The sequence below is a fragment of the Vigna angularis genome, chromosome 4, assembly GCF_016808095.1.
Source record: "Vigna angularis cultivar LongXiaoDou No.4 chromosome 4, ASM1680809v1, whole genome shotgun sequence".
In the NCBI taxonomy this organism is placed as follows: domain Eukaryota; kingdom Viridiplantae; phylum Streptophyta; class Magnoliopsida; order Fabales; family Fabaceae; genus Vigna; species Vigna angularis.
The window spans coordinates 20,578,184-20,648,659 of NC_068973.1; the positions used below are offsets into that span (position 1 = coordinate 20,578,184).

Sequence of the window (70,476 nt, forward strand, 5' to 3'; positions counted from 1 at the left end):
TTCTTTTTTTATTACATAATCCTCTCGCCATTTGTATGGCTCACCTTTTCCTCATTCAATTTTTAAATAAGTTGTATGTTATTGAGAGTTACTGTCATTTTCAATGAACCATCATCCTGTTGACATGCCTCCATTCATTTTGGTGCCTCTGTTTTTCGTTACACTGTAACTTTTGTACTGTGATGATGCAAACATTGTGTCTGAACTGCCAATGAATTATTGACGGATTCAGTATCTATGAATGAATTTTAATAAAATGTGTCTTTTTTTTCTTAATTATGTTAAGATAATACCCTAATGACGCATTTAAAGTGTTGTTCTGGTTTTGAAATTTTGACTTTTATCAAGTATAGGAGGATTAATAGAGAATGGTCCATTTAAATATTTTTTAACCTCAATTTTTAAGTTATAAAAAATAATTATCTCATATTGAAATAAGTTTTACAATCGAGGCTTAAAGAATTTATCTTTGAACTACTTTTTTATTCTCTAATTGAGGAAGGAATTACGTTTGTGTTTAAAACTATAGTTTTCAATACAACATTTATATTCTGAATTCATAGTTGATATTATTGTCAACATGAGTTGAAATTTGTACTTCAATTCGGTCCATTGTGAATTTGGGTCGAGTTGAGTTAAAAAAAATTGAAATTTTGATCAGTCAATTTTGATCCTGTTTACCCGGATTAAATCCGTGGTGAGAAGGGACCAACCCACCTTTTAAATTTTTTTTTTAATGAAATGAATTAATTATTCAATAAAATAAAAAACATTACAACTCAAACCCTTGTCCTGCTTATGTAAAACCTTTTTTTTATATCAACTGGTCAAATTAGTATTGTTTCAATTTGATCGATCAAAGTAACCTGTTATAAGAATCTTGGAAGAAGAAGGTGAAAAAAAGTTAAATGAGTCAATGAGCCGACTCGTTTAACCCACCAACTTGTAATGGGTCAGGCTGACTTCAAATATTTTCGACTCGTTAATAAGGGTTGGGTTGACTCACTAAGTGGCCAACCCGTGGTGGGTCGGGTCGGGTTGGGCTGAGTAGCCCGTTTTGACAACACTAATTTTGAACAATTTTATTTTTAAAAAATGTTTTAAAATAATGGAAAAGAAAAATCCACCTAAATTTACCTTTACACTTATATTTAACTTTTAAACAATATAAAGATATTAAATATACTTAATATTAAGATGAAAAAAATAAAAATGCGAAAAAGTTCTTAAATTAAAAACTAATATCTAGAACGTTAAAGTATTGTTGAGTAATTGAGAAACATAGCAAATTATATAGTATAAGTAATAACTTTATTAAAAAAAAAATCCTTCAACGACTTACCCAATAATTATTAAAAGTTTACGTTACCCTATCTAAATGAACCCTAATATGTCATGTAGATGAAACGAGAGTGATTAAATTTTATCATTTAGAAACAATAAAGAAAATATACAGAATTTATTATTTTTAATATAAAAACTAAATTTTACTTGTTATTACTTGGTTAATAAACATACTAAAGAGTACCATCTAACAAGATTCATTAAAAAATTTCATTCTGAAGCAGTTCAAACTTATATATTGGAAAAATATCTATACATCATTACTAATTTGGACAATTTAGTATTATGGTTATGATTATGTTATTATTAACTATTATGTTATTATATATTGTAGGTGGATTTCCTCCTCTCAACAAAAACAAATTCATTTCCTACTTGTCGCAACCGGGATCGCGACGGGGAATGACTCACGAGACTCTTTAAAACTAATTAATTATTTGAAAATAAGAGTTTGGAGTCGCCACCATAGTTTATTCTTGAAAACTACGAAAAAATCATAAAAATAAGGCTTGTTCTACGAAACAAGAGATTATGGATCTGGGAGTCGGTTATGCATAGGGAAGGTGTTAGCACCCTACAGCGTCTCCCCAAAAATAGTACCTTTAATTAAATGTGCAAAAATGATGTGGTTTTCAAAATGTCATTTTTCCCCAAAAATAACAATGCAAGATAATTCAAATGAAAGAAAAATATTTTTTTACTTTTAGGAAGCCCGACAATGATTGACGTTCCTCCTACGTATTCCCATGTGAGAAATTAGTGGTATGTAGTTCTTTAGGAAATTATGTTTGGATAATTGTTTAATAAATTGATTTGGAAAATGATTGAGGAAAATTTTAGATTTTTGGGAGGTGAACTTGACAAGGATTGACCTTGCTCCTACGTATCTCCACCTTTGATGGAGAATCAAGGATCACGTAGTTCTAGCATAGATTAAATGCATGAAAGTTTGATATATTTTTTTAGCTTTTTGGAGATTTTATATTTTTTTGGTATTTTAATATAATATTTAGATTTTGCGTAATGAGCAATAGGCTGATCGCATGAGTACTCATACAAATTTATGTTTCATTTTATTGTTTTACGTAATAAGTATTAGGCTGATCGCACAAGTACTTACACGACTTTTTGATTTATTTTATTGTTTTGCGTATTGAGTACTAGGCGGATAGTAATCATACGACTTTTTTGGTTTATTTTATTCTTTTGTGTATTGAGTACTAGACAGATGATGACACAAGTACTAATACGACTATTTATATTATTATATACTTTTTAAATTTTTATATATTTTTATCATTTTTATTTTTTTTTAATTATTTTGTTTTAATAAGATATGAGTTGAAAGATCTATTACACACAAATGTAAAAAGCATAAAATAAAATAAATGTGGTAGAAAACAAGATAAATTTACAAACATAAAAAAATTATTAAAATGCATACATAAAGGGAATGAGAAGAATATGTGTACCTTGTTGAGGGTTTGAATGATGGAAAACTTTACTTGTAATAAGTTGTGAGAAGAGGTAGATGGAAGGTGAAGAAGATGACTTTGTAGTAGAAATGTGGTATGAGATTTAATATGTATAGAGGTATTGGGAAATAGTAAAGTATGAGAGAAAAATGAAGTAGAGTTTTGGGATGGAATGAAGAGGTTTTGAGAGAGAAGAGGTGAATATTATGTAATTTTGTGTGTAAAAGTAGAGTGAAGAATGGATGAGTATTTATAGAGTTAAGGATGAAGAGAGTGTTAAATAAAATATATTTTTTTTTTTTAAAATGAGTGGAAAAATATAAAAAGTTAAGGTGGAAAATAAGTAAAAGAAATAATATAAAAAAGTTGGTGGAGAAATTAGATGAAATAAAATATAGTAAATAGTAAAAGTTAATGTGAAAATTAAGTGAAAGAAATAATATAAAAAAGTGGGTGGAGAAAGTAGGTGAAATAAAATATAGTGAATAGTAAAAGTTAATGTGGAAAATAAGTGAAAGAAATAATATAAAAAATGGGTGGAGAAAGTAGGTGAAATAAAATATAGTAAATAGTAAAAGTTAATGTGAAAAATAAGTCAAAGAAATAATATAAAAAGTTGGTGGAGAAAGTAGGTGAAATAAAATATAGGAAATAGTAAAAGTTAATGTGGAAAATAACTGAAAGAAATAATATAAAAAGTGGGTGAAGAAATTAGGTGAAATAAAATATAGTAAATAGTAAAAGTTAATGTGAAAAATAAGTGAAAGAAATAATATAAAAAGTTGGTGGAGAAAGTAGGTTAAATAAAATATAGTAAATAGTAAAAGTTAACGTGAAAAATAAGTGAAAAAAATAATATAAAAAGTGGATGAAAAAATAAGGTGAAATAAAATATAATAAAGGTAAGTGAAAAAATTAGAAAAGTTAGAAAAAAATATTAAATAAAAATAAATATATAAAAAATGTAATAGTAAATGAAAAATGTATGTAATGTGGAGGGTGATGTGGAAAGTGGGTGTGATAAGAAAAAAAAAAGTAGTGAGGAAGTAAAAAAATGTAGGATTATTTTGGGCCATTGGGTTAAGAGTTAAAAATTCAATTTAGGGGTACAAATAGTAAAACAAATAGTACTATTTTTTATTTATTCTTTATTTATTTATTTATTTTTGTGATGAATTTTATTTATCCGGACAAAATTAGGTGTTGACAACTGTCCCTCTTTACTTATATTTTACTATATGATATGAAAATTTACTATTTACATATTATCGTAGTAAAAGATAAGTAAAGATAAAAACACTAATTTTGTTCGGATTTCAAAATGAATAAGAAGAAAGGAAACAACAATAAATTTTGAACAAAGTATATAAGATGTGAGAGATTGAGGGGTGCAAACCTTGTGGAGGGTGTCGTAACCCTATGGATGAATTTGTTGAGGTGTTGCAACCTCGTGAAGAGTGTACCAACCCTATGGATGAAATGAAGTGAGGTGTTACAACCTCGTGGAGGGTGTCCTAACCCTATGGATGAATTTGTTTAGGTGTTGCAACCTCATGGGAGGTGTACCAACCTTATGGATGAAGTGAATTGAGGTGTCGTAACCTTGTGAAAGGCGTCCTAACCCTATGGAAGAGTGAAGTGAGGTGTCGTAACCTCGTGAAGGGTGTCCTAACTGTTAGAGCGGCTGCAGCGGAATGATTAGCGTGGAATAACAAACCAAGAGGGCGGGTGAGTTGGTTTTAATAATAAAGTGTGCCTTTTTAAATTTCTTCTCAGTTTTACTTACTAAGCATATAATATAAATGAATAACAAGAGTAAGGTTGAGAGAAATTTGCACAAATGATTTTATCTTGGTTCGGATCTTACCAATCTTACATCCAATCGCTTATCTCAAATAAAGATAAACATTTCACTACTTACAAAACAACTACAAATTACAATCACAAAGAAACAATTTGTAAAAGTTTACAAATCACCTCTCTTGTTACCCCAAGAGATGAAAGTCACTTCCCCTATAACCCACAAGGGATGAACACCTCCTATGAATCTTCACAAAGGATGAACACCTCCTCCAAATGCTTCACGAAGGATGATAGGCTTTTAATTCAGCAACAACAACAACACTCAATCACACTCCTTGTGAAAGTTCTTGCTCTATGCCAACACACCAAGTTCTCAAAGCCACAACATAAGGGTTCAACAAACCCTATAACACTTATCACCGCACATTGCAGATAAGATTTTTCAAAATACACTTATTTCGTATTTTGTATTTTGTATATTAGAATGAGAGTCCCAATCTAAATTTATAGAGATCTCACTCAAGGATACCTCCAAAAATCTGTTGTCAATTAATTAACGTGTGAAAATCAATTATCCAATTATGGTAATTAATTATGCATTCAATGAATGCACAACGATGAAAAAACTTGCTTAAAAATTGTCATAATTGCTCATTATAATCAATTATGGCAAGTCATAACTGATTACTGATAATCGATTATTATAAATTGATAATCAATTATCTTGAGTATAAAATGAGGTTTTCTGATTTAAAATAAATTTTAACGCAACCTAAGACAAACAATACATAGAATCAAATATAAACCACATCCTATACATAAATCTACTAAATTATAAAAACTTTAATATAAAAACAAGTCTTTATGAAGATCACCTGCAATAAGAGCACTTGAGACTTGACTTTGATACATCATCAAAATTTCTGCTCTTTAGCTTTATGCTAACACATGAATGAATTTGGTGAGGTGTCACAACCTCGTGGAGGGTGTCCTAACCTTATGGATGAAGTGAAGTGAGGTGTCGCAACCTCGTGGAGGGCGTCCTAACCCTATGGAATAGTGAAGTGAGGTGTTGTAACCTCGTGGAGGTGTCCTAACCCTATGGATGAAGTGAAGTGAGGTGTCGCAACCTCGTGGAGGGCGTCCTAACCCTATGGAAGAGTGAAGTGAGGTCTCATAACCTCGTGGAGGGTGTCCTAACCTTATGGATGAAGTGAAGTGAGGTGACACAACCTCATGGAGGGTGTCATAACCCTTATGGATGAAGTGATTGAGGATGAAAGAAATAAGTTTAATTATTGGGTTCGACCATTTCCTTGCAAAGGGTTGAGATACCAATGACAGAAAAACAAAATTGGGCTCAACCATTGCACAACATAGGGTCAAGATCCCAAAAAACGATCATTGCATAACAGAGGATCAAGATTCCAACGACAGAAATTTTAAATTGGGCTCGACCAATGCTTTGCAGAAGGGCGAGACACCAATGATAGAAATATAAAGCGATAAACAAGGTGTTGAAACTTTGTACAAGGATAAGGGTATTGAAACCCCGATATGTAAGAGAAACATGATTGATGTAAATTTTGAAATTGAAGGATAAAACTTTGTTGTATGTTGATTGTTGTTTTATTGTCTTTTTGAAGGAAGAAGATTTGATAAACATTCATGAAAAACAAGTTCACAGTTTATGAAGATATGTACATGATTTTGGTTTTTGATTTTTGTACATAATGCAAGACTATAAAACTATTTGACATTTTTTGGCTGAGTCAATTTGTTTTCTTTGAAATCATCAATTTATGAAGATTTAGATTCTCTTTTTTTCCATTTCTTTTATTTTTATTTTTTACAATGGATGTCACGAGATCTCGGAAAGATCATTTGGCGCCCATTGTGGGGCTTAAGTAAAACTTTATCCTATCTCCACATATGAAATATGTTGCCTTTCCCTCTCTCAACTAACCATGTTAGGTGCTGATTTGTAAAAACAAGCGATGCTCACAAGCATGAAACTCATTAACATGAGAAGCTTTTCGGTGGTCCTAAACATCATCCTTGATCTCAATGATGTCGACGTCATCGGGAATGTGGATGCCATCATCTCAACATTGCCCCTCACAAGTAACATGCTCTTGCTTTATATACTTGCTAACGATATAGGTATGGAGGACCAAGACTCAAAATCATCGCAGCATAGGAAGATGCTCTTCTCAGGCACATCGACAAGCTCGGGTCCAGGATTGAAAGGGCAACAATGAAAGCAATTGTCATCATCATTTGCGAAAAGTGAAAAAATGACTTACTGAAAACCATCCCTATGTCACAACAGTTGTCGCTACCTAGAGAACGATTTCCTTAGGGTTGAGTTTGGTGACTAGAACAACGACGATGTCAAATTCAATAATGATGTCACCACCTTAGGTCAAACTCAGTTCTCCCACGAGATGGAATACAACCTGTTGGTGACTCTCAAATAGAACAACGAATAGCACAAGCAATACAATATTGAGCTTGAGGTCATGCGCGCTCAATGACAGGCGGACCTCACGAACACCAAGGACTTCAACAAAGGTTGATCGACCTAGAGAGTGAGAGATCATCTCCCCAACCTCAGGCAAACTACCATGAAAAAGACCCTTGCAATCCCCATATGAAGCACATCCCACCATCTCAATGAAGTTCGCGTGGGAGCTTAAACCCCTCTCCTTAATGCCAGACTCAAAGAGACTAGAGTAGATCAACCTGACATACAACATAAGAAATTGACGGATGCTCCCACCACTCCAAGTGAGAGCAAGGCAGACACATACATCACAACTTACTCCAAGATGTAGAATTATTGAAGTCTTATAATTTCATATAACACCTTGAAAAAAGGATAAAGTAACAAGAGCTGGGTAAGTGGGAGTCAATTTCCTCGGCACAAATCTTAAAGAGCTTGGAGCAAATCAACCCGACACATGACTAGTGATAAGATCGTAACGATAGTTTGAAAGTTTTGTTGGTCGGAATCGAATTCATTACTCCTCAAATAGATATCCACCTTAAATATATAATAATAACATAATCATAACAATAATAACAAAGTGTGGAGATTAATAATAATATGTAAAATTGTTCTAATAGATATAGTTTTGAAAGGATAAAAAGAATTAGTAAAAGTATATTCTTATCGAATAGAAATACTACTTAAACTAAACTAAATATGGTAAATTTTTATAATTTATTAGAAAACCCATATGCTAATATTGTAATCTTATTATTAATGAGTGGGTCTCTAATTAGTATCTATTGATTTGTTTATCTATCATTCATTTCGAATTATTGACATTTGTTTGTAGAAGTTGTCTTTGGTCCCGCATTCAACAACAATTCAGTAGCCGCCAGTAGCTTTCACTTTTTATGCCATCGCTCACATAGTTAGATTTGCGTCATTTTTTGTCCTACCTATATTTTTACTTATAACGACAACTACATAAAAATAATTTTAATTTAAACTAACTATATTATGTCCAGATGTTTTAATTTCTAAAGATAATACCAAAATTCAGTATAAAATCATTGATCGAACATATAAGTTATTTTAAATATCCTAAACTAAAAAATTAATTTTAAACCTTAAACACACCTTTTAAACAAAACTTGCATTTACCACACTTTTTACAGTCGGAACGAAAGTTGGTCAACATGTGAGTATAAGAGTTTCCTAACATGCACGGTGTTGTTTTATATTTCTCTTCTTTAAGGGTTATATCATATCAATGTCAATAATTAATAATCGTAGTGTAACTGTTGGAGTAGCTGGTCACATGTTGATTTTTATTATCATCAATATTTTTTGGGTGTAGACTCAGTCCTTTATCTTTAATCACTCAATTTGTTTTTTGTTTTATTGCTAAAATTAAGTATTTTCATTCTAAATATACATTTAATAATTAATAAAAACAAAATAATAGTGAAAATGTACATTAAGAAATAGAAAAAAAATATAGAAATAAAATTTGTTTGCATTGCTTTGTTTTATTTTCTAAGATTATTAAATAGGATCCTAATTTTAACAATTGATGAATTATAAAGACCAGATATAAGTAATTAAAATCAAGATGAAAAATCATACTTGAATAAAAATGAGGTAAAATATTTGTTAATTTAGTTTTATTTATCCTATTTTTAGGAGAGTGAAGCTTTGGTTTTCTTCATAATCTCCATTAGACATTTTCATTTTTTTTTATTTCATCGAAGTGCATTTTAGTATTTCTTTATTCAACTTTTTTAAACTAGACCTGTTTATAATTTATTTAAAATATCATATATGAATATAATATGTTACTCTCTTATGATATTTCTGGCCAACAAATGCTCAAAAATTATTTCCAGCCAACACGTTCCTTGTGAGAAGAAAAAGAAAAGAAAAAACACTTTAAAGTTTCAACAACTGGACACGTGGGAAAAAATCTGAGAAGATTCTTGAGAACAGACAGGGTAAAAATGTCAATATAAGAGTCTCTCGGTCACTCTGGTAATTAAGCAATTGACTCACACGTATACCTTTTTTATGATATATATTTCTTCGTAATAATTAATGTCAACGGAAAGTGTAAAACAATTACACGTCATATATTTTCTACAGTTTGATGTGCTAAGCGTATTCTTAAATATAATTTAAAGTAAGAAACTGAAATATATTTTTAAATAAGTTTTAAGGACATTCTGGGACTTACAGTGTTTTAATAAAAAACATAAATAAGCTAAACTCCTTAAATGCGTTTTATGATTAATAATTTCACTTAATGCAGGTGTTTAAAAAATACAGAGGAGAACTGCATTTAATTTCCAGAACACTTGCAAAAAATGTAACCTGAAATAGGAAAATATTTGATATGTTTATAGAATAAAAAAAGTTAAATATTGAATTGAATAATTGGTTAACAATACATAGGGTATGTAGTCATGTGGAAACGGATATGTGCCCTGAGTCGAAGTGCAGTGAAACGTATAATTGACCCACCAACAATGTTGTCCACCACTCCCATTCCTACAACGGCTGGTCCCTATTCATTCAGTTGCCAGTATCATTACCCGTCAACTCACCACCCAACCGCACTCTTCCTCGACACGTGTCAGTCACAACTCCATTAGCTGCGGTTTTTAATTCGGTTCGACTCGGCGCCCGCGGCTTCGCTTCAGCTTCTGCTTCTGCTTCCTTCGCTTCTTCGCCTTTACCCCCCCAAACTTTTTGGCCAAAATCATTATTACCAAAAAAACAGAATCATAATCAATTATAAAATAACAACATCAAATACGGTCTCTCCCTCGGAAAATTCCACGTCCCCTTTCTCTCGTATCACTCTTCTAGTCTGTTGCTGTCATCGAATCTCGAAGCAATGGAGCCTGCAAAACCCTAGCAACCTTCCGCCGCCTTTTCTCTCGCCTCAGCATGAGCTTTTTCTGTAAGTTTCCGTTTTAAATTAATCATTTATTTAATTAATAATACCAACTTCGAAGCCTTTTCATGTTATTTGGAGGTAACGCTTTTTGGTTCAATTTGAGGGGCGCCTTACAGTTTTCAACATTTTAAAAATTTATCCTTATCGCCTAGTCTTTCATCTTCCCTGTAACTCTCTCGCTCTGTTTATTTCCCGGGAAAACTGGTTTTAGTTTTTTTTTTTTTGGATTTTTCTGTACTTGTTGGGATTTGTTGTTGTTGTGGGATATGAGCAAAAAGTGAACTTGTTTTTTGTTTGTTTTTGAATTGGAGCCCGTTCATGTTAAATTTTGGGCATATTGTACATGTAAGCTACTGTCTAGATTTCTCTCCTGTTGTTGCGTGTTGTGAAGTTTGGCCCCAAAATGTTTGTACTATTGGTTTTTGTTTTTGAGCATGGATCACGAACACTTAGCGAGTTTAATTGACTTTGTGACAGTTGAACGGGGATTTGAATTTGGAAAAGCTTTCAGCTGGCTTCGGGCTAGTTGAGGGGTAGTGCTTTCTGAGTGTCACAAATGGGTGAAGAGAGCCCGCGAGTTGGTGGGTTTTCTGCTGGTCTGGCCGTGATATTGAACGACGGTGAGGACGGTAAGAAAAATTTGCCAAAAACTCGGTTTCTTTCTTGCTGTGACGATTTGGGTCAGCAATCGGTGGAGCGAACCCTTGAGTATGTATTTGGCCTCCCAAACAGATCACTCAATTCGTTGACTGGTCCGGTTGATCGTGGTTTTATTCACTCTGTCATTAGAAATGATTTCTCAAGATATAATGTGAAATTAAGTGATTCTTATAGTGAAAGTGATGGGGTTTTTTATATTAATGGTAAAAGTGGCAACGGGCCTGATATTATAGGCCTAGAAGAATCCAGCATCTGTGGTGATATTAAAGTTATCAAGTCACCTTTTCTTATAGAGAGCATGGCAATGTTCAGTAGTGCCAGGGCCAGTGCTTGTGTTTGGAAGGGAAAATGGATGTATGAAGTTATGTTGGAAACATCTGGCATACAGCAACTTGGTTGGGCCACTCTTTCTTGCCCTTTCACTGACCATAAAGGTGTTGGTGATGCCGATGATTCATATGCTTACGACGGGAGGCGAGTTAGCAAGTGGAACAAGGATGCTGAGACATATGGCCAGTCATGGGTTGTTGGTGATATTATTGGATGTTGTATAGATTTAGATAGAGATGAAATATTATTCTACAGGAATGGTAATTCACTTGGGGTGGCATTCCAAGGAATTCGAAAAATGGGTCCTGGTTTTGGTTATTATCCAGCAGTTTCTCTCTCCCAGGGTGAAAGATGTGAGTTAAACTTTGGAGCTCGACCCTTTAAGTATCCAATTGAAGGCTACCTTCCTCTTCAGGCTCCCCCCTGTAAGAACTACTTTGTCACCCAACTGCTGCAATGCTGGTCAAGACTGTTGGACATGCATTCAGTGGAACGAGCTGATCATTCCTTAGTTCATAAATTGAGAAGAGTGAAGAGGTTTGATTCATTGGAAGAAATTTTCCATCCTGCTTCTTATGCTATATGTGAGGAATTATTCTCTATAGTTGAAGCGGATGTTGGGATCACAGAATATGTGGCTTGGGGTCCACTGTTGTCGTTCATGTTTGATGTTTTTGGCTTGCATGCACCCCATGATTACTCAAGCTTGGATAAAGTAATTGAGGTTATGCTACAATTTCAAGGATCCCATGTGCTATTTAAACACATCCTAAATGCTCTTTCATTTAGTTGTAAAATAGCCTTATTAATTTTAACTGAATGTCCTTACTCTGGATCATATTCTCACCTTGCATTGGCATGTCATCTACTAAGACGAGAGGAACTTATGGTGCTTTGGTGGAAGTCACCAGATTTTGAATTCGTGTTTGAAGGTTTTCTTTCACAAAAGACTCCAAACAAACATGATCTTGACTTCATGATACCAACTGTTTGGTGGCCTGGTTCGTGTGAAGATGCATCTTATGAAGGTAACATGATGTTGACAACCACAGCTTTGTCTGAATCAGTCAACAAGGTAAATTCTTTCTCTCTTTGACCAAACTTCGATTTTAGTTATTATGTCTGAATGAGAATGAATACCTCACTGCTTCTCTTGAACTTTGAAGAAGCAACAAATAAACAATTAAACTGACAAGTTTTTGTATACAATAATTATGTATATTTTTCAACAAGCCACTGACATTACTTAACCTGTAAAATACAATTATCTATTGCATTGTAATGGTTGATGGAGTAGGATGGTAATGAAAAGTAAGAGCAGAGTGTTAGAAGGAATGGTAAGAGTTGCATATGGTCTTTTGTACCTTTCTGTGGCTATGAAGGTTTTCCTTCCTTTAGTGACATTTTTTTCTCTCAATCCTAAGTCCTATATTAGTCAATGAATGTAGGGGAATGTCACAATGTTCTGAGATCACAGCAAAAATGCTGTGATCTATTATATGTGATGACACTGAATGAAAACGAGAGAAACTTTTCTAAGTTTACTGGTGATTGTGAGGCTATAAGCTGAATACAATCCCGTTAATTTATATAAATTATCATGTGATCTAATTGGTGAATATGTGGGTTTTCAATTTCATTTCACAATATTTGTCTCCATCATAATTCTGCCAGATATGGCATAGCGGTATGGTAAATTAGGCTATCTGAATTTTCTATAAAATAGAAGGAATTTTTCATTTACCTAATCTTTATTATCATAGAATGAAAAGATAAGGTTGTTTCTATGAATTTTAGGAATAATATTTCTTTCTTATTTGAGGGTAAAATTCTGTGAACTATTGTGCTATTGGATACTCCTTTCATAGTTTCCTACATTTCTGAGCATGCCTAGTTCAAATGTAGATTGAAGAGAAGCATAGGGACCTTTGTCGCCTAGTGATACAATTTATACCACCTACGAATCCTCCCCAGCTGCCTGGAGCAGTATTTAGGTCATTTTTACAGAGCCTTCTACTGAAGAACAGAGGAGCAGAACGAAATATTCCACCTCCTGGAGTTTCTAGCAACTCGGTTCTTGTTTCAATTTACACAGTTGTACTCCATTTTCTATCTGAAGGATTTGCCTTGGGTGACATCTGTGGCTGGTTAAAGAGCTGCAAAACAGATGTTGGTTTCCTTCACAGAGGTGGTGAGCAAAGCTTTCCTGTTCATTTATTTCTTAAAAGTGATCCCCATAGAGCTGATATTTCCAGGCTTGGGGGATCCTATAGCCATTTATCAAAGCTACATCCAACATTTGATCATGAAATGGAAGTGATTCAATGGGATGAAGGTTGCATGGATAATGAAGAAACCAGGGTTACTCATTCAACCAGGCAGAAACCATGCTGTTGCTCTAGTTATGATTCTGATTTTACAAGGAACTTCAAGGTTCCTGCTAAATACCTGGCCAAAGGTTCTCGCGGTCATTGTAGCTCTATTCCAGAGAGACATGCTCATGTCACTGCTGAATGCAGTGATGGGACTTTGAATAATGAAATAACTGATAAACCTAGCCCTAGTGATCAATCTGAACCTGAGTATGGTTACCGCCAAGTGCACCATATGAAGTCTGTACCAAAGGATACTAATATCTCTACAGCTACACTACGAGAAGAAGAGCTACTTGATGCTTTGCTATGGTTGTATCATGTTGGTCTTGCTCCAAATTTTAAGCAGGTAATTTCATGCTTGCAAAATTTATTGTGATATCTCAAGTTTTGACTGTGACCAGCACGATTTTCTCTAAAATGCCTGAATTTTTCCTAAAGACTGAGAAAAATAAATATGTAAAGGAGTTGTGGCATGAAAAACTTGCTTCCATATCAGCAATGACTACTGACACTCAATATCATTCAAAATGGTTCTAAAACTTATTTTATGACTTGGTGTGTGTTTGTATTAGTTTATTTTTGAGTCTTAAGTATCTTATAATTAAAATCTTACTGAATAAACTTTTGAAAAGCAGAAGCAAATTTTGCCCCCAAATTAATCAAAACTAAATATGCATTTGAAGTCTTTTCTTACCTAAATTACACTCACACACACCCACCTCCTTTGTCTTTGATTTCACCTGTATGCAATGATATATATGGAAAGAATTTAAATAGGTACCTATTTGATGATAATTCATACAAGAAGTCAGTTAATTGTAGTTGAAAAGTTGCCTTAGTTTCTGTCACTCCTAGCCTGCCCTAGTAATGGCTTCTTTGGGGGCTACTTAATTGTTCCCTCAAGGATGGGGGTTTAGTCCTAGATTGACTTGTGTGACATGGCTAAAATAGAGCATATAAAGCTTGGACAATTCTCATCTTATAATTCGGTTATGGGGTTGAGTTAGGCTTCAGACCCAAATTCTATGTGGTATTGGAGTCTGTTCTAGATTCATTGTAGGGTCACTTAGATTTGCCATGCTTTAGCCCAATAGCCGTTGTCATAGGGGCAGGGTTGGGAAGCTGCCTTAGTTATGGTCAACCCTAGCTTGCCTTAGTTGTGGTCTATTTTAGTGTTGCCTTAATTGCTGTCTCAGTGCTGGTTTAGTTCCATGTCAAATAGAGATATTGCTAAATAAAGCTTATAAAAGTTGAATAATCTTCATCTTAGATTTTAGTTTTATTGGGTTGAGTTAGGTTCGTAAATCAAATTTTAATAATGATATTTCTGAAAAATGAGGCGAGGTTAGTAGAAGTCATGAGCATGCTGAGATATCTTCATCCTCTTATACCTACTACCTCCATATATTATGGTGAGTTTGAAAAGTTTTCTGTGCCGGATTTGCCTGAAACATTTTTCATCTCATGGTGAATTTTATGAAAAAGCATCCTACAAAACTTTTTTTTGGTAATATGAATTTGAGTTTTCTTTACGCTGATATCATTGAATCCTAGCCCAGTAGTAATCTTACTCTAGTACCCAGCCTTGAATTTTGTTATAATCATCCTAGTTTTAGGTGGTATAATTTTGAAATTTGAATATCATTTAAATTTTAGGGAATAAATGAAAAGAGATGTGAATTTTATTCTTCCTGTTTTTGTAGGCATCATACTACATGACTCATCAGACACATTCAATTACCCTTTTGGAGGAAACTGATAAGCAAATACGAGAACGAGCTTGCAGTGAGCAATTGAAACATTTGAAAGAAGTTCGAAATGGATATAGAGAAGAGGTTGTTGATTGTGTTAGGCATTGTGCTTGGTAAGATGACCATGAGAGGTGACACTTAGGCTTATTTATCTCATTTTTTTATTCTTTCTCTTTAAGGTTTTTTCTTTTGAATTGACATTCTACATCTTCTAAATGGTATTAGGTTGAAATTTTCCAGGTGTGATGGCTAGGTTGTAGTTCATGTTCCGATTTCGCGTTATCTAATTGTTAACCTAATTTGATAACTTTCATTTGGATGACAACTGTGTGCAAGTGTTTTTTACTTTTCCAAAATTTTGGTGGTACTCATTCCCACCATGTTAATAACGAATGCACAGGTTGATTTAGTGTGTTAATAATCCATTTCCTTTGTCTTCACCACTTTATTTTTAGTTTATTGGACCCTACTTAGATTACTGAGTTAAACTAGTTTTGATAAAGAGAAAGTTGTTGAACATAATTTTGGAAGAATTTAAATATAGTTCTTAATTTTGAAACAGCAGGACTATGCTCTAAAAAATTATGTGTTTCTTTATTCTGTTTCATATGTGCATTCATGTTTCATGAAACTCTTGCTGCACCTAAGGTTCCAAGATGTACATTATGACTTGCAATAAATTGTGTCAGTCTTAAACTTTGTTGTCAGTTTGCTGTTTACTTTGACAAACTCATTATAATATGCTAGTTTCAAAATTGTGTTTTGAGTTTCAGATTTTAAATTTTGTTGTTAATTGTTATTATTAATAATTCCTTTTATTCTGATTGAAATTTTAAGGTATCAGTGTTTTATAGATACTTCTATTTCATATGAAGTTGAACTGTAGAAATTTAGGAATTTATATTGGAATATAAATGTTCTGTTTCAGTCTAGCTTTCTGGATGCTTCTCAAATGCTAGTATGCTTAGAAAAATGCCTAGTACGTACATCGTTGTTGTTTCTCTTACAGACCTGTTTTTTTGGGTTGATTTCTTTTTTTTTATAGGTACCGCATCTCTTTATTATCACGGTGGAAGCAGAGAGGAATGTATGCAATGTGCATGTGGGTTGTCCAGTTGCTACTGGTTCTTAGCAACATGGATTCAGTGTTTATATACATCCCTGAATATTATCTTGGAGCTCTGGTAAATAAGCAATTATCATTGATTTAGATTTAACAGCAAATTTAATTTATTCAGTTCTAGAATACAGAACATCTTCACTAGTTATCGAGTTTAATACCTTTTTTTTGGGTTTTCCCGTTTCTTATGTGTCAAACATATTAGATTGGTTGTCTGACATGACACGAGCTGGGACTAAGAGGGAAAGGGTCATATTGGTTGTCAAACATATTAGATTGGTAGTTGTTGTAATTAGAGAAGATATCTTTAGAATCTTCCTAATTAGAGAAAATAGATGTATAATCTTCTATTTTATTTTGTTTTCCTAGTTTTCCTGTTTCTCTTTTTAGGAGAATTAGATTGTTACAAATAGAGGATATGAGAATATATTTTTTAAGATTCAGAATAATAAAATCAGTCCTTTTTCTACTTGGTGTCAGAGCTCCCGATCTTGGGGCTCTGTTCTGCTGCACAATCGCGTCACTGCCGCTGTCCGACCACCGTCGCTACTGTCGTTGGGGTCGTTGATAGGGCAGAAAGGTGCACCCAACACCGGCGACCACAACACCGGAAGTCGCTCCGGGAGAGAAGCCGCCACACACTGCCACTGTCGCCGGCGCGTGTAGCCCACGCGCCCACCTCTAGCGAGACCCACTTGCCGCTGCCGGCACATACAGAGTCGCAGGAGCCTCCTGAGTCTCTTCCTAGGGTTGGTGGCGACCCGTTTGGCCTATATTTGAGTAGATATGAGTTTTTAAGTTCTACTCCTTTTCTTGGTGTGACCCACACGCCATTGTCGTCTCGAAAAAAGTCATCGAAGACTCCTGATTGCGTTGTACAGAATGTCTGAAGTGAAAATTATTCCTTTGGGTCCTAATGACCTACCAAATATAGGAGGTACCTGTCGGTTGGATGGTCAAAATTTCTTACAATGGGGCCAGTTTATTCGAAGGATTCACAAGGGTCATCCAAGACTTGATCACATAGATGGAGGAGGACCAGGACCAGACAACACTCATTTTTCAATTTGGGATAATGAAGATTCATTAATTATGACTTGGATGTGGCAATCCATGATTCCTGATATAAGTAGAAATTATGTTTCATTCTTGTGCAAAAGAAATATGGGATGATTTACAAAGTACTTTTTCATTAAAAAAGGATCCGACATTGAAAGCAGGGTATTTAATACAAAACAAGGCTCCCTTTTCGTATCAGAATATCATGTAATCCTGAATGGTATTTGGATGGAATTCGATTAGAACCAAACAATAAAGATGTGTAAAACAGATGTTGCCGCACTTGTTGAATTCATTGAAAAGGGAAAGAATCTTTAAATTTCTCCATGCCTGAATCATGAGTACGACCTAATCCGGGTACAAATTTTTGGAAGAGAAAAATTACCAACTCTATCAGAAGTTATTTTTTATGGTAGAGGAGAAGAAACTCGAAGAACTGTCAAGCTTAATGGAGGGATCTCCAACACAGGCTCTGCCATGACAACTGGAAAGGAAGTCCATAAGGGAACAAATGCTGGGGGAAAGTCGTTTGAAAATGGTACTCATGGAGACTATTGTTCATATTGTAAAAGATCTGGACATACCAAGGAAACATGCTTCAAACTCCAAGGAAGAAAGAATGTTCTCGAGTGCATGGGAAACAACAAAGGGTCTACTCAAAGATGGGTAAATCATACTACCTCAGAATAGGAAGCCACCAATCAATCTAGTCCTTCACCACTACCAGATCTTGATATGAAAGCTTATAAGGAGAAACTCGAGCGCTTGGAAGCAATGGTTGAATCAATGAGTAAGCCCTCTCGATCATGTATTCTGTCCACAAAAGGTAAGATTTGTCTTAATATTGTTGGTCATGTGTCTCAAGGTATTTGGATCCTTGATTCAGGTGCAACTAATCATAAGACACCTTTTAGTGTGTCCTTCGACTCATATGGTAAAAGAAATAAAGAACAACTTATTACAGTTGCGAATGGTCAGGATATACCTATATGCGGCTCTGAGAATATAATTTTGGACTCATCTATTGTATTGAAGGATATTTTACATGTTCCTCAATTAGCTAATTGTCTTATCTCTGTGCAAAAACTCACAAAGGATTTAAATTGTTCAATAACATTTTTTCTAACTTATTGTGTTTTTCAGGACCTTGCCACGGGGAAGACGATTTTAACTGCTAAGGAGCAGAGTGGGTTGTATTTTTTAGATTTTGATGACCAAAGCAACACAAAAATCATGAGTCAACAAGCTACATCCGAGACGTGGGCAAATTCCCAAATATGGTTACATCATCAAAGGCTTGGGCATCTTTCATTTAGTCTTATCAAGTCCTTGTTTCCCCGTCTGTTTACCAAAGAGTCTGTTGAGTCTTTTAATTGTGATATTTGTCAATTGTCAAAACACCATGGTGCATCTTATCCTATTAGTAATAAAAAGAGTATTTCTCCATTTGATTTAATTCACTTCTATTTCCGGAGCCAAATGGTTCGTTACCTTTATTGACGATTGTACCCGTCACGTGGACATACCTTATGAAAAATAAATCTGAAGTTTTTCAAATTTTTGTTAATTTTTCCGTCTTGTCCAAAATCAATTTGGAAAAAATATCAAAAGAATTAGGTCTGATAATGGTACTGAATATGTGAATCATGAATTTCTCAATCTTTTGTCTCATAATGGTATTGTTCATGAACTAACTTGTGTTAACACCCCTCAACAAAATGGGGTTGCAAAAAGAAAGAATCGTCATCTTCTTGAAGTAACTAGAGCTCTTCTTTTTCAAATGTCTGTTCCAAAAAATTACCGGGGAGAAGCTGTGTTAACTGCCACATATCTCATCAACAGGTTACCCACTCATATCAATGGCATCAGTCCTATAGATTCTTTATTGTCTTTTGTTCCTTCTTCTTCCCTACTAATGAGTCTACCTAGTCGAGTCTTTGGATGTGTTGTTTTTGTTCACTCTCATCATCCTAAGTGTGGTAAATTAGATCCCAGAGCTCTTAAATGTGTCTTTATTGGGTATCCTTCTAATAAAAAAGGGTACAAATGTTATCATCCAAGTGTTGTGTCTTTATCACCATGGATGTCACCTTTCATGAAACACAATCCTTTTATGTCAGTCCAACACTTCAGGGGGAGAAAACACTTGAAGTGGATGAACTCTCCTTCTTGTCATTACCATGTTTTTCTTTGCAGGATGCCCAAGACCTGAGCAATGAAGCTACCATAGTCCACATTAAGGAAGAAGACAAATTTTTTGGCAAAAATTATGAAAGAAGAAAACAACCCACTTCGACTCTCGAGCAAGAAAAATTGTCTAATCCGAAGGTGAGGATCCTTGAAGATATCAATGAGGAGGAGGTAAGTATTACTTAGGATTTACCCATTGCATTGAGAAAGGAAAGAAGATCATGTGCTAAATATTCTATTTCTCAGTATGTTTGCACTAACAATCTCTATGATAAGCACAAAAGTTTTATTGCTACCATTGATGCCACATAAATTCCTACCTCAATCCAGGAGGCCATGAAACTTGAACATTGGAATCAAGCCATGAAAGAAGAGATGAATGCTTTAGAAAGAAATTCAACTTGGGAGATTGTTGATAAGCCAAGAGACAAGAAGGCAATAGGGTGTAGATGGATATCCACAGTGAAACATAAGGTAGATGGGACAATAGAAAGATATAAAGCTAGATTGGTGGCAAAAGGATATACCCAAACATATAGCATTGACTATGAGGAGACATTTGCCCTAGTGTCAAAGATAAATACAGTTCGAGTTATTCTCGCTTTTGCTGCTCATTTTGGATGGGACTTATACCAGTTGGATGTAAAGAATGCCTTTCTTCATGGAAATCTAGATGAGGAAGTGTACATGGAGATACCCCCAGGTTTGGAAGTGAAAAATGAAAGAAACAAGGTATGCCTCCTGAAGAAAGCATTGTATGGTCTTAAGCAATCCCCTAGAGCATGGTTTGGAAGATTTACAAAAGCAATGCTTTCCTTGGGATATAGACAAAGCCAAGGAGATCATACTCTATTCATAAAACACTCTTCTACAGGTAAACTCACTTTATTGCTTGTCTATGTGGATGATATGATTATTGTAGGAGATGATGAAACAAAAAAATTGGCATTAAAAGATAAATTGGCTGCCCAATTTGAAATGAAAGACCTAGGAAAACTCAAATATTTTCTTGGAACAGAGGTTCCTTACTCCAAGAACGGAATTTTCATCTCCCAAAGGAAATATGTATTGGATCTTCTCAAAGAAATAGGAAAGCTGGGATGTAGGACCTTAACAGTTCCTATAGAGCAGAGTCACAAAATTGGAAGTGAGGAAAGTGCTCTTGTAGAGAAGGCCCAATATCAGAGATTGGTGGGAAAATTGATCTATCTATCACACACAAGACCAGATATTGCTTATGCAGTTAGTGTAGTGAGCCAATTTATGCATGATCCAAGAGAGAAACACATGCAAGCAGTTGACAAAATTCTCCAATACTTGAAGTCAAGTCCAGGAAAGGGCTATTATTCAAAAGGGAAGACACATTGACTATGAAGATATATATTGATGCTGACTATTTAGGTTCTATTACTGACAAAAAATTTACTTCTGGGTATTGTGTGTTTCTTGGAGATAGTCTGGTAACATGGAGCAGTAAAAAGCAAGATAAAGTATCCGTTCTAGTGCAGAAGCTAAATTTCGAGCTCTTGCTCAAGGAATGTGTGAAACACTATGGATGAAAATAATTTTGGATGATCTTTAAAGTCAAAGTGGATAACCCGGTGCAACGACACTGTGACAATAAGTCTGCCGTGAGCATAGCCCATAATCCAGTACAACGTGACAAAACCAAACACATTGAGATTGAGAGACATTTCATCAAAGATAATCTCGACAGAGGCTTTGTGATTACAACTCATGTTTCTACAAAACTTTAAATAGCATATATTTTTACAAAAGAGCTTCCTTCGGGTAGATTTGAAGATCTTGTAGGCAAGTTGGAAATGATTGATATTCATTTACCAACTTGAGGGGGAGTGTTGTAATTAGAGAAGATATCTTTAGAATCTTCCTAATTAGAGAAGATATCTTTAGAATCTTCCTAATTAGAGAAAATATATGTATAATTTTCTATTTTATTTTGTTTTTCTATTTTCCTTTTTAGGAGAATTAAATTGTTACAAATAGAGGACATGGGAATGTATTTTTTAAGATTTAAAATAATAAAATCAGTCCTTTTTATACTGTAGTCACACATTAACCTTGTTTAATTTGCATTATTTGTTAAAAAATTTCTTATCATTCTTATAATCATATACAACTTATCTTAACATAGATATTTTCTCTCTCATACCCGTACAGGTTGATTGCTTTCACGTGTTGCGGAAAAGTGATCCCCCCTTTGTTCCATCCACAATTTTCATCAAGAGAGGACTTACTTCATTTGTATGCATCTCCCTTTCAATCTCTACTTCTCCGTTTTTCTTATTTATTATATAAATAAATTATACCTGATATTTGTTTCTTGATCTTTAGTAAATGACATTTGATTCTACAGAACTAATGGAATTTCTTAGAGTAAATTTTTGGCCTTACATGATAATATATTAAAAGTACAGACTCCTATGCAGGCACTTTTACATGGCTAATATAAAATAAGAGAGAACATCAAGACACTGCCATACACAGATGTGTGTGTAACAATTGAAGTTAATTATAAGCAACATAAAAAGATCTTAAATGATAATCAAGATTTGTATGTTCATCTTCCTATTATAACGAGTCTTACAAACATGTGCTTAAGGGCTCCATTCTTGTAAACCTTGCATTTGGTAAGGTATTGGGTAACCTGAGAATAGTGGAGGAAAAACTGATAGGAAAAGTGAAGAGGTACCGAGTGACATCGGTATAACTTACACCAGCCATTACACTATCAGTAACAACTAACGTCAACTATTACACTATCAATAACTTCTTACAAAATATAATTTTTTCAAACCAACTATTGGATTATAACCATATACTTGATTGTGTGTTAAATTTGATAAAAAAAAATGAACAATAATATGGTGGTCAAATGATTCATATTGGTATATATACCTTAAGAAGTATTTATCACGTTAATATTGATGTATATAAATAGGGCATAAATAATTTTGGGTCAATCTTTATTTTTGTAATCTATGTTGTTAAGAGCCGATAGCGACCCGATAGTTGGTAGAACAATAAATCCAACATATATCAGTTTCGCTAGAATAGGTTTTAAAACATGACTGTGATATCATGTTAATAAATGGACTTTAAATTTAATTCAATTTTACAAAACCGGTTTGTAAGATGAGGTTTGTATCAAAATATATACTTTAAATTGCTCTAATCTCTAGTTGATGTGAAACTTCTAACATATGTAAAAGGAATTTTCAATCTAGTGGTGGGTTTTGAGAATAAATTTTTCAATCAAATAGACCTGTTTGTTCTATAAATTACACACACACACACACACAAGTGAACTCCTTTAAGTGCATGAGATAAAGCATCCTACATGAATCTGAAAAATTCATGAACCTTTGTTTTTAATGCGGCTACTTCCGAGATAGATCAGTTTCAATCAGAGCTTCTCTCATGGGTTCTAAATCGTTTATTCATATCTTTTTCACTAGGTCACCTTTGTAGTTACCCATTTCAATGATCCAAGAATATCAAGTGCAGATCTTAGGGATCTTCTTCTTCAGTCTATATCTGTCCTGGTGCAGTACAGGGAATATTTAGCTACCTTTGAGAGCAATGAGGCAGCCATCCAAAGGATGCCGAAAGCTTTATTATCAGCATTTGATAACAGATCCTGGACAACAGTCACGAACATACTCTTACGATTATGCAAGGGATCTGGTTTTAGTTTTTCAAAGAATGGAGAATCATCTTCATCATCAGTTCTTTTTCAAGTATGTTAACAAACTCTTTTTGTTGCTGGGTAGTTTTTGCTTGGATCAATTTCTCGTCACAAAGTTCCCTCCCTGACTCTTGATGCAATGCAGAGGTTGCTAAGGGAAGCTTGCATAAGTGAGGAAGGATTGTTTTCATCTTTTCTAAACCGACTGTTCAATACACTAAGCTGGACCATGACTGAATTTTCAGTTTCAGTTCGAGAAATGCAAGAAAAGTACCAGGTATGAATACATTTTTCCATCCTAGACTAAATTTGAATCTTGGTTTTAGGATCCTAAACCAGAAGAAGGTCTTCTTCTTGTGGTTCTAAGTTAGGTTCCGTAGCAGTATTACATATTCTGCATAGGTTCTGCGATTTCAGTTTCTTATGTGCTTACTTTTGTAGCTGATCCCTTTTTCTATTAATTTAACTTGGGTTCATTTCAAGTCATCGTGTGCATAAGATTGAAATGGTTTCTATAATTAGAATGGTAGCTTGACTAATTCAGAGTTTGATATCTCCATTCCAATAACATATTGTTGCAACGCTTCTTGCACAGGTAATAGAGTTTCAGCAAAGGAAATGTTGTGTCATATTTGATCATTCATGTAATCTTGCAAGGATTCTGGAGTTCTGCACTCGTGAGATCCCTCAAGCATTCCTGTCTGGACCAGACACTAACTTACGAAGGTTAACCGAGTTGGTTGTATTTATCCTAAATCATATTACTTCTGCTGCCGATGCTGAATTCTTTGACTTGTAAGTTTCAATCCCATGACTTCAGAAAACCCTTGCTCTAGATACCATTTGAAAATAGGGAAAATTAGGTATATGATTAATTCCTTTTGTGTAGAAAAATAGGTAATATATTTATAATGAAGAATAATAAAGGAAAATATATTTATAACGAAGAATAATAAAGGAAAATATATTTATAACGAAGAATAATAAAGGAAAATATGGACTAAGTTCAAATACACATAATATTGTAGCTAACAATATCATAACAACATCTAACAACTTAAATATACCGGAACTGAATGTATCCCCTCACGCACTTGCACGGATTGATACATGAGAAACTGATATTCCAAGGTTCCTTGAGAATTTGGAACCAAATGAAAAAAAATATTTATCATTTGATTTTTAATGAGGCTGCCCTCTTTCTTATTTCTTTTCAGGTCCGTTAGACGGCATAGTCAATCTCCAGAAAAAATAAACCGAGGCATGATATTGGCCCCTTTAGTAGGGATCATCTTAAATTTATTGGATGCTACAAATTCTGAAGAATATCGAGAAAACAATGATCTTTTAGATGTTTTCGCAAGCATGGACTGTCCAGATACTGTTCAGTATGGATTCCAATATCTTCTGGATTATAACTGGGTTAGTTGTTGTAACCCTTAATCTATGTTCTTGATTCCCTGGTATTTGGAATGTAATTTTTTCTTTCTGACGCGTTTTTTATCCAATTTTTTGAAAATTTTAATTTGATGCTATCTAATGCTAAATTATTAATAAAGTCAACCCTTAAAGTTTGTTGGTACAAATCAGTCAGTTTTGCAGACTTGCATTACAATATTAAAAGTTTATTTCTTGTGTCTATAATATAACCTCAACAATATCAAATGATAAGTGAGCTGTCTAAAAGTTGGTAATTCCTATACATGTCACGAATTTAGTTTTCTCTTGATCATTTGACACTATTCGGCTCTTTGATTTTCTCAGGATGGATCCTTTCGAGGGGAAGCTTATGTAGCAAAATATGAGCAGCTAGAGAATTTTCTTAGTCTCCTTACTTGCCGCACCGTATTACCACATGATAAAGTGGATAGTGTGGGAGATACAGATCTTGATGATAGGTTGTGCTGCATATGTTATGCATGTGAAGCAGATGCTCAAATTGCACCTTGTTCACACGAGTCTTGTTATGGCTGTATAACCAGGCACCTTTTGAACTGCCAAAGATGTTTCTTTTGCAACGGAACAGTGACAAGTATTATCAAATTTGCTTAGAAGATGGGTTAGGGAGCTTCTTTTTTGGTTGCTTGGTTCCTGGTGGGAGCCAGCCAGTCAGTAACTCATTATTTGCTTATTTTGTGAACTACATATATACAGAAATGGCTATTAACTGTAAAGGAAAACAGAAAAGGAAAAAAGGGAGAAGAAAAATAGAGGGAGCAGGGTGTAATCGGGTAGGAGTTAATAGTGTTCTTGATGGTGTCGCCACAGGCGAATTAAGAATTTTGTAGGCTGTTAGAGGGTATTATGTTGTAAATATGCGATGTAAATGATAGGCAGATCATGATGTTAAACTTTAGTAAAGCAAAATGGTTAGATGCATGGAGATTAATTTATAAAAAAGCAGTAAAGTTAATATGGGTGAAAAAGTTCCTTGACAAAGGTCATGTGAGTGTACAGGGATAAATTAGTACGTATCACATGGCTTATGATATTTAATTACAAAATTAGAAAATATATTACAATTCTAAGGAACTAAAGTCAATTCAAATTTGAGCAAGAGAATTTCATAAATTTAGTTTCTTATGTTTCTTATATTTTAAACAAAATATAAAGTCAATTTAACTTCAAGGTAATATTTTTATATTTGTCCGGAGCTTCCTAGAAATTATTAAATCATATGGGATTCACTCCTTCATTTAATAAATGTTAAATAATAATAATCCATTTTTGAAGTTGGGCATGTCCCAGATAGTTCACCTCCTTATTGGGGCCCAAAAAGGTACAGAAGGCGAGGCCCAACTGAGTATTTTCTGAGAGAACCATTGGTGGTATATGCTATGTTTGTATCGCTCAATTCGTCTCGCAGAGAGAAGAAATGCCGAGTGCTCTGCAATTCCAAGCTTCACGCCCAAGCACCGTAGCTCCACTCACGAGGCACGTTTTTTCCGCCAACCTTCACTCACACCGTAGTCTCTCATTCACCAAACTTTCTTCCCTTCCCCAACCTCTGTACTCCTTCACCGTACAACCCTCACATCACACCTCCGCAGTCGGATCTCCGTCGCTTCAACACTGGAACCTCACCAGCCGCCACGTCACCGTTCTCAACGTCTTTTCCTGCGCGGTACCGTTCACGCTCTCCCTAAACAAACCTCATATCATCTCTTATCATTCTTCAATTTACGGAACCTGTGTGTATTGTCTCGTGCAGACGGCGGTATGTGCAACGTGGCTATTCTTCTCCGCAATTCCCACGCTCCTGGTTTGTGTTCTCTATTTTTGTGTTTTGATTTTGCGAGGTCTTAGTTTCTGATCCTGGGAATGTGATGTGATGTAAAGGCTTTCAAGAAAGCAGCGGAATCGATGGAGAAGCTGATGGATGCCACAAGGGAGGAGCTTCCCAACACCATGGCCGCTATTCGATTATCCGGCATGGAAATCAGTGACTTAACCACAGAGCTCAGTGATATAGGGTAATTTTTTTATTTATCATTAAACTGTAAATCCCAATCAAGAAAACTAGTTTTATTCCTTTCACATACTTATCAGTTAAATCATCCCTGTTATTAAGCGTGCTTGCCATTAGCACCGCCATAAAACTCTTTAACAGCCTAATCATTACAAAATTTCATGACCAATGTAAAACTGATAGCACATGAGGACATGAACAACTCTTTGTAGCGATTTTTGTTCGCCTCATCCATGTGCTCATGTAGTAGTAACTGAAACTTGAAATGAACCACTGATTTAAATATATAGCATGTTACGGTAGTTCTATAGGACTAGGAAAGGTCTCAAATAAGTCTCTGGCAGTGTGATGATTAATTGCATTAGCCTAAATTAAAAAAAACGTGTGATGTGATATTATTATTATTATTATTAATATTACTATTATTATTATTATTATTAATTAATTAATTAAATCTCAATATTTAAGGGAATAATTAGACATTGTAGAGATTTTTTTAAGGCCTATCGCCTTACGTTTTAAGGGAATAAATTGGTGGTAGTCTTTAAGACTTAGAGTCAATTGTTTAAGCTTTTATTAATTTATTTTTTCTTTTAATTTATTTTTTCTTTCAATTTTTTTGCTCCTTTTTTCTTGCTAGTATAATGTTAATGCTACTTTCACTTGTGTGGGGTGGTATAGCCAAGAGATTACTCAAGGTGTTCGAAGCTCAACTCGTGCAGTTCGCTTGGCGGAGGAGAGGCTTCGCCGTTTGACTACTGTGCCTTCTTCAGGTTACGAACCAATCATGACATTTTAAGTTAGGTTCCTGTGATTTTAGTTTTTTGGTCGGGGCAAGCAAAGCAGTTTTACTTCATGTTTTTCACTTTGTTATAGCTTCGTTGCAGGGAACGATCAATTCGAAAGGCGAGGATAGTGATGAGCCTGCGGTGGCCAGAACAGCAAGGGGCGTGAGAGAGGGTATTGTCAAGGGCCGTGCTATGTTGCAAATGTTTTTCACCTTCACCCAATTTTCAAGGTTTGCTCTCAAATTTATCTCTGGTCGTAGAAAATTGTCAAGCTAGCATCTTGCCTTGGAAGCCAACATCACACTGTACACTGGCTTTATCTTGGGAAAAAAAAATCAGTTTTGATACACTTACACATATTTGACACATGTATTCTTACTCTCCCATCCGGTGTCTTTTATCTTCTACTTGTTCATGGATGGTTTGGTCATAAACTTTTGCCATTCGCTAGTTACACATTGCAATACAAACTTTTCTCTGTATTGCGGGGAGGTGACCACCAAATGCGACCATGCGGTGGTGACCCATTCCTGTGTTGACTTCATCCTTGTTATTATATGTTAAATCACCTTCGACCCATATCAGTTAAATAAAAGATATAATTAGAGGTAACCTAAAACAAATGGTCGACTAATCGGGAAGTACGAGTTCTGAAACTGGATCATTGGTCATCGCGCTTATTACTGTTTCGTTTTCGATTTCGTAAGACGAGGTGAACAGTCAACTTACGAGAAGCGAACTGGGATGGGATAGCATTGAGATATGTGGTAATTGAAAATGAAATGTATTTAACCCGAGAAAGTAAATCATGGGAATGATAAACATTAGCAATGTCAAGGTAGCACAATTCTTGAACTAGACGAGAGGTTGCTGTAATTAATGGTTTGGAAAGGAAAAAAAGGTTTTTTAGCGTTTGTTAGGCTCTGTTCGAGCAAGTACAAAAAATCCTTGTATTGCTTCTTGCAAGCAACCTTTTTAAGGTCGTTGATTTTGTGTCATTACTAGCAAAATATATTGATTTCTAAACACCATCAATCCCTTTGGGTTGATTTCAATATTTTTAATAATTATAGAAATGGGCTTATTAAGAGATTTGACTTTGAAAATAAATCTTATTGAGTGATTTACAAAGATAATATACAAATCAAACGGAGTCGGTCTAAAGAATTGAAGAACCAAGTCCTTCGTTTATGCCAACGAAATTAAGTTGCCAAGTACAAATCAAGTAAAGAAACCACAGCTGTCACAATTCTTAAGAATATGAAATGCTTATTTTTGCGTCATTTTTTTATTTGGTTTAATACCTCTTTTGATCACTCTTTAAGTTGACAATATTTAAGTCCGTCCTACCTTTTTTAAAAAGTTCAATGTGGTCCCAATTTGTGAAAAAAGTGTACAATTAAATCTTTTTTGGTCATGGCGTTAAATATTTAACGATGAAACTGCTCCTTTGGACTAAATTTGATGAGCTGTTCATTTTTTCTTTTACGTGGCATGGTGACGTGTCAATTTTGAATTTTAAAAAAAAAATTGCTTGACACATCTTCTTTCACCTCCACCAATCTTGAATTTAGGGTTTCTTCTCTCACATCCTTGGAGAGGTACCTGAGGTCCTCTGGCAAACCATTTGTAATGAGGATTTTCTTCTTGCCAATTCTGTCAGGACCCACAAACAGTACCTGATTTTCTTCTTGCCTCTGATTTGTGTTCAATATCTGATTTCTCAGTTTCTTTCAACATTTGTGCTACTTCTCGCTCGCAGTTCTGCATACATTGCAGGCAACAAATTGATACAGCATTAGGATCTACGTTCTCAAAGGCACGCCTCGATGAGAGATCGTTGTAGTTGGCAAGGTCTTTAACGGGAATAAAGACCGGTGAAACAAAATCGAAAAAAGAACAGAAACAAAACAGAGTTAACATATCAGATAAGATTCATTCACCAATTACAATCCCAAGTTTAATCAATTCCATGAAAGAAAATGCTTTATCTCCATTCCATTAAACACGAAACACTAATCTTTATCATTTAATCTGATCTTGCTATGGAATAACTAGGAAAATAAGATTTTGGAGAGAGATCATCGGAGTTGGAGTGGAAATGGAGGTGGGAGTCGGCGGAATTGGAGTGGGAGGGAGAGGCGTGCTTGGAAAGCTGGTGGGTTTTGTGGGGAGGAGAGGGAGAGGGGGGAGGAAGAAGGAGATGGCGGCACATGACTCTGAGTGTCGTGGTGGACAAAGGAGTGGAGGGAAGAAACCCTAAATTCATGGTTGGTGGAGGTGGAAGATGAACCTAATGTGGACTTTAATGAAAATCACAAGTTTATCCCTTATGCAGCCAAGTTATAAACCTAAACAGCTACGTTGCACAGATCACTCTATGCTGTCAGCTGGATCGTTAAATATTTAACGCCGTGACCAAAAAGGATTTAATTGTACATTTTTTTCACAAGTTGGGACCACATTGAACTTTTTAAAAAAAGGTAGGACGGACTTGAACATTGCCCCGTAAGGAGGACCAAAGAGGTATTAAGCCTTTTTTATTATTGTAGTGTGATGAGTCTTGCGCTTTCTCATAAAATGAAATTTTGCATTTTATTATTATTATAATTATTTATCCCTACTGCCTACTTAATATATTATTATATCTCGAAACAAAAGTTTCCATTACATTTGTATAAATAAACTTATATGTATATATATTTTTACTTGTTATTCGTATTAGTTAGTACTCTTTTAATTTTGTGCGGCTGAATGAAACAGTTACATAACTTTATTTTGAAATTCCTTAGTGAATTCAGTAACCGTTATTAGTTAAAAAAATGTAAAGTTTTTCTAGAAGTTTAGTTTCGTTATATTTCTTTTAATAAAAATCGCGAAAGTAAAAATGTTACTTTTATTACAAGCAAATAATGTGCATATTTCATTTTTGTGGACAATATCAATAATAATGGATTTGATTAACTTTTAAGTGTTTTTGAGACAATCAAATTTAATTTAACAAAACAAATATGATTTTCTTCTAAAACTAAACATATCAAATAGCACATCAGAAATTTACAAACTTAACTAAAAACATATTCATTCTAAAAATAGTCACAATCAAGCCAACCCAATATCATATTTAGTGGTGGGCTCATCACCTCTTAATATTAAATTGCTCGCTATTATTCCCAAAACTATGAATATAATTACCATTGTTTTTTCAATAAATAAATTAAGGGACGGTGTCTAAATCAGATATTGCGTGCGTAATGGAACTTTTTTTTTTTTTTCTTTACGCAATTATTGATGGTGTTAATTTGTTAAATTAAGCACGAATGATTATGCTAGAAGACAGAATAGAATCTGCAGGGCAACAAGAGAATTGATTGAGAAAATTGTTAATAATGATAAGAATTACATAATTTCTATAATCAGCTCTGTTTTCTTTTTCTACTCTTTGTTGAAGGTGTATCAGATGAAGAATCCAGGCCGAAACATTTGAGAAATGCTACCGAGGCTAACTGAAGATAATGGCATGGCTGAAAATACAGTGATGATGATGATGAATCCCCTTCCTCTACAATCTCTTCTTCCACCCTCATGCTTCCACCCCTTTTTATTTCTCCTTTTATAACTACATTCTCCCCACCCTAACAAAACATCCTCAAAGTTACAACAACAAGAACATAAAAAAAGTATATAGAGATAAGAAAAGTACAACAACCAAAAAAGGTATATTTTCATAGAAGGTATAAAAAACTATATCCATCCCTCATCATATAAAAATTTAATATGAAATTATTTGTTTTGGGAAAATTGGGCTTTTCATAAACTTTAACTTTATTTGACCCTTCCTTACCTAATATCCTTTGAGAGGAAAAGTATATAATGTTGGTCAACATACACAGGAACACACATGACTGGCTAATAAAAAAAAAACAAAACAGCAATCAACCACATAAAACAGGTGTTTTCTTATCAAATCAAATGTTGAAATGATAAATACAACAAATCACCAAAATCTAAGTTCAATTTCATAGATGTCCTTTTATCTTCTGTCAGACACCAAAATTAGAATTTCATACTTGCTACCGTGTAATATTGGTGAAAACTAATTATTATATCGAATTTCACTTTCTCCTACCCTTGTTTCTTCTTATTATCAAAATAATTTCTTCCAGACCGGCAACAAACTTCTCTTATCTCCTACAATAAATAAACCCAAAATCAATCATTTTTAATGCCCAAAAAAGCAAATGTAAAATACTGCACGCCTGGAACAGGATGACCATAACCATTTTCTGATACAGATACCGCAATAACAACCTAAGGAAAACATAAAATGACTAAAATCCAATCCAAGAAAAGCTGGACTGCACCGTGTCCCAAGTTTACGCAACAAAGCAATTTTTTTCATTTTTTTCTCTCTTCCAGTTAAACGATGCAACACGGTCGAATTTAGGGGCAAAAACACACGCTCTCACACACACAAATTAGTCAACAGAATTGGTGCAGTTGATAATAAAAGAATTCGATTTTCGGTTAAGATGTGATCTTGCTGGATCCGAGAACCACCCAGTTCATCTAAACTTATTTTTTAAAAACAAAATAAAAGAAGAAACAGATCTACATTTCACCTTGGTTACAGGATTCTAAAAACCAACCTCAAAACACGAACAGAAAAAGAAGAAAAAGAAAAAGAGTTCCAAAACACTCCGTAAAGTTTTGAACAGTACTAAGCAATCAACCAGGAACAATAAACATGCTGGGAATTAACAAAAGAAAAAAGACAAATGCATGGACCTTTTTCCTTGGAGTAAACGCGAAAATTAAAATTTAAAACTTTAATTTGGCAAGAGAGAAAAGATGGGTTACCTGCAGCAAACGGTATTGAGGAGTGGTTGTTGAATGAGAGGGCGATGAATCGTGAACAGGCTGCGGTAACTCAATCTGCCGAATAGCATCGAAGAGGAAGAAATTGGAAGAGGTCGACGGAGAAGTGGTGCCGGCGGTGATAAGGTTGTCGGCGGGATCCAAAGGGAAGACGACAAAGAAAAAGAGAAGTACAAAGAGGAGAAGAAGAACAAGTAGTTGAGTGAAAATCAGGCATGGAATTGCGTTGCTCTCTGTGGTGAGTTCTTCCTCACCAAATCCCAACATGTTAAATCTGGAAACATGGGTTTTTGATGATCACAGCGAGAGAAAGAGAGAGAGAAACCAACGTTAGAGAACAAAGTAAGATATCAAGAATGACTCAAACGACGTCGCCCTGGCCGTTCCATTGTCTCCTGCTAAGGAAAAGAAAACTAAGAAGTAAATAAAATTAACAACGAGGGGCGCGTGCATCACGCGCTTCTCGACCTTTCTTTGAAAGAATGGGAATGTTTTCAACACACTGGATTTTGTCTTAAAAAATGCATTTGTTCTATTAATAAGCTTTTTACTTCACACTGCTTTCTAATTTAAATAATATAACACTGTTTTTATCAAATACTTTCTTAATTTTGTAATGTTACACAATTGTTACGTCAAATATATTTAGATAAAACTTTTATTAATAGGATTTTCATCATTAATTCTTGTTAGGTTAATTTTTTTACAGCTACACTGTTGATTAAAATAAATAAAATATTTTATTACAAATATTTTTATTTAGAAAATGGAAAGTATATAATTATAAAATCAAAATATAGTTCTCTATGATATATTCAAGATTTATATTATTATTCAAAACTATAATCTCACAAGTAACGTATAGAGAGATAAATGCCTCGGTAAATTGTAATTTTATAATTAACATATAATGTTAAAGTAAATTATTAAATAAAAAGATAAAAAGGAGTTATTTTATTTATATTAAATAATAAATATATCACTTATTTGAATCAAATGCCTAAAAATCTAATTACCTTAGTTTATACTTTTATATTACTTTAATTATCTTAATTAATATTTTACTTTTAATCTAATCATTATTAAAGATAAGGAATATAAAAGAATAATAGACAAATACGTTAATATAGGTGAAATGTTAAAATTCATGACTTATTTAAAATAAAATGGAATAATAAAATAATTTTACAAATTTAAAAGTATAAAAAAAATTGTTAAGAAAAGTAAAATGTGGAGTATAATTTGAATTGGATGGCGAGTGTAGTTAACGTAAATGGTGGGTCATAAAAGGTGGCTTGGGAACTATCTTTGGTGCTTCGTCCTCGTGGAGAACTTGTAAGTGGCCTCCACATAAATAAATAAATAAATAAAATATTTCATATTTAATTTCTATTACTGTCTTTGTTGAATACATGTTGTGAAAAGTGAACATAAATAAAAAATGAAAAAAAATCAAATGTATATATTATATTATTTTACCTTTTTTTTTCTTTCATAGATATAACAATTATAGTACAATTAAAATTAATTAAATAAATATAAGATTAATATTTATTTTTTAGTATTTTTTTATAGAAATTGTCTTGTCTTGGTTTATTATTAATTAAGATTGTTAAAATGGATTTAAATTTATCAACTATTTACTTCATCATAACTTTGAGTAAGGCTGAATTGAAAAACAATATAGTTTTCTAATTGTAGACAAAATTGAACCCTAATCACTTACTGAGTTAAATATGTTGGAGTTAAGTTAAGTTAATTACTAATAACTTTTTCATCATTTCTTTATTATAATTATTAATTATTTTCAATTATTTAGATGGGTATATTTACTATATTTATAATATCACTTTTTAATTGTAATTAATGTTTAGTAAAACACGTGAATACCTTGATTGTTCAGTTAAATCATTATAATTTTAATGCAATAATGTATTAATAATAATGTATCAATGAATCGATCCATTTAACTTCTCAATCATCAAGTTGAGAAAATAAAATATTTTTAAATGACTCGATCCATTTAATTCACTGACTCATTAATCAATAATAAAAAAGTTACAATACCACAAAATAAACTATAAAATAAATTAAATTAAATTAAATATTTTTAAACGACGCGATTCACATTGAATCATACCAATTACTTATGTAAATCATGCATAACAAATATATATATATATATATATATATATATATATATATATATATATATATATATATATATATATATATATATATATATATATATATATATATATATATATATATACCAGGGAATTAAAATGTCTAACCCACTCTCCAAATTTTCCAATAAACTGCAAGTTTATGTATTAGAATTGGCATGCTCATCCTTAATATTACAGGACCACAAAGAATAGTTTAAATTAGGGGAAATGAATTGTCTACGTCAGAAATATGAAAATACATTTTACTTAATCGCTAAGGAACTATTTCATGGTTGGAGAAACCTAAATTCATCAACATAGAATTCCAGCAAAGGTCACCAACCTTTAAGTATGACCAATTTCATTAAATTCAATGAAACCATAATTTTCACAAAAATACAACATCCTGGACTCCCGAAGCTTTTGGAGTTAACAAACAAAAAATATTGGCAAATGGAAATTATTTCATTTTTACATTTTATATAACAATTGCTTTATAATTTCATAATTTTAATATTAATTTAATATGCTACATTACATGTAAGATATTTCATATGTTGTGTTAGTTTAGAACAAGGCATGTATTTACAAAATAACTTTATTATGTTTTTGTTAAGATAATATTATTTAAGCAATTTTGTTTTGAAGTTTAACATAAACAAAATAATCTTTAAATATTTAGAACAAATAATTAAGAGTGTCTAAACGATACAAAATTTTTGTAAGATTTTAAAATCATTTTGTTGTTTTAGATTTAGAAATGAATTCAAACACTTGTAAAGTTTAACTTAGTGGAGTTAAATGTTCTAGTGAATTGAACTAGTGTTGATGTCAAGAGTTGTGAAACGTGTCTAACCAGTTTGGTTAATTTGTTTATTAGGAGTGGTTAAACTCATTTTTACTAGAACTCTTTAAAGGTTTTTAAGGGAGAACTGGACGTAGCTCAAGTTGGAACGAACCAATATAAAATCAAAGTGTGCTTTATTGTTTTTGCTTTTAAACAAGTTTTTCATTCAACGTTTTTCATAAACCTAAGTGTTTAACTACTATTATAGACCATCTAACCCTTGCAAAGTAATATTAAACACTATTTGCAAAAAGTTTTAAAACACTATTCAACCCAATTTCTAGTATTTTTTTTTTATGTTTTAGTTCTAACCAAAGAAATTTCTACAATAAAAATACTATTATAAGTTTTCAGTTTATTTGTTCTCTTTATACATTTTTACTATATTATGATTTTATTGTAATTTTTTTTACAAATGATCTAATTAGTTGGGTAAATTTTATGAAATATACTAAATGAATATTTATAGAGGACTCTAGGAATTGAGAGAATTTAGCTTAAGAAGAAAAGCAATAGGTATTTTGAATAGGTATGCAATAAAAACTTGTTTTGAGGAATAGACAGAGAGAGAGAGAGAGACGAAAAGAGTTATTTTGATGAGATTAATGATAGTAGAGAGATTAATTTTGATGTTTTGTGTTAATAGATATAACGTGTTATGTGTGTTTGATGTGGAGGACCTTGAGAGTATGAAAGATTATGTAAGAGTAAAGAAGAAAAGCTATTTAAAGAAAGGATGGAGAAGGAATATGCATAGGTGGTGAACGAGTGAGCAGATAAATAGGAATGTGAAGCCGCAAAAGCAGAAGAAAAGAGAACGTGGGGTTTCCAAAACTTGAAACAAAGAAAAGCTTCCTCTGTCTCTCATGGCATTGGTCTTCTCTTCCTGTAGGTTTGTGAAAGCCAACCAATGGGGGAGAAAAGATCTTCAGCAGCAGAACCAGCAAAACCACCTCCGCCGCCACCACCACCAATGTCCCTCTCCCTCGTCCGACCCTCCCAGAAAAAGCGCCTCAAACCCAAAGTCATCCGCGTCTTCCGCTCCGTCTTCCGCTCCCTACCAATCATAACTCCCTCCTGCAAGTTCCCCTCCCTCCCCCCCGACAACAACAACTACCTCCACAAAACCATCAACAATGGCGTCAAAGTCACCGGCACCCTCTTCGGCCGCCGCAAGGGCCGCGTCAGCCTCGCCGTCCAAGAAAACCCCCGCTGCCTCCCGTCCCTCGTCGTCGAGCTCTCCATACACACCAACACCTTGCAGAAGGACTTGGCCAACGGCATGGTGAGGGTGGCGCTGGAGTGCGAGAAGCGTTCGGAGAAGGACAAGACAAGGATCTCGGAGGAACCCTTGTGGACAATGTACTGCAACGGGAAGAAGCATGGGTACGGCGTGCGGAGGGAGGCCACGGAGGAGGACCTGTACGTGATGGAGCTTCTGAAGGCCGTGTCGATGGGCGCCGGCGTTCTTCCGTTGAGATCGGAGGTTGAGGAGGGCGGCGACGGAGGAGACTTGGCGTACATGCGAGCACCCTTCGAGCACGTAGTGGGATCCAAAGATTCCGAGACTCTCTATATGATGAGCCCGGACTTGCAGGGGAATAGTGGACCCGATCTTACTATATTTTTTGTCAGGGTTTAATTCACAATGAGATTAATGATGTACAGTAAGTGTTCTTGTTTGTGAGTTTGATCAGAGGGTTCATTTGTATTTCTGGATGAATTAGGATTCATCCCATCCAGGATTAGTCTACGTAGTAATTGAGGTTCTTCTGTCTACGATCATGCCTTCTCTCTTGTTATATCTATCTATACTTTCTCTCCCTTTTTTTTTTTCAAGCTTTTCTTCTCTCTTGTTATATCTATCTATACTTTCTCTCCCTTTTTTTTTTCAAGCTTTTCTTAGGTCCAGCATGATTAGTGTTTAGGTTTTCTGATTAGCTTTCATAGACACATATATAAACAAATGGAAGAAGGCTTTTTGGTTACACTTCTGACCAAGGTCCAAACTTCAAAACGATGTGGTTTAAACCCTTTAGTTGTCCCAATTTATGTGAGGTTTTCCCATTTTGATCCCCTTCTTATTAGAATCTCCAATTGAGTCCTTATAAGTGGTAATTTGCATCAAGCCCCTGCCGTTAAATTTCGTTAACAGGGTTAAGTTTTTGCACATGTGGGAGGATGACGTGTTTTTTTCTTGAAACGTGGCTTGTTCAGAGTTTAAACGTGGCATTATTCATTGAATTATTTTAAACGTAATAATATAAAATTAGGGAAATCTGAAATGAGATTTAGGGTTCAAAGAAATTGAATCTGGGATTAGAAATCTGAGAGGAGAGTGCATCTGAAGCTTGAGCGAAGTGTTTAGTGGAGAGGATACAGACTTGACTAGGGCTTTGGAGGTTCGTGATTGGAGTTTGGACGTCAAACGTGAAGTCGTTGTAGGTGTGCGTGAAGTGGAATTTACTGGAAGGTTAGTATGTGTACTTTACATAGATGTGAATTTAATATTCGGTTGTTTCTGTTGTTATCTGGGGATGCTTTTTTGAATGTGGGGTTGGGGTTGTCTGAAAATGTAGTGTTTGCATATTGCGGTTGTGGTCCCCCATGTCCCCCATCTTTAAACCCTTTGTTTGTTCTATCATTATCACTTTAATAAGCGGTATTTTTTTGTCGTTTTAGGGTTATTTGTAGGTGTAGAATATTGTTCATTGTGTTGTGTGTGATGGATGATATAGAGGTTGTTATTCACCATGGGGGGAAGTTCGTGAATGACGGGTGCCTGAAATATGAAGGGGAAAGTGAGACAATGTATTTTGATCCTGACTTATGGAGTTATTTTGTTGTAGTTAGTGTAGTGAAAAGTCTTGGGTACGACAATTTTAAGGATCTGTGGTTTTCTGTTGGATGTGGTCCTGTATTAGATGATAAGCTAGAACCATTGTGCACACTTAAATGGACAAGTTCATTTATATGTTGTGCACACTATCTCTCAACCTGATGTGATTCACATGATTGAATACAACGTTGATGAGGGAGGTGAGGAAGTTGCACCTGAGGTTAATGAGGGTGGTGAGGTTGCACAATTTGTTGAGGGTGTAGATGATGGTTTGAGGCAAGTGTTGGATGAGGGGGTAGGTGGTGATGGTGAGAGGATAAAAGCACAGGATGTTAGTCATGCTGAGATGACAGAAGCAGCTGAAGATGAGGGTGAGAGGATAGAGGTTGATGAAGGAGATGTTGAGAGGACAGAAGCAGATGTAGTTCAGGAAGAGAGGATAGAGGTTGAGGAAGGTGATGTTGAAGGTGAGAGGACAGAAGCAGATGTAGTTCAGGAAGAGAGGATAGAGGTTGAGGAAGATGATGGTGAGAGGACAACAACAGATGAAGTGCAGAAAGAGAGGATAAAGGGACAATAACCTGATGTTGAGGCTGAGAGTAGAGAAGCAGATGAAGTTCAAGTTGAGGATGAGAGGATAGAGGTTGAGGAAGTTGATGGTGAAAGGACATCAGTAGATGAAGTGTAGGAAGATGAGGGTGAGAGGACAGAGGTTGAGGAAGGTGATGCTGAGAGGACAACAACAGATGAACTGCATGAAGAAATGATACAGGTTGAGGAAGTTGATGTTTGGGCTGAGAGGATAGAAGCACAGGATGGTGAGGGTCATAGGTTAGATGGTCAGGCTTACAGAATAGAAGTACAAGACTTGGAGGATGTAGAAGTAGAAGTCTGTGATTGAAGTACATCACGTGATGATGATGATGGTGAGATGCACAATGAGGATGGGTTAGTAGACGTAAATGTGCAATGTGATGTAAGTGACAGTTCTGGTAATTTGGAGGTTGAGGTTGAACCTGTTTTACTTGGGTCTGAGTCAGATATGGAAGAAGATGATATTAATGATTCCATTTGGTTCAATGACGAATGACAATATGAGGACTTAACTTCTCCTGATATTAGTGATGAGGACAGTGAGGATGAAGAAGGGTATGGGCATTTTTCTACGTTTACTATGCCCAAAAAATGATTGATTTCAACTGGGAAGTGGGAACATATTTCGTGCATAAACAAGACATCCTTGATGCCATCAAAAGTTATGCAGTAGACAATGGGAAAAATTTGAAACTTGTTAAAAATGATAAAAAAAGAATTAGGGTTAAATGTTTGGGATCAAAAGGAGAATGTCCGTGGAGGGCATATTTTGGTTTCATGGATGCAGTAAAGTCATGGCAACTGAGGACTGTGGTTGACAAGCATACATGCAGTAGGGAACACAAGTTGCGAGTATTCAATGCAAAATGACTTAGTAGAAAATTGAAAAAAACACTGAGAGAATCCTAATGTAAAGGGAGTTGATATTAGAGATAAAATTACTAGGAAATGGAATATAGCAATTTCTAAGAACATGGCTTACAGGACCAAAGCCTATGCATCAGACGAAGTGGCTGGGTCCTTCAGTAAGTAGTATAGTAGAATTTATGATTATGCTCATGAGTTATTAGGAAGAAATCCTGGCTCCACAATCAAGGTGAAAGTTGAGTCATATGATGGGAAATCAATCTTCAAGAGGTTTTACGCATGCCTAAAGGCATGCAAAGATAGCTTTGTCTCATGCAGGCCAATCATTGGCCTTGATTGAGCCTTTTTGAAAGGTAGACATCGTGGTGAGCTATTAACTGTTGTGGCTCGTGATGCAAACGGCCAAATGTTGCCACTAGCGTATGCAATCGTAGAAGTTGAGAACAAGGAGACTTGGACTTGGTTTATGGAGCTATTGATTGAAGACCTCGGTGGACTTGAGGTGTGTTCTTCACTTACAATCATATTAGATCAACAGAAGGTAACTTCCATTATAATTATTGACTTCTATCTTATACAAATTTATTCAAATCAATACCATCTCACCATTTTTATTCTTCATTCACAGGGTTTGTTACAAGCAGTACAAGATGTTGTTCCTGGAGTTGCACAAAGATTTTGTGTAAGGCATTTATATGCCAACTTCAGGAAGAAATTCCCTGGAAAGAACCTGAAAAAAGCTTATGTGGAGGGCAGCTATAGGAACTGACTCACAAAAATGGGAGAACGAGATGAGATGTATCAAAGAGGTCAACCAAGATGCTTTTCGACACTTATTAGCTATTCCTCCAAGGTTTGGCACTCTCGGTTTACATAACTTTTACTTAACTTTTACTTTCTTGTTACTCAACATATTTATTGTGTGACATACATCTTTATTGAAGGTTTTGGTCCAGATCAAGGTTCACAACCACAGCTCAATGTGATACTTTAGTTAATAACATGTCAGAAGCCTTTAATAGTGTGCTGGTAAATACGAGGACAAAACCAATTATTACAATGTTGGAGGAAATCAGACTATACATGATGAAGAGATGGGCCACTAATAGGTCAAGGGTAACGTCATTTAAGTCATCAATTTGTCCAAAAATACTGAATAGACTACAAAAGGAGGGACTACTAACAAAGAATTGGATTCCCAGGTATCCAAAATTTATGACATATGTATATCTTTGTTTATGTTATCCGAGATAGTAAAAAACTAATGTTACCTATTGATTGACAGCTGGTCTGCACAAAGGCTATTTGAAGTCAGACATGTGTCCCAAAGTGGGGAAAAATTTGTGGTGGATGTAGATCAATATTCATGCTCCTGCAGGAAATGGAGCATCAGTGGCATACCTTGTGTACATGCATTGGCAGCAATGAGGTTTCTCAACATAGATCCAGAGGACTACATACCTGTGTGCTTAAAAAGTCTACATATGAAGAAATTTATTCCTCCATTATATATCCCATTAATGGAAACAACCTCTGGGAGGTAACCCAAAGTCCAGATGTCATGCCTCCATCAATAAGACAGATGCCTGGTCGTCCTAAGAAGAAAAGGAGGTTAGAGCAATGGGAGTTGAAGAAAAGTAGCACCAAAATGTCAAAAGGGGGATTACTGAAGAGATGTGGCATTTGTAGGGAAGTGGGTCACAACAGAAAAAATTGCCCCAAGACAAACCAGGTGCAGAAAGAGGGATAACAACTTAGTTCATTGCCTGAGGGTGAAGCAGATGGACAAGAACCACTTCTAAGTTAAAGATTGTTATCTGTTTTAGTAGTACCAAATGTAATAGGGCAAAGTTTGATGTTTATCATCTTACAGACATGTCTTCTAAACAATGCTTTAATGTTTCAGAATGTAATAGACTATTCAATCGTATTAATATACAAATGTTCAGTTCGAAGCCTATGCATTTTCTTTATTCTCCTGATATTAAATTTTGTTATTTATCATCATTGTGCCCTTAGTTCAATTCCTCTTAAAGTTCTGTTTACTCAGGTCCCAAGAATACAATATTTTCTATGTTTTATTCACAACTGTTTTACAGGTTGTATGTTTTATTCACAACTGTTTTACAGGTTGTATGTTTTATTCAGAAGTGTTTACTCAACCTTTATTGAGAACTGTTTTACAGTTTCTATGCACATGTTATGTTATACATAGGGCAACTGCTGACAACAAAATGATACCAAAACAATAAAACTAATTTTTCCCAAATTATCATTTCATTCAAGATCTGAAACTGATACATCTTCATTGCACAAAACATAAATACATTAAACAGAACTACACTAAAATTATCAACCCTACTACTAATACCAAAACAAACCTAAATTATCAAGCTCTTCCCATCAACATTGCAATTATAATGATGTTCATCACACATAGAACACTGACAACCCCAACCAAAAATTTAATCCAACTTTGAAGACCATCACAGCTTTCTACACACCAACTATCTTCTTATCACTTTCATTTTCAAAACTCTTCACCAACCTCTCATCATTTGCTTCCAACACCTCACAGCTAACACTTTCTTCAATTCCCCAATCACTCAACCACTTGAAGTAGTTGCATCCCCCATTTTCACTTCCAACCTTATACCTAGGGCAACCCCAGAATTGTTTGCCACGATTCTTACTGGTTTTCGCAGTCCTCAACACAGACTTATCTCCACAATGACAGATAGTGAACCATCATTCCTGTTCCACCCTCCATCTCCACGAGAGCTCACAGACCGCAAATGCTTTCTTCCGCACTCATTGCAAGTGGAAGAGGAAACGAATGACCCATCGACATTGTTGCATCTTCTGCTTTCACACTCCCCATTGTCCAAACTTCAACTGCTTCCCAATCCTAAAAAAAATCAACCCAAATTACTTCACGCAAGGTAAAGAACCCTAAATCCTATATATTTCACAAATTAGATTATTTCAATTTAATAACCATGAATAATGCCACGTTTAAACTCTGAACAAGCCACGTTTCAAGAAAAAAACACGTCATCCTCCCACATGTGCAAAAATTTAACCCCGTTAACGAAATTTAATGGCAAGGACTTATTTGATGCAAATTACCACTTATAAGGACTCAATTGGGGATTCTAATAAAAAGGGGATCAAAATAAGAAAATCTCACATAAATTGGAACAACTAAAGGATTTAAACCAAACGATGTCGTCTCCTCAAGTTAGCTACTCTTATATTGTCTCCTCTAGGTTGAGTTCTAATGGTGTGATTTAAAGAGAGCTGAGGGGATTTTTTTTTCTCCTGCCATGGTCTCACCGCTGCTGTATCAAGATTTAACTAAATTTTTACGCTCCACACATTTTTCACCAACTTCCTATCCTTCAAACCAATATTAGGAATTGTGTTTCTGATACATTTAAAACACTTAAATTTAAGCTTTTGTAAGGTAAAAAGAAATGGATTGTATCAAGTGAATGTGATCAAACTCGCTTCAACTAATAGATTGTTAATTAAATTAATCTTCTAAATTCTCCAACTAATTTTGGGAATTTAATAGTTTTCATGGAATTAGTAAGTTTTTCACGTGTGATTATTTAACCTTTTTTTTTCCATCTTCTCTTAACTTAATGATAATTCAGATTCATTCACATTTATTAAAAAATATTTATATCAAATTTTCACTTGATGCATCTAAACAATCTAACTTTTTCATCCGAAATCAATTAAAGTAAAATGGATAAATCTTACCAAATATTCCGAACTCTGCTGCTACATTGAGAAACAACCAAACCACACCCCTTCACATCTGATACAGACCAGAAAAATATCTTGGTCCTTCTCTTCAGCACCGATTTTCTTTCCTCGTAGTGTGTGTTTTCCCTTTCTCACCTTCCTCCTGCTTTACCTATTTTTCTTTTCCTATTTACCTCGTTGTTTAAGGAAGTATCATTAAAATAATTGATTAATCAGAGTTTATTGCATACCACTTTGCCAAATGTACTTTGAAATATTAGTTCTTTACAATGATAATTCTTTGAAAATTTAGAAAGTAAACAATTATTCACTTGTAAAGGAAAACAAAAATACGACAGTTCAGTGTGATTCACTGTAATAGTAAGTGATAAGACATGATGGAATGTGCACAATTTCATACATTGCTGTCCGTTGGGTTTGCCTCGGATCACACTGTGATGATGACAGACAGGTTCTGTCTGGTTGTGCCTTCACGAGTTTCCTGCCACCGCTCACTCTACTCTTCAAGTGCTGATTTTCTTTTTCCAAATTCACACTGAAATTTGTAGATAGACCGAGATAACACATGGCTCTCGCATTGAACATCTCGGTGTGTTTCCCACACCAGCGTTGCCCCACTCTCTTCAAACCCTCAAAACCGATTCTCTCATTCCCCACCGCTTCCGCTTTCTCCTCGTTAACGCAACTCGGCGTTTCCGTAGGTGAAGATTTGCCCGACAACTACAGCGATTGGTTTCCCAACTCCGACCTTCGCAGAAGATGCGGCATTCTACTCCATCCGACGTCGTTTCGAGGGCCCCACGGCATCGGCGATCTCGGTCCCGAGGCCTTCCGTTTCATCGATTGGCTCCACCGCGCCGGTTGCTCCGTTTGGCAGGTTCTTCCTCTCGTGCCGCCTGGCAGAAAAGCCAACGAAGAAGGATCCCCTTACTCTGGCCAGGTTCGATTCGATTCGGTTCAGATACTTTTTTTTTTTGCTAAAAAAATTCGGTGTAATGCATTCCCTCTTACATTGCGATTTTCAGGACGCGAATTGTGGCAACACGCTCTTGATCTCTCTTCAAGGCCTCGTCGACGATGGATTGTTGGAAAAACACGAGCTTCCACAACCGATGTGAGTCGCGTAGTTTTCCAGTTTTATTTGTTGTAATTTTCTTTTGTTCAACGATTTGTTAAATGAATGCAGTGATGCAGAGCGCGTCAACTTTTCACTTGTTGCTGACCTTAAGGATCCTCTGATAACCAAAGTAAGGTGTTTACAGCTTTCTTATTGCTAGAATAGTTCCTCACCGCATCCATCTGCCTTTTTTTTATTTTATTTTTTGTGACTCTTCCTTTTTTTTTTCATAGGCATCTTTGTGTGTCTGATGTTTTATATCGACTTTCCTCTGTTTGAAATTCCATATATAGGCTGCAGAGAGGCTCATTTCAAGTGAAGGAGAACTCAAAACGGAGTTGGAGAATTTTCGAAGAGACCCTGACATATCAAGTGAGACACTCATTTTTTTCAGTTCTATGATTTGCATGTATCTCTTTTAGTTTCAGTACCTTTTGAAATAATAATTTGATTATACAATTATTTTATATTATTTATATGTAAGTGCACAGTTAGTCGTGTGCATATTTTCATTGTTCTTTTACCTGTTTTCTTCCCACAGCCTTTTTGGATTTTGTCCTCCTATTTGTGCTATTTCCCCAGTTAGTGCAGCTTTTTGTTTATTGAAAACAATTCAAACGGGAAAATAAATTAAATCTGGAAGTTTGTTGTGATCGCAAATTCCAATCAAACAATTGCAACAAGTTAATTAGTTCAAGCTAGAAAAAAAAAATGAAACATTAGGATTGGTGGTGAGTGGGCAGAGGACTTAAGCATTGAGAGGTTTCTCGTGGGTTTGAAGATACATGCATCTTTCTTAATGTCACTCATTTTAGGAATTTCTTTCTTTGGTATGGTTTTAACTAGTAATATCTTCGCAATGCTGTAGGCTGGCTTGAAGATGCAGCATATTTTGCTGCTATTGATGACAGTTTAAACAAATTCAGCTGGTACAATTGGCCTGAACCTTTAAGAAATCGCCATCTTGTAGCTCTAGAAGACATTTACCAACAGAAACAAGATTTTGTAAGGACATGAATTATCCTTATAGCTCAAATTTTCGTCTACTTGTTATTGCTATACTTGTACTTATAGCCCAGAAGGGATATTGATGATTCATTTATACTTTTGCATGCAGATAAATGTGTTTATTGCCCAACAGTTCTTGTTTCAAAGGCAGTGGCAGAAAGTCCGCAGCTATGCACAGAGTAAGGGAATCAGCATAATGGGAGACATGCCAATATATGTTGGTTATCATAGCGCAGATGTTTGGGCAAATAAGAAGCAGTTTTTACTGGTTAGTAGTCCCTAAAGAATGTCGCTGAAGTCTGACATAACATTTCTAATTTTTTGGAGCAAATTGTACCTTTTGATCATAAAATATCTCTATTTATCTGGCAGAACCGGAAAGGCTTTCCTCTTTTAGTGAGTGGTGTTCCTCCTGATGCATTCAGTGAAACTGGTCAGCTATGGGGCAGGTTTGAAGTTAATACCATGATAAATATTTTTTGATATATCTCGATTTTCCATGCTTTTTATTCAATTCTCGTCCTGATTCTTTATCTGCTTCTGTGGTTATGATCAAAAGGCATCTCCTTTGACTTGTCCTAACTCAATTTAGTTCCTATCACTGTCCATGCTTTAACCATCTGTGCCTGTATACGACAATGTATCCTTCCTGCCTGAATATTTCTATTAGAAAAGGACAGGAACTAACTCAAACCCAAAGTTAGCTCAGGAGTGGATTGCCTAGGTCTTATTTCTAGTGAATGTATGATTTTTTAACTATCTCTAGACCCTATTTCAGCCTTTTTCTCCTTGATATTTTTTTTTTCTTTATTGTAATAACTACTATCATGTTATACTCTAGTACATTGTAGAAGGTTTCCTGTCCCATATAGATTACTGATTTTCATGTTTTTTATTGTCAACTTTTAATGAAAAAGCCCCCTGTATGATTGGAAAGCCATGGAGAAAGATGGATACTCATGGTGGATACGACGCATTAAACGAGCACAAAATCTGTTTGATGAATTTAGAATTGACCACTTTAGAGGATTTGCTGGCTATTGGGCTGTTCCCGCTGGTAAGTATACACTCTAGAATAAGCTTATTTCACTTGCTCGGTGGGTTGTTGTGACATGTGTGTGCTCTACAAATGTGCAGAAGCAAAAGTAGCTATGCTTGGAAAGTGGAAGGTCAGAACCTCTCATGTTCATTTTTTAAATCTATTTGATCAAACTATAATACTCTTTGTATCATTTAAATGATAGGTAGGACCTGGGATGTCCTTGTTTGATGCCATTTTCAGCGCTGTTGGAAGGATTAATATAATAGCAGAAGACCTGGTATGCATTATAAAACAAACTCAATAGGTTTAAATATGATTTTAGTTTGTCAAATTTGAACTAAGTTTGTTTTTGGTACTTTAAAATGGATCTTTTTAGTTCCTGTAATTTGACAAAAAAGTTTGTTTTAGTCTATTTGTTCAAACGGCTTATATAATGTAGTCAACATAAATACTTTGAAAGGAAAGTAAATGTGGTAGGGTATTTGATGGTAAGAATGCAAAACTGAAATAGATTGTCATGTAAACAATTTATAATTGTTAGTTATGTAACAAGCACAAATTTTAACAGTACTTGGGACAAAAGTAATAAAGCAATTATTTTTCACAAGGACTAAAAAAATCAATTTTAAATTTGAGAGACCAAATCAAACTTATCCCAAATTTGCAGGAATAAAAACATATTCAAACCATGAGATCATTGCATTCATTAATTCCTGACTCTTTCTTAGGGTACTCATTGTAAAATTTTGGGTTTGTGATTTATGAAAGGGAGTTATCACTGAGGATGTAGTCCAGCTAAGAAGATCCATTGGAGCACCTGGAATGGCTGTTCTCCAGTTCGGTAATGATTGATTACTAATTTTGTTTACGATGTTCAGTTTCATGCTCCAAGTAATTTAAAGTCATAGTGCCTGAATATTTTTTTATCTATTTTACTTTATCTAGGATTTGGAGGCGATGCTAAGAACCCTCATTTGCCTCATAATCATGAGTGGAATCAAGTTGTCTATACAGGGACTCATGACAATGACACAGTAAGAATTTCTTCTGCCAGTTGCATATCTATCTTATAGGCCTGGGTCTTTGCTTTGCAGAAATCAGTTGAAGATTGTGATAGTGATAGGTTTCTTTAGTCAAGAAATCTATCTATCTACTCTCACAGCACACACAAACATAGAAAAGAAATGAAGTCTGTATATTTCTTCTATAACGAGCAACAATGTACACTACAATCATCCAAGGGAGCACTCTCCCTCCACAGGATAAAGATGTCCTGTCTATACAACAGAATTAACAAAGCTAACCCTTTACACGAGTTCCCCAGCCTTCTTATAAGGCTCCCCTCCCTCTAACTAATTGTTTCGCTGAGAGCTAACAGTTACAGTCATAACCGTATCCTCCTAACCTCCTAACTACTTTAATAATTCCTTTTCCTCCTCTCATAGACTCTTAGTATCCTACCAAATAGGGTAGGGATCTGATATCTTAATTATAAAATCTGGGGAAGAACTTTCCAGTATACAAAATAGAACGAATATGCTACTGAACTTTGAGGTTCAGCACCTTTTAATGTCCAAAGGCTCATATTACCTCACAAATTGAAAAGATTCTCTCTCTCTCATCCCTTTTTTCTCATTTAAATGCAACATGCGTTATTTTTCTAACTCACCCCCCGCTCATTAACTATTCAACAATATCTAATAGATTGTGCCTACTTAGAGAGGATTTTCTATATGGAGAACCCATATTTTCCTCTTTTGTAGAATGTTTTACCTAATGAAATTGATGTATAACTTAAGATATCTTAGTTGTTTTATTTGTATACTTTTGTCATGTCTTAAAAAATATTACCTGTCAATACTAAAAACCTTGAGAAGAATTGCCTTTCTGCTACAGATCGGAGGCTGGTGGGAAGCTTTGAACCAAGAAGAGAAATCCAAAGTAGGTTTGCTTGTCTTTGTGAAGTAATGAAATGCATTTTTTAACCAAGTTGAGGGAAGAGTTAATCTTCCTCTTCATTTTATATTTCAGGCATTAAGTTATCTTTCCTTAAATGAGGGAGATGACATTTCTTGGGCTCTAATCCAGAGAGTATTGGGCTCTGTTTCTCAAACAGCAATAATACCTATGCAAGATGTTCTTGGATTGGGTAATTCTGCCAGGATGAATATTCCCGCAACACAGGTAAAATGTTATGCATGATGTTCATTGTTTGTTCGGGCAACATTTTGATCTATTCAACCTGAACAAAGAAAATAAAAATGTGTTAGATGACTTGTAACATCCTGGACCGACGCACAAAATAAATAAATAAAAAATGACATTCGTTGATCCCCTTGACAAATGCAGTTTGGGAACTGGGGTTGGAGAATTGCTAGTTCGGTGAGCTTTGATGGCTTGGAGAGAGAGGCAGACAGACTCAGAGAAATGCTTTTAATGTATGGCCGGCTTTGATTATGGAAATTCCTTTTTGAGTGTAAAGTTGAAGAGTTCTCTTTTTGACGGAAGCTTAAGTTAAGTGGAAAATGCTAAAGTATGCATGATGTTGATAAATGAAAACTGGGTGCTTGCGTTGGGGTCAAGTAATTTGAGAAGGCTGGATGCTTCAATGGAAATTTGTAAAAAGGATAATGCCGATCTCTTAAGTGTTGTAATACTATGTAACATGCTTGTTTAAATAGGAAAAATGTCGTATGTTATATTATATCAAGTACCATTTCATAGAAATGTTTATTAACAAAATAATATCTCAGAAGATTGAATGTCATAATGTAATTGTAACGTAGGAGTACAATCAGCTATACTTTTTGTATGTGGAGTCTTTAGCTATTTGTGCACCCTTTAGTGTTGGAAGTTCATGTTTGGTTTCGTGGTGGTTGCATCCAATTGCATTCATATCCTGATCAAATCACTTTTGCCCAAATTCGAGATGTTTGGTTTCTAAGAAGCAAAACCTGGCTGATAAAAACTACGTTGTGTATGAAGTAACCTCTTGTGGCTTTTGCTTCATCCAGAATCGATTAGCCCTTTTGATGGACGCAGTTTCTCTATTTTACTCTCCCCTTCTCATTTATTTTCTTGTTGCATTTACTGTTCGTGCTTTCTTGCTGAATGCTTATTTGCTATGTGAACTATTGTGTTCCTGTTTGTTGTTCTCAATACTACTCTTTTTTACTTTTTGGGGCACACCCTTTTGTGGTTTAGGTATTTAATTTAAATGTTATTTTGTTCTTAAATTGACTTCAATTTTCTCTTTGTGGATATCGAACCTCTTAATACCGTATCTAATAGGGATAAGTAGTGAAGTTGGTTTGATATACATAGCCATACAATACTAAAGTGAACAATTTGAATAGCTAATATCCACATTCTGTTTCAATACTTCAAGTTCTTGCTGAATACGTTTTCATTTGGTACTTGGACACTTAATATGCAAAAGAAAATTTATCTTACAAGCTTTCATGTTATTTTGTTTCATTTCTATCTTCCTGTTGTTTTAGATGATGTGAATATCTTACCTGTTGGAGGACATTTAGTGTTCAATATTGGGTTATGTTTAGAGGCCTGCAAATATTAGATATTGTTGATGCTGTTGGGCTTATGGGATGACCTGTATTGGATTTATAGTAGAATAATGATATTTCAACTTCAAAATTTGACAAACATTTAACTTTAACACGTGTCGGCATCTAGCTGGTCCATGTGAAAAATATTTAAAAATTTGAAAATGACGTGTAAATACCTAGCATTTGGGTTTTTAGGGGTTATCATCTTAGTAGGATTCAAAAATTGGGAACCTCATTTGCAAGAGATAGAACCCTCGTATCACCCACAAACTTCTCATGACTAGAACCGATCGTTCATTGCCTTTGCACCATTCATCGAACTGGCATTGTTCACTGAACTTATCTTTGCTATCGTTCGGGGTGAACGTACTGTCGTTTTAAAGCATCGTTGAAGACAAAAACCATCATTGATGTGGGTTTTTAAAGCTTTTCATCGTTCATTTGGGTTAACATTTATTCTTGTTCGGTAAGTTTGACTTGTTTTTAATTTTTTTTTTACCATTTTGGATTTGTTTTGCTTTTTTGGTGTTATTTTGGACCTTATTTGGTGTATGGTAGGTATCGTTGCAATAGAGGAAGTTGGTGAACAGAGTGAAGTTTGTCACCTAGGAACCAAGTTTTGTATAACTCTTGCTGTAAAAATGGATAGTGACCAAAAGCCAAATAAGTGGAGAACTAAGGCTAATGTTTTGCACAACGAGGTTAATACAACTCATGACATGAATTTTGAAGTGAAATTTTTTTTTTTAAAAAAAATTAATGGACTTTGGTCTTGGATTTTTTTATTATAATATTTGTTCGTTTGATTGAAGTGTTGTGAAGTTATTTGTATTTTGGATTTTGTTTGATGTAGGTATGATTGTAGAGTTATTTGTTATGAAATTTATGGAGTTGTAAGATGGTGTAGATAAATACGAAGGGAAAATAATGTCTAATCACACAAGCGTAAGTTAGAAAAATTGTTATACTTTGGACCTTCAATAAAAGATTGGGCATTTTATTCATTTTGTGTGTATTTTATTGTTTTTAGGAGGAATTCCAACAGTTTAGGGAGAAATTTGTTTGTGATTGAATATTGACAATGTCTGGAGAGACAAAGTGATGCAACAATTAGGGTTGTTGTAGATGTTGTTGTAGAATTAAGATTGTTGCAATGCCATTTGTGCTTTTGTTAGAAATCTTTGATAATCTATTCATGACCATTGAAGTACATAATTTTTGTTAGAAATCTTGAAAGAAATGTATTTGTTACATTTATTGATAATAAAATTGCACTTTCCTATATTTTAGTGTTGCTTTCAATGTAATCCTGGGTTTTGAAGATAAGAATGATAATTTTATGTATTACACAGTGGTGTATAAATGAATTGTAGTTGTGACAGGGTTATAGTTGTGGGTGATTTATTATTTTTGGTGTAGTCCCCACCAAATATGTATGTTTTATTATAACAAGGTTGAAAGCATTTTATGTGTTACATATTTTTAGTGTAGTCCCCACCAAATTCGAATGTCATGAGTTGTGTTGACCTCGTTGTGCAAAACTTTAGCCCTAGGTCTCTACTTATTTAGCCTTTAGTCCCATCCATTTTTTGCAACAAGAGTTATACAAAACTTGGTTCCTTGGTGATGGAGTTGGATATAAATGTGGTCATTATTGCCTTTAGATGACTTCTATGTCCATAAATTTTTAAAAAAATATTTTTCCACTTAAAAATTCATTTCATGAACTGTGTTGACCTTGTTGTGCAAAAGCCTTAGGACCCCACTTATTTGACCTTTGGTCACCACCCATTTTTGTAGTAAGAATTGGTTCCTTGGTGATGAAGTTAGATATAAATAAGGTTATGATTGCCTTAAGATGACTTCTATGTCCATAAATTTAAAAAAAAATTTCACTTAAAAGTTCATGATGAGTTCTATTGACCTCGTTGTACAAAACATTAGCCTTAGGTCCCCACCCATTTCTGCAGCAAGAGTTATACAAAACTTGATTCCTTGTGATGGAGTTGGATATAAATGTGATCATCATTATCTTAAGATGACTTCTATATCCATAAATTAAAAAAAAAAGAATTTAACTTAAAAATTCATGTCATGAATTGTGTTGATAATCTCTAAAGTTTTCTTTTTAATATCTAAATATGTGGAATAATTGTTTCTCTTATTATCCCTAACTAAAAAGGTTTTATCAGGAAATCCTCAAATCAAAAGAATTATCACTAAAATTATTATGATCATCCCATTTATGAATTTTTGTATCTATATCAGTTAAAATTTTGAGTTTGCTGCGCAAAACAATAGAGACATGCACGTGTTGGAGTTAAATGTTCTCACCTAAATGATATGTATTTCCACGTTATTTTTAAATTTTTAAATCTTTTTCACATGAACCAATCAGAGACATGCACGTGTTGGAGTTAAATGTTTGTCAAATTTTGGATCATTATAGTATTACCTTATTGCTCTTTGAATTTTAAAATGACGTGAAGATTTTTGTCAGATGTTGGACCTCTTCTGCATCCTACAAACAACATGAGTTAGAACCTGAAATTTGATACAAAACCTTAATGTCTTTATACGTGGAGAAATCTCTCCGTAATCACGTTAATGAGTTTTAGGAGAGAAAAAAAAATGAAATCAATTTCTCTGTAACTACTTAAAATAAGTTAAAGTACAAATTAATTTATATAGAAACCGTTATACAGCTGCTACTAGGGACACTTGTACAGGAAATAAGATTCCATTCCTGAGTCAAAATGTAGTTTTCAATTGATGTTTTTACAAGACCACATTCTCGGGGAAAATGAGCCTCAGTAGATGAGACAAATTTTTGGCATTCATTGGTTTATCACCTCCAACTCTTATTTTGGAAATGCTAATTTATAACTTTTTCCACCTTATAAATTATTTTGTCTAACAACTTAAAAGAAGAGGACACCATCTAAATAATCATGGACATCCTTTCTTTACTAAATAAATGAAAAAATAAAGTTTCATCTCTTTTCATTAAGAAATAAATTAAGTCTAATTAATCACTTTTGGGTTCATTCTTGGATCATAGGAGTGAACCATTATCAACACTGTTAGGTCATAAGCAAGTAGCCAAGAATAGGTCACATCACCTGAGGATGTTCCTTTCAATGATTACACATTTGAACAAAAATCAAACTATTAAATAAATAAACAAATAATAAAAGAGAAATTCTATGATAAATACCATTTTTAAAATAATTCGGGGACTTACTTTAATAATAAAATATTATATTTATATTATAATAAAATATATAAATAAAATATAAAAATAAAATAATATTAGTTTAATTGTCTGTGAAGAATGAGATTGAGAAGGCAGAAAAAGAAAAGAGATGGATGAGTAGGTTGTGTTGGGAAAGTAACATTGGAGAACAACAGAAGCCATGTGGAAACCGTCTCCTACAGAAGGAGAAGCAGAGGCACCAAAGGCACCACCCAACAACCTGATCCCGTCCCTTCCAGACGACGTCGCTTTGAACTGCATAGCACGCATCCCTCGCTGCCACCACCCAATCCTATCCCTCGTTTCCAAACCCTTCCGCACCCTCCTCTCTACCCCTCTCTTCTTCACCACGCGCTGCCTCCTCAACTGCACGCAACCCCTCCTCTACCTCACTCTCCGCACGCCCGCCTCCTCCCTCCAGTGGTTCACGCTCCACCGCACAGTCCCTAGCCCCCTCTTAGCGCCGCTCCCCCCAATTCCCTCCCCCGCAGTGGGCTCCGCCTACGCCGTCCTTGGCTCCACCATCTACGTCCTCGGCGGCTCCATCAACGATGTCCCCTCCCCCCACGTCTGGCTCCTCGACTGCCGTTTCCACCGCTGGCTTCCGGGTCCAAGCATGCGTGTCGCTCGGGAGTTCGCCGCCGCGGGGGTCCTCTGTGGAAAGATTTACGTTCTCGGTGGCTGCGTCGCTGACACGTGGGCCCGCTCCGCCAACTGGGCGGAGGTCCTAGACCCCGACGTTGGGCGCTGGGAGAGGGTGGCCAGCCCCTCCGAGGTCCGGGAGAAGTGGATGCACGCCAGCGCGGTCGTCGGCGACAAGGTGTACGCGATGGCGGACCGCGGCGGCATCGCGTACGAGCCGCGCAGTGGATCGTGGGAGAGCGTAGGCGGAGAATTGGATCTCGGGTGGAGAGGTAGGGCGTGCGTGGTGGAGGGTATTTTGTACTGCTACGACTATTTGGGGAAAATCAAAGGCTTCGATGTGGGGCGCGGGGTGTGGGAAGAGTTGAAGGGGTTGGAGAAGGGCTTGCCTAGGTTTCTTTGTGGGGCCACCATGGCTGATTTGGGTGGGAAATTGTGTGTGGTGTGGGAGTGCCAAGGGAATGGGAAAGAAATGGAGATTTGGTGCGCTGAGATTGGAGTGCAGAAGGATCCAGATGGGAATCTGTGGGGTCAACTTGGTTGGTTTGGGAAAGTTCTCTCTGTTCCCAAAGGCTCCTCTGTTGTGCATTGTTCTTCTGTTTCCTTGTGACCTTTCTCTAGTAAGCATTCTTTAAACTTTACTTTGAATTCCTGCCACTTTATCTCTTATAAGTTTCTTTGGTGTTTGGTCTGGTGGCATTTATCACTCCAGTGTTTGTGCCATTGTTTGTGAAGTTGTGAATTACTGGAGCTGCTCAACTAGCAGTGCTGCTGTAAGTAAATCTACTGGTGCCAGTTATTCTGGTAATGCCATGAAATGTATATCTATACCTGTTTATTATCTCTCAATAAAATATTTCCTTTCATTTTTGTACACTCAGTTTCTGTAGCCTGGAAACTATAATCTGGTTTAATTTAAACCAACCAGTTCCAAGAATACCTACCTTCTAGCAGCATTTATTTAGGAAAATTTGTATTCTGGTTGCAACCCAAATTCATGCATTCACAATATTTGGTCCTAAAAGTTCAACACAATTCTTGTCAAAATGTGCTTACACAAATTACGCCTAAACACCAAATATGTGTTCTGCATCTTGTTGGTGTATGCATCATTCTTTTTCCAAACAGAAAGATACAGGTTATTAGCATGCTATAATTATCAGTGATGCAAAGTTGGATTCTTTGCTCAAGAAGTTAGTTTGTCAAGAAGAGCGAATTAAAATGAAACACAGAAGGAGATGGACAGGAAGTGGCAGATCTCCACTGTCATCTCCATTGACAGTGCCCTATACACTTAGAGCTTAACAGAAATCTGAATAAATAAAGCGATCTGAATTTTCATGCTTGGCCTGAACAATCTTTCAACACTAAATTTAAAGACTAAATTCATTTCCATGAATTATTTTATGAGATTTTAGTTTACTCTATATATAAATTTCACTGTCTTGTATATTTTTAAGGCTTTTCTTTTAAGTTATACTTTGTGGCAAGAGTTTTATAAAATCTATATTTTTATGATTTTATAAATTTCTTTCACCGCACAGCATATAAAATAAATAATATTCCAAATAAAAGTACACCAAAGGGATTTTGAAGATAATCACTAATCCAATTGCAGGTCCATCAAACTCATTTTACCATCATTTAGGTTGTGTTTACTTCACTGCGAAATAAACTGGTGTTCGTTTCTTGTGATACAAGATGATGGAATTGGACGGATTTGCGAGATATAGGGGTTTTCAAATCCTCATACAGGGGTTTTCAAATCTTCGCTGAAGTGCTAAGCTTTACAGTGATTTCAATTAAAATGTTATATTTGTCCTCCTTCATTTGTGAAATACTATATATAAAATAACACGTACAGAAAGAATGATGGGTGAAGACAAAGGCAGCAGTGGTTGAAGAGGAAGAACGAAGCCCACCAAAGCATGGTGTATTTGGTTATAGAAGATGAGTATTTGGTTCTTCTTGAACAAGGAAAATTGAATGCTGGCTTATTCGGTTCCAGGATTGTGTATTGGGTTCCCCTACATGCGTATCCGATTTCGCTTCATCAATGCATCGGTGTATTCGGTTCCGCCGCAACGTGTATTCGGTTCCAACCATCTTTATTCGATTTTCAGGTCGTGCATTTGGCAAGTGGAGTGGTATATTGATCTTCAAGGCTGAGAACAAAGCATAAAGAGCTCTTATCTGAGAGTCCAAGGAGATGGACAAGTTTGAGGGCACGTGGAGGCTCTTCAAGCTTACAGTTCCACTTGATAAGATCTCGGCAAGGTTCTCGGTACTCAACAAAACCCACCCTTCCACCTAAGAGAAACCAATAAAGAAATATTTTTTAATTTTCATTCCCTTCTCTCTTTCTTATGTTGCTTCTCTGTTGCGAGCAGAAGCTTTCATCGTCGTTAGGAAGTCTTTTGATGCTAGAAAAGTATGTTCTAATATCAGTTGTTCAATGACAAACTAAAATTCACTCTTCAATATGCATTTCATTCCTTGCTCTCTACGTTTAAAACAAATTTGAGAGAGGAAAAGAGACAATATAGGTTAAATGGAAAATGGGGTGGGCATTGCCTGGAATAGTGGGGTGGCTGATATGGCCCTAATTGTGGTTGCATTACAGTTGTAGAGGCCTCCATAATCCAATGTATTAATCTTTTATAACAATTGCAGTTGTACATGGAATTTGAACTTTCTAATTATAACCAATACTGTCAAAACAAGTACCTATCAAACTCCAAGGAAGAAACTAAATTAATACTTCTGCAACTAGCAATAAGTACTGGCCATTATAACATGGATATTTTGGAACAACAGAACATAAAAGGGTGGAAGACCAAACACACTACAAGAAATTACATTATACACCATCACCTCCTAATTAATTATGAAAAAATTGCCTTGATTATTGTGAAATCTTCCCGAGTTCAATGTCTTCTTCATCTGCATAAAACAGAGAACGTTAAGGACGACCGATTCACAAAAAGGCAAAATCCAAGTCACATAAAGAAGATAATTCACCACATTTTAAGATTAGAAAATTAATCTCTCGAAGCTAAACTTTGATCGCTATCTTATGCATTAATCATATTACAACCTACAAATTTCATGCTCTAATATCAGTAACAAGATCCATAGCACTTCACACAATATTAGTATATCAAATCAAATATCACATCAGAATTGTCTAAAATACAAGAAGATGCCACACCTCTTTACATGTCGGGGAGTCTCACGTCCTAGTTCAACTCCTGAAATGCGACTTACAATATGTTGGACAACTTTTGCTAAATGCCAATTGGTTTAAAATGAAATCTGACATTACAAATCATATTGAAATATAAAGGACTAGCATTATAAACAATAAATAAAAAATTTAATAATTAGAAAGTAAATTAAAGTTGCATGTGATCACTTTCACTGCCCACAATGTTGAAGACTTTCAACATCTTCTAAAAGTTTAGACTCATCAATTTCCTCATGACCAAAAATATCTTCAACAATTTCATCTATCACAAGCAATTGAAATACAATCAAACAACTAGTTTAGAATTAATAATATAATGTAAAGTAATTTTAAAAATAAAAACATATACACTTACCATTAGGATTTTCAGAAAATCCATATAGCCAATTTTGAGTACAAATCAACATTTGCACATGCTCTGGAAGAATGGAGCTTCTATATTTCGAAAGTACACGCCCACCTTTGCTAAAAGCTGACTCTGATGCCAATGTAGTAATAGGAATACTAAACACATCTCGAGCCATTATAGACAATATGGCAAACTTTTTCTCATTACTCTTCCAATATTTGAGCACATCAAAATCTTCACCGTATTCATCATCATCTATTGTTGGTTCATCTAAATAAACATCTATCTCATTCTTTCCAATGATAGATTTTGATTCATTCTGATACATTTTAGAATCCTACAATGCATTACATATTAATTATCAAAACAAAACTAGAAAAACTGAAAATAAAAATAAAATTGAACACTAAATATAAAATGCTTACTGAAATAATCCTTGATCTCTTAAACTTTTTCCCTACAGTATTGGACTGAGACATCAAGATGGATTCAGTAGGTGATTGGGAAAGAGAAACACTAGAGGTAGAAAAGTCCTTTACATAGTCTTTAAATAACCTCTTGAACTTCTCTAACACTTTCTTTGTTTTCTCTACATAGGTTAGAGGATCCAATTTTTTACAACAATATGTTATAAAATTAACCTTTAGTCGTGGATCAAGAATAGCTCCAAAAGCTAACCCAATACTATACTCCTTCCAATACTTTTGAAACTTTTCTTTCATATTACAAGCCATATCCTTTAAGATGACATCTTCATTCAACAAATTCTCTTCAATGATGAGCTGAATTTTCCAAATTTGCATAAAATACAAGTTTGAAGTGGGATAAGATGAACCAGACATCATGTTTATAATCTCATAAAATGGTTCTAAGAATTGACATATTTTCTCTCCCCTATTCCATTCCTCAGAAGATGGACAATTCTTATAATTTCTATCAACCACTTTGAGAATTTCAAAAGCTTCCTTATATTTGATTGCACTTTCAAGCATTAAATAGGTTGAATTCCATCTTGTAGTTACATCTAATCTCAAACCCATGCTTATATTTATGCCACCATCACTAACACATTCTTTGATTTTGAGAGTTCTTTCATCTGATGATTTAACATACTTAATACTCTCTCTAATACTATGGAGTGCTTTGTCAATCGATTACAAAAAATGAAGAAATTACTGGCGGCCCATTACAGACGGTCCTTAGGTTGTGGGTAATTCAGTAGTGATTTTAATTACCGACGGGCCTAGGTCGTCGGTAAGTATCAGGATAGATTAAAACCTAAATTTCTGATTTCCCTCTCCCATTTCGAGCTCGTCAACCAAAGGCCCTATTTCCCTCTCCCCTGCCAATCGTTTCCTTAGGAGCATTGTCTCACTGTAGCGGTTGTTCTCAGGCATAAGTGTGTCATCCTTTCTTCCCGAATTGTCGTCCTTCATTTGGGTTTTTGGCCTTCGGTATTATCGAGAGCTTTTTCCCGTTGGTAATACCGAAGGCTGTAAGCCGTCAGTAATGTTTCGACACACATATTACCGACAACTTTTTGACCGTCGCTAGGTTGTCGGTAAAATGTGTTTACCGACGGCTTTTTGTCGTTACCGAGGGCTTATGGCTGTGGGTAAATCCCTTCTTTTTTGTGTATCACCTTTAAACCATCTTGAACTATCAAATTAAGAATATGAGCACAACATCGTACATGGAAAAACTCATCATCACATAATAAATTTCTATGAACACAAAGATGGCTTTTCAGAATGTCCTTCAAAATATTATTGGCAGAAGCATTATCTAGGGTAATTGAGAAAATTTTCTTATCAATACCCCATTGCTTTAGGCAATCAAACACAACACTTTCTAGTTCAACACCTGTATGTGGTGGTTTCATTCGACAGAAGTTAAGAATCTTACTTGTCAATTTCCAGTTTTCATCAACAAAGTGTGCAGTTAGGCAAATATATCCCTTAGAAGTAACTGCAATCCAAACATCAGAGGTTAAACAAATTCTATTAGGAATCCTAGACATGATTTGCTTAACTTTATCCTTTTGTTCAATGTATTCCTTTTTCACATATGATACAGTAGTGTTCCTACATTTCATGTCAACATTAGGATTAATGTATTTTATCTACTCTCTGATTCCTTCATATTCAACAAAATTACAAGGAAGACTATGTTTAATTATGGCTCTCGCAAGTAACTTCCGATGAATCTTTTGATTGATTTTTCGTGTCCCAAACTTTCCTTCTTGATTTAGATCCACATCTAAGTTTGCAATACTTCTACACACATGGACATGTCGACTTAAATGTGAAGTTCCATAATTGTTTTTAGTAACCGGGTTTTTTCCAACTTTGTAGCTATTACCACAATATTTACATGCAGCCTTTTCAATGCCATCCTCATCTTTTCCTATTTTTGTGAAAAAATTCCAAACATTTGAGATTTCCTTTTTATTGATGGTAGCACTCTCAGATGGACCAAGAGTTTCAGATGCAAGATCATCAACCAAAATCAAAGGGTTACTCTTATGGTGGTCCATATTTAAAAGCTATTGCACACAACTGCATAGATAAATGAACAATATTTTTAATAGGTCTTCAATAAAGATATCAGGAAAACTACTTTTGAAAAGGGAAAGACGTGACCTAGAAAACAACCCATTAAACTTAAAACTGATTAGCCATAGTTGGGATGAGAAAGGGCGTTCCCCCCCCCCCCCCCCCCCCCAAACTATAAAACTATTCTTCAGTTTGTCCAATATGTATCTGCTCTTATTTCAGCAGCTATTGGAGTTGTGTATATATTCTAGTTGTTTCTTGATCTATTGGTAGCTACTTTAATTATTGGTTTTGGGCAAGTTCATTTCATTGCATCTTCTTTTTAAGGGATAAATGAACTAAAAAAAAAAAAAGAGGCATCAATTAGGTCCAAGACTCTTAAAGAAACTATTGAAACGACCTTATGCAACAATGACGGGAAGAGGGAGTGTACCCTCTGATATAGCAATTGATGCAGATATGTATAATGTGTATAATTTTTATAAAGGTATCTATCTATCTATATAACACTTTTCTAACTAAGTACATTTCTTCCCATTTTATGTCAAAACTATCTTAATCTCCCTTATCACACCCATCTTAATCACACTTACCATTTATTGTAGAGTTAAATGTTACAGAACTAAAAAAAAGCAACTTCTGATAATATTTCCAGATAAATAAACTCATTTCATTTCTAAACCATTCAACATGAATTCAGGATAAGTGGTGAACAAATTTTTGATCCCCGGCAACGGCGCCAAAAACTTGTTAAACCTTCGGCAAGTGTAACCGAATCGTTCTCCCAAAGGACTCACGGCCTAGACAATTGTGTGGTTTGTTGATTAACTAAGACTTGTAAAGCTGATTGATTAAGATTTAGATGCAAATAGTCAAAAGTAAATATGTATGCATGGATTGATCAATGGTAAGAAGAAACAAAACACGTGAATTGAAATATATGGATGATTATGTTGTTGGGGTTTATCAATTTCATCCTTATCTACTCTCATGTACTCAGGAATTCATCTTTCTTCATTAATTGTTAATGTCATTTTCTAAATTACCTTAAACCCGATGTCTCGGCGAAGAAAGCCTAATCATAATCACTAGTTTACAATGTCTTGTCTCCCTAGCAATTAATCATGCATTATAGTGAACAGAAGCTTAAAGGCAACCAACCATCATACTCCTATGTCTAGGTTTATACTACTATTGGGAGAGATTCTCCAGATATAGATTTCCCCGTATGTGTCCATATCGACAAAATCAATAATAATGACATTGAATGAGTTAAACAATGCATGCTTTGAGCAAAGAGGAAAAACCCTAACAATTAATGAAAGAAAGCATGTATCTTAAAGAAGATTTTGAAGAACAAATTCCATACATGAGAGTTTCAAAAGGATTACACTGATTCCCCAACAACAATAAAAGTTTAGCTCACCATATTCATGGTGAAACTAGATGAAATACAATGAAAGAGTGAAAAGATAGAACCCTAGAGAGTGAGAAAGGAGCCTTAGCATCCAAAATCCTCCTCCAAGGGGTGAAATAATGTGTTTCTGCTTCGTCCCAGCCAAAGATACTTGACCTAGGTTAACTAAAACCTTATATAATATTCTAAAAATTACAGAAAAGTGAGCCCAAGCCCATCAGAATGCCGCTCAGCGGTAAGTGCGTGACTTTTATTCTGCCCCTCAGCGGTGACTGCGGGTGTTCAAAGTGTCGCTCAGCAGTAAATGGCACTGAGCGGTACTTGTGGCTTCTTCCTTTGTTGCTGTTTTTCTTCCTTTTCTGAATCCAACTCTTAGCTCATTCACTTCTTTCACTCAATTCATCTCAAAAACCTGCAAAAATAAGGAAATCAAGTATAAAACCTATCCAACTCTCTTATTTCCAAAAACATAAGCAAAAACATGATTCCAAGCTAGTTTCTAAGTCATAAAGGTTGTTTTTGATATCAATTTTAAGTATAAAAATAACAGTTTTTCAACTGTTATCAATAAGCATGATTAAAGAGAATAATCCTTTTAAACAACGCTATGATCAACAGATCTAGACAATGGAAAGGAACATGAGAAAAATCAACATCAAATATCTAAACAGTTGTGGAATTGATGTTGTCATCTTATTTAAAGGTCAAGAAAATGTTCATATATTAACAAAATCAAAATCAAATATCTCCTAAGGTTTTCCATTTCTCGAGTACTTTGATATCAATTTTAAGTATAAAAATAACAGTTTTTCAACTGTTATCAATAAGCATGATTAAAGATAATAGTCCTTTTAAACAGCGCTATGATCAACAGATCTAGACAATGGAAAGGAACATGAGAAAAATCAACATCAACTATCTAAACAGTTGTGGAATTGATGTTGTCATCTTATTTAAAGGTCAAGAAAATGTTCATATATTAACAAAATCAAAATCAAATATCTCCTAAGGTTTTCCATTTCTCGAGTACTACTTCAATAATGACACCTACAACCCTACATAACTTTTCTCTCTTCATCATCACAATTATCATCAACCATCCACGTCTAATGTAACAAAAATATCTCTCTTTCACTTTCTTTTACATCTATCTATTAATCTTTTACTGCTTTTATTACAAAATATATATAAATGAAATAATATATGAAAGAACTAAAAAATCTTATTTTTGTTACTTAGTACTATAGTCAATGAATTTGGCAAGGCTTTCAAAATGGGAAAAGGGAAAAGGCATCCTTTGATGTCCTAAGTTTACCCTGATCATGACCTATACAGTAATTAGTAATATTTATTCTTTTTCTCCTTTTCCAACATTTATTCCACCAGACAAACCTTTTGCAACATCAATGTTTATCTCTTTTCACACTCACAACTTGTACTTGCCAATTCATGTATAAGAAAACAAAATAAAAAATAGTTACATCACAAATACCATTTAAATTGAAACTGAATACAAATAATACATTTTTCCTAGATAAAGATATGAAGAGTCAATGAAACTGAAGCCGAGGGTGAGAACTTTGCATTTAAAAAATTATCAACTAAAGAATGGCTGAGAAAAACTATTGACATGCAAAGTTTAATCCACCATTCATTGTAATAAACAGACTTGTAATTAGTGTTGAGACAAGTAAAGAAATTTAGTATATTTGAAACGCATAAAACAGAATACCGAAACATATATTCCACCCATTTACCTACCTTTAAATTGAAATCAGATATTCGAGAAGTACCAATGTCGTTTGATAAAGCTGATTTTGTTAGCAAAATGATGAAGATGAAGTTTTGATGATATCTAAATCAAGTTAAGAACAACCAAGACTCATGAAGAATGATTTTTGAAGACTTGTAACTTTTGTAATAACTGTATGAACATAGGAAATTAGTGGTTTTATGTATGCATTCAAAAGTGATGTAAAAATGTACCAAGAAGCAAAAACTGTGCAGTGCTAATCGATTAACAGAGGTCAGTAATCCATTATTCCAGAGACGAATGGAGAAGCTCAGCACTGCATGCTAATCGATTAACAAGGGCTGTTAATCGATTAGCGCTAATCGATTAGCAAGGGCTGTTAATCGATTAGCAAAGTGAACGTTTGAAAAACTAGCCGTTTTTAGAGCCGTTGGACTATCCGTTGGTGCGTTAATCGATTAACCACTTAAGTTAATCGATTAACACAGTGAGAAAGGCTGAAAACGAAAAATGGAAGAGCCTTTGGATGAGTCTATAAATAGACTCTCATTTCCTCTCAAGTATTACAACAACAACTCTTCCCTTGTGCTCAAATACTCAGAAACTCTTGAGAATTGTGTGCTCTTGCTCAGCTAAGGAAACTCTGTCTGTAGAGTTGGTGAAATACTGCTACGGTGATAGAGGAATAGCTGGTTCATCCTTGGTGTGTCTAAGGAAGTGTTCGGAAGAGGAAGTCATCCTTCGTGAAGTATTCGGAGGAAGTGTTTCATCCTTTGTGAAGATTCAAAGGAGGTGTTGGTTCATCTCTTGTGGCATCAAGAGAGGTGTTTTCTAAACTTTTACAAATTGTATCTGTGTGATTGTAGTTTGTAATTGTTTTGTGATTAGTGAATTGTTTATCTTGTTTTGAGATAAGCGACTGGACGTAGGATTGGTAAGATCCGAACCAGGATAAAATCATCTGTGCAAATTTCTCTCAACCTTACTCTATTTTATTGTCATTATTAATTGCTAAGTAAGTTTAATTGAGTAGAAATTTTTAAGGCACACGTTTTTAGTAAGAACCAATTCACCCCCCCTCTTGGTTTGTTATTCCACGCTAACCATTCCGCTACAGCCGCTCTGACAGATTTGAAGTCTTCAAACGTCCAGGTTGAGACGAAGGTGATATGAGATACATGATAAATCATATCCATCAAAAAATATTTGATTAGCAAAAACCACTAAAGAATAGTGCATTACTTTCCCTCAAAAGCTCGAGTAGTAAAAAATTCATTACATATAATGATTGAATCCATTACTTTCCCTCAAAAGGGGCGTGAGAAATGAATTATGGCTACCAATCAAGTGGAAAACCAAAAATCGACAAAAATAAAACAAAGAAAAAGAAGATTTACCGGAAGTGAAATTTGGAGGCGGTGATGTTGCGGTGATGAGATTCGACGAGGTCTCAGCGGAAGAGAGCGTATATGTTCCGGTGATGAGATTCGTGAAGTTTTTGATCTTCCTTAGTAGGGTGAGAAGAAGAATGTCGAACTATTTAAGTGAAAACTTTCAGTGAGAACGATGAAAGAAAGAGTACTTTGATTGAAAAAGGGGGCTTAACCCACCCTAAAGACGTCCCAACCCATTTTACTCAGGGATTTTGGGGCTGGGGGCTTTCAGAAAGCCCCCTGTTAAGTGGGCCACTAAAATGGGGCCTAATTCTAAATAGGGCCAGGGCTGACCCATGGGTGGTGGATTAAAATGACACTTCTAAATCAAATCCTATCCTAATTCTCACCAATTTTACTTCCAAATATATTTTCACTTATGACCAAATCCACTCAAATAAACAATAACTATTTCATCCTCAAATCTCTTCAAATTCATCCACTTACTTTCCCCCAAATTATTCTTTCAAAGTAAACCTAGCCTTTGTGTCACTTTACATCTTTTATATTTTGTCCATTGTTATGCTTTATAATATTATTGAAAATATTTAATGTACACTATACGTGGCATACCACTTTTGTATACTGGTGTCAAAGAAAATGGAAATGAAATAGGTAACGTCACGTGAATTTTGAAGTTTTTAATTAAATATGTTTGCATAAAATAATATTTTGACAACATTACTCGTCATTGTTGAAGATATTTTTCTTTCATTAAGTTTTCGTTCCTAAGGCTTGGTTAGGAATGAGTATTATGAGAAAAATGTGTTTAGGGTTGCATTTTCGTTATTGAAGAAAATATTATTGCTCGTGGGAGGTGGGAACTATGTGTCATTGTGATTGATTAACAATTTTTGTATAGAGGCATTGTTTATGAAGAAAAGGTGGGTATTGGAATGAAGTTATCTTGCGAGTGGGTTTACATGAGGAGTGGTGATTAGGAAGAAGACACGACATTCTTGGTTGTTTTCTGTGCTATGTGCATTGCGTTCAGTTCTTTGGAGGTGTTCTTCATACGTTGGAAATGGTGGTGATTTTTTGTACACTTTTTGTTTGGTTCTTTGGAGGTGTTCTTCGTACGTTGGAAAGGGTGGTGATTTTGTGTACACTTTTTGTCCGGTTCTTTGGATCTTTGTACGTTGAAAATGATGGTGATTTTGTGTACACTTTTTGTTTGGTTCTTCGAAGGTGTTCTTCGTACGTTGGAAAGGGTGGTGATTTTGTGTACACTTTTTGTCGGGCATTTATTTGTCAATGGGCATTGCATCTATTGAACGAACGTATGAGTGCAACTTTGATGTCACCTAACTTGGTGCAAATCTAAATTTTGATAAACATTTTTAAGTGTTTATGAAGAATGTTGTATGTTTTGATGGGACAATATGTAAGAAGGTTCAAAGTTGAGAGTATTAAGTACGGATAGGGTAATTGATAACTTAGGTCCAACCCAAAATTCCATTCAAGGATTCATCACTCGTAGCATGATGAGGAAGATCCAAGAAGGAAGTGAAGATGCATCCAAGAAAGAAGAAATGGAGACTTTATTCACTTGGACTAAGCAAGGTTTGCTCAGCGCAAGTGGAGTCTCGCCTAGCGAAGTGACACCCAACCTAAAACCCATCATGCTTAGCGCGAGTGACCTGTTTCATCCCTTTCACGTGTAGCTCATTTTCCATGTGCTTTAAGTATTGTAAATATGTGTAATTGCATGGCATATGATCAATGAATTGTGCTTGATAATTATGACTATATCTAGCACCTTTCGTTCGTGGCGACGCGATAGTGTTCGCGAGAATGAGCGCTTCAATCTGATTTCTGGGAATGATTTCTATGTGGTGAATGTAGACAGTGCGCTCGAAAGGAGGAGACTGCTGGAGAACACACGTAGAGCTTTCACTTGGTTCACGCATGGAGATCGCGATTTGGGGAAGATCGTGACTTAGGGTTCCTTCATTTTGGGGTTGTTAACACCCAATTTCGTCCGGGTAAGTAAATGAATAAAAAATAAAGAATAAGAGAATAGTAAAATAAATTTCCTTGAAAAATGTAACTTTAAAGCAGGACACATCACTAGAAAATATTTTTGAAATATTAGTTTAATATGGTAACAATTTGAATCAATATTATGCCAATAATTATAAGCAATAATTAAAATAATATATTGATATATTTTGCTGCGTCAGTTTCTTTTTAAAGAGAAAAATATGATTTTAAAAATGGACAAATTTTCTGACAATAATTATAATCAATGTCTTTAATATTATTTGATTTGTTTTTCTTTTGACTGAGACCATTTCTTTTCCTTTTTTGTTCACTCTCAATTAATTCACAATTAAGCTCTGATTACCATAGGGAGACATGAGCATAGAGAGCTAATGGAAAAACTCCAAAGGCTCCAATAAAGAGACATGAGCGTAGAGAGCTATAGGAAAAAAATAGAGTTCTACATGATGAGGGCGGGAATTAGAGAAGAAGAAGAAACCACCATCTCTAGGTTTCTAAGTTGTCTTAATCTTGAGATTAGAGATATAGTGAAACTGTTTCCCTACCAAAACTTAAATGACTTGGTACAAATTTGCATTTAGGTAGAGCAACAACTGCTAAGAAAAAGTTTTAAAGCTTTCCACGCTAATTCTAGTGTTAAGAAAGACTACAAGAAGAAGGGTAAACAAGTGGTAGAAGAAGAACCCTCTAGGAATATAGGTAAAGAGAGAAGAGAAGAGAAGGAAAGAGAAAGACCAAGGGTGGGAGCATCATCTCACACTCGCACTAGTGACATTAAATGTTTTAAGTGTCTTGGTAGAGGTCACATGGCCTCGCAATGTCCCACCAAAAGAACCATGATCGTAAGGGGTAATGATACCTATAGTAGCCAAGAAGAAGAAAGTGAAAGTAAGAGTGGGAGAAGTGATGCAAAGAAGTAAATAGAAAGCGCAAGTGAGGATGTCCATCCTTGTGAGGGAGAACTTCTTATGATAAGGAGAATTCTCCATAATCAGCCTAATTCATGAGAGCTCACACAAAAAACACAACATCTTCCACACTATATGTAAAATCTTAGACAAAACATGTTCTATTATTGTGGATAGTGGCTCATGTTCAAATTGTTCTAGCACCAGGTTAATTAATAAGCTTGGATTAGCTACTTTCTCTCATCCCTAACCTTATAAACTTCAACGGATCAATGAGGACAAGAAAATGGAAGTTAATTAACAAGTGATGGTTAAGCTATCCATTGGAAATTATGAAGATAATGTGTTGTGACATATTACCTATGGATGTGTGTCACATTTTGTTAGGAAGGTCTTGGCTTTTTGATAAAGAATCTTTATATAATGGCCACACCAATGAGATAACCATCACATAATAAAAGGAAGTTTGTACTTCATCCTCTCACACATTCTTAAGTGGAAGAGGATCAAGCTCAAATGAGAAAAAAAAATAGAAAAGGAAATAGAAAAACAAAAATGTAAAAAGAAAATAACAGACTAATTTTGTTCTAAGTGTCAAAGCATGATGCACAAGTCTCAAGAATGCAGCAACAAACAAATTATGATGGCAAGGGCCAAAGGCTTGTGTAAAGATGTAAATGTCTCCTTACCATGTTTCTCTAGAAGCATGGCAAGAAAAGACCCGAAGAATCTTTATGTTGGAAATAAGATCTTCAAGAAACATGCTCCTACTTTCCAAGACCTTATATCACTCTTTAATTCAAGGTGTATCCTTCTTGAGGGCTCTATCCTTCATATGCTCACTATTATAACATTTGTTTTAGCTTGTGTTATAAAATGGGTATTTGACTCCGGTGGAGAAGCGCACCAAAACTCCAAAGAAGAAAATGATGTTTGCCTTGTTCCATGTTGAAGATTTGAAGGCAAATCCTTTTCAAGAGGGCAAGAATGATGGAAAATCCCTTAGCCATGGTCAAACACTTTCAAGAGAGTGAAAGTCATCCTTGAAGAGGGTTCAACTCTACCTTGTGGATCACCTTTAGAGTCATCATGGAGCATGGATTGAAGAGTAATGTAGGATATTTAGGCCATTGTATTTGGCCATGTAGTGTATGTTTGTTTAAGGCTTGTATTAAGGCCTAAGTAGCATAGAATTTTTCTTAAGTTAGACATCGAAACTAAGTGGAAAGTGTGTGTCATGTGTCATGCTTCCATTGGAGAGGATTTGCTTTTTAGAAGTGGCCACATGGAACCCTAGGAGTGGAGAGGATTTCTTTTGGTAGTTGATGAAGTTGCTCCAGAAGTGGTGTGGGTTGAAGGCAGTGGAATGATGAATTGGATCATGAGCAGTGTCGAAGTTGGCTCACGAGAAGCAGCTGGCAGCAGAAAGAATTATGGTTTGGCAGCAGCGGAATAGTGAATTCAGTGGATGCAGAGATGGAGGAAGAGCTCTAGGTGATTGAGTATACTAGCTCAGACGGCCTTCACTGGAAGGAAGCTAGATGGAGAAGGAAAGCTCAATAAGAAGTGACTTTTGGCAGAGTTCTGGTTGCTGGAAAATACATCAGCAGAGTAAAACTCAATATTCTTCAAAAGTGAGCTACAAGCTTTGCCTATGAGATTTTATAGATCAATCTCAAAGCTTAAGCAAGCCTTTTACACGTTTTTAGATCTGAAATGCTAACCATGTGCTAAATGTGTGGCTTCTAGAAAGCCTTATGAAACACGTGACAAATGAGTTTTACATGTGGAGAAACAATTACTAATGCCACCCCATAGAAGGATAAGCACACCCCTTCTTGTGTGGAAATGTCCATTTTACCCTTCTCCATGTTTTGGCAAATTTGTAACATCTTCTTGTTCTCCAATTTTCCATCCAAAAATAGCAAATAGTATTTGACCTTGGGGAGAATACTCATCTTGGAGCTTTTTGGCCATCCCTCTTATGATGGGTCCTATGGTGCTAGGCCTTCTTGTATCATCCCCTCCCTCTTGGAAAGGATTTGTCCTCAAATCTGAAGACTTATTTTTGTTAGCTTCATAAGGGTTCCTCCTGGATGAAATATCCATCTGCAATAAGCATCAAACATATCTCTAATTAGTTTTCTTTGACCCAATAAGATATATAAAGGACTATGTGTAGAAGAAGGTTTCCTAATTTTGAAATTTTTAATGTTAATATAACAAAGAAACCTTTCTTCATTTGAAGTTTTATTTGTATCTTGAGTTATTGGTAACCATAAAGGTAACCATAACCCAAGTTGTGACTTTGCATGTGTTGATAGTGATAACATTTTTAAAGATGGAGTGGCAAAGTCTTTGAAAGAAAAGTGAAATTTGGAAAATTCAAATATAAATGGAGAAAAGTGAAAGGATAGAAAACCTCCCCTTAAGAATCTAGCTTCTAGGGTAGGAGGAGATGTTTCCTTTAGTTGCTTTTTCTTTTCTTCCATTTCTATTCTTTCAACTTCTTCCTTTTCTCTTCTTTGTGCGTCTTTTCTCTCTTTCTCTCTTCTTTTCTCTTCTTCTCTTCTTTCTCTTTCTTCCTCGCTTCTTCTCGCTCTTTCTTCCTCTTTTCTTCTCTTGTTTTCTTCTACTTCTCTTTTCTCTTGCTCTCTTCTTTTCTCTTCTTCTCTTCTCTCTCTTTCTT

The 70,476-nt window shown here is 35.0% G+C and overlaps 7 protein-coding genes across 16 annotated transcripts; 5 read left to right on the forward strand and 2 right to left on the reverse strand.

The window, feature by feature from the left end:
• Positions 1–9,646: 9,646 nt before the first annotated feature.
• On the forward strand, positions 9,647–25,645 carry LOC108331446 (E3 ubiquitin-protein ligase RKP). 2 transcript variants are annotated; one of them, XM_017566127.2, is made up of 11 exons: positions 9,647–10,075; positions 10,550–12,137; positions 12,968–13,783; positions 15,141–15,301; positions 16,234–16,372; positions 21,739–21,822; positions 23,037–23,318; positions 23,412–23,543; positions 23,862–23,992; positions 24,484–24,688; positions 25,031–25,645. In XM_017566127.2, the coding sequence occupies exons 2-11, from the start codon at positions 10,629–10,631 to the stop codon at positions 25,316–25,318; spliced, it is 3,747 nt and encodes a 1,248-aa protein (XP_017421616.1). In that variant the 5' UTR covers positions 9,647–10,075; positions 10,550–10,628; the 3' UTR covers positions 25,319–25,645. The 2 variants fall into 2 exon arrangements, with proteins under 2 accessions (XP_017421616.1, XP_017421615.1); XM_017566126.2 differs by having other exon boundaries at positions 9,651–10,075; positions 23,862–24,061.
• Positions 25,646–26,025: 380 nt separating this feature from the next.
• On the forward strand, positions 26,026–28,005 carry LOC108331447 (uncharacterized). Of its 2 annotated transcripts, none has more exons than XM_017566130.2 (5): positions 26,026–26,390; positions 26,478–26,528; positions 26,606–26,739; positions 27,417–27,508; positions 27,623–28,005. In XM_017566130.2, exons 1-5 carry the CDS (start codon positions 26,142–26,144, stop codon positions 27,649–27,651), a joined length of 555 nt encoding a protein of 184 aa, XP_017421619.1. In that variant the 5' UTR covers positions 26,026–26,141; the 3' UTR covers positions 27,652–28,005. The 2 variants fall into 2 exon arrangements, with proteins under 2 accessions (XP_017421619.1, XP_017421618.1); XM_017566129.2 differs by having other exon boundaries at positions 26,027–26,390; positions 27,612–28,005.
• Positions 28,006–30,872: 2,867 nt separating this feature from the next.
• Positions 30,873–32,883, reverse strand: LOC108331448 (uncharacterized). 2 transcript variants are annotated; one of them, XM_017566132.2, is made up of 3 exons: positions 32,384–32,883; positions 31,653–31,714; positions 30,873–31,158 (listed from the first exon to the last, which is right to left on the reverse strand). In XM_017566132.2, the coding sequence occupies exons 1-3, from the start codon at positions 32,666–32,668 to the stop codon at positions 31,143–31,145; spliced, it is 363 nt and encodes a 120-aa protein (XP_017421621.1). In that variant the 5' UTR covers positions 32,669–32,883; the 3' UTR covers positions 30,873–31,142. The 2 variants fall into 2 exon arrangements, with proteins under 2 accessions (XP_017421621.1, XP_017421620.1); XM_017566131.2 differs by lacking the exon at positions 31,653–31,714 and having other exon boundaries at positions 32,384–32,873.
• A 3,329-nt stretch (positions 32,884–36,212) lies between these two features.
• On the forward strand, positions 36,213–37,223 carry LOC108331363 (protein MIZU-KUSSEI 1). The gene has a single exon (XM_017566012.2). It carries the CDS (start codon positions 36,327–36,329, stop codon positions 37,056–37,058), a length of 732 nt encoding a protein of 243 aa, XP_017421501.1. The 5' UTR covers positions 36,213–36,326; the 3' UTR covers positions 37,059–37,223.
• A 6,821-nt stretch (positions 37,224–44,044) lies between these two features.
• LOC108331871 (4-alpha-glucanotransferase, chloroplastic/amyloplastic) lies at positions 44,045–49,458 on the forward strand (the record flags this gene model as incomplete). Its single annotated transcript, NM_001329821.1, is given in 15 exon segments — positions 44,045–44,430; positions 44,516–44,604; positions 44,677–44,737; positions 44,901–44,979; positions 45,476–45,612; positions 45,725–45,883; positions 45,988–46,064; positions 46,533–46,672; positions 46,753–46,784; positions 46,860–46,934; positions 47,426–47,498; positions 47,603–47,691; positions 48,554–48,598; positions 48,689–48,841; positions 49,007–49,458. Coding segments are annotated over 15 exon segments (1,689 nt in total). The 3' UTR covers positions 49,112–49,458.
• Positions 49,459–50,864: 1,406 nt separating this feature from the next.
• LOC108331968 (F-box/kelch-repeat protein SKIP6) lies at positions 50,865–56,602 on the forward strand. 7 transcript variants are annotated; one of them, XM_017567014.2, is made up of 2 exons: positions 50,865–50,909; positions 53,685–54,996. In XM_017567014.2, exons 1-2 carry the CDS (start codon positions 50,865–50,867, stop codon positions 54,729–54,731), a joined length of 1,092 nt encoding a protein of 363 aa, XP_017422503.1. In that variant the 3' UTR covers positions 54,732–54,996. The 7 variants fall into 7 exon arrangements, with proteins under 7 accessions (XP_017422503.1, XP_017422501.1, XP_017422502.1 ...); XM_017567012.2 differs by lacking the exon at positions 50,865–50,909 and adding an exon at positions 55,740–56,602 and having other exon boundaries at positions 53,559–54,741; XM_017567013.2 differs by lacking the exon at positions 50,865–50,909 and adding an exon at positions 55,823–56,602 and having other exon boundaries at positions 53,559–54,741.
• A 936-nt stretch (positions 56,603–57,538) lies between these two features.
• LOC108330323 (zinc finger BED domain-containing protein RICESLEEPER 2-like) lies at positions 57,539–58,757 on the reverse strand. The gene is made up of 3 exons (XM_017564812.2): positions 58,143–58,757; positions 57,724–58,054; positions 57,539–57,630 (listed from the first exon to the last, which is right to left on the reverse strand). Exons 1-3 carry the CDS (start codon positions 58,755–58,757, stop codon positions 57,539–57,541), a joined length of 1,038 nt encoding a protein of 345 aa, XP_017420301.1.
• Between the last annotated feature and the right edge of the window lie 11,719 nt (positions 58,758–70,476).

Excerpts from the sequence above, each read along its gene's own strand:
- LOC108331363 (XM_017566012.2), top strand. The coding sequence starts at position 36,327 with ATGGGGGAGAAAAGATCTTCAGCAGCAGAACCAGCAAAACCACCTCCG.
- LOC108331447 (XM_017566129.2), top strand. The coding sequence starts at position 26,142 with ATGCCGAGTGCTCTGCAATTCCAAGCTTCACGCCCAAGCACCGTAGCT. Across the intron at positions 26,391-26,477 it reads TCAACGTCTTTTCCTGCGCG|ACGGCGGTATGTGCAACGTG; the intron begins GTACCGTTCACG and ends TGTCTCGTGCAG. Across the intron at positions 26,740-27,416 it reads ACAGAGCTCAGTGATATAGG|CCAAGAGATTACTCAAGGTG; the intron begins GTAATTTTTTTA and ends GGGGTGGTATAG.
- LOC108331446 (XM_017566126.2), top strand. The coding sequence starts at position 10,629 with ATGGGTGAAGAGAGCCCGCGAGTTGGTGGGTTTTCTGCTGGTCTGGCC. Across the intron at positions 12,138-12,967 it reads TGTCTGAATCAGTCAACAAG|ATTGAAGAGAAGCATAGGGA; the intron begins GTAAATTCTTTC and ends GTTCAAATGTAG. Across the intron at positions 23,544-23,861 it reads AAATGCAAGAAAAGTACCAG|GTAATAGAGTTTCAGCAAAG; the intron begins GTATGAATACAT and ends CTTCTTGCACAG.
- LOC108331968 (XM_017567014.2), top strand. The coding sequence starts at position 50,865 with ATGGATAGTGACCAAAAGCCAAATAAGTGGAGAACTAAGGCTAAT. Across the intron at positions 50,910-53,684 it reads AGTGGAGAACTAAGGCTAAT|GCACCACCCAACAACCTGAT; the intron begins GTTTTGCACAAC and ends GAGGCACCAAAG.
- LOC108331448 (XM_017566131.2), bottom strand. The coding sequence starts at position 32,668 with ATGTTGGGATTTGGTGAGGAAGAACTCACCACAGAGAGCAACGCAATT. Across the intron at positions 31,159-32,383 it reads CTCAATACCGTTTGCTGCAG|GGTGGGGAGAATGTAGTTAT; the intron begins GTAACCCATCTT and ends ATGTTTTGTTAG.
- LOC108330323 (XM_017564812.2), bottom strand. The coding sequence starts at position 58,757 with ATGGGTTTGAGATTAGATGTAACTACAAGATGGAATTCAACCTATTTA. Across the intron at positions 58,055-58,142 it reads AGAGATCAAGGATTATTTCA|GATTCTAAAATGTATCAGAA; the intron begins GTAAGCATTTTA and ends AATGCATTGTAG. Across the intron at positions 57,631-57,723 it reads ATTTTCTGAAAATCCTAATG|ATGAAATTGTTGAAGATATT; the intron begins GTAAGTGTATAT and ends TGCTTGTGATAG.